Below are 72,089 nucleotides of genomic sequence, written 5' to 3'. Positions count from 1 at the left end.
CGACTAATCCTTCGTCACATCAAAGCCATAGATCGACACCAGGAACTACAGATCTCCGTCCTCGACGCAATGAAACCTCTGGCTGTATCCTGGAGGTGTGTGACTGAGACCACGATTAAGAACTGTTTCCACCACGCAGGATTCAAGATTTATGACAACCCGGCACCCATTGACAGCGATGATGATGATGAAGATGACATACCGCTAGCCCACCTACTAAGCCTGCCAGTCCCATTCGACCAATACGCCTCCGTAGACTCCGATGTACCCACTAACGCCACCATGACTGATGACGATATTGTCGACGAAATCATGCAACGTAAAAGCAACAACGCAGATGATCAAGATGATACCGAGACTGTGGATGATGATGTACCCGAACTACCACTACCCACTACTGACATGGCAACAGATGCGTGCGCCCTACTCATTCGAGTGTTAGAGACCCGACCAAACAAGTCCGCTCAAATACAGACTCCCCTCAGGATCTCGGACGATCTCATTCGCGAGGACCTCAGAGCCCAGACCAATACCAGGACTCAATCAAAGATATCAGACTACTTCAGTGACTTTGCGTGTCAACGAAACAGTGAACATTGATAGTGATCGATAGTGTTAAGACTTTACGAACTGGAACTTGGTGTGCTTTCGCAAATAATGTATGACAATGGTGTTTTAATTATGGCCTTAAATTCGAAGACTAGTGCTTATAATGAATGTTCATTTACTTACAGTGCTTTGTAAGTCGACAGGTGTTATCGTAACTAACATGTTGTGTACATGCATACTCTTTAATATAATCTTCCTAGTGTATGCGCCAAATCAGTGATGTTGAGTAACATTTGTTGCACATGCGCAACGGAAGTTTATGTATGTTATCGAAGCAGGAGAGTTCTCATAGTCGGTCATATGTAGTGCTGTTTAGAATGATATCGTAAGTTTTTCACATTGTATGTGTTTCTTAAAATGTTAGATTTGGTTCTATTTTGTTTGTATTATGTGTTTAATTAATGTCAAATTATTAAATTGTGAATGTTGATTTCCGTATCATCGTTATTTATGTAGCCTAGACTCGTGTTGACATGTAGGCTAATCTAGTTCTCGTTAATTAAAAAGGACTGACAGAACGAAATTGATGGTTTCTAAATAATAAGCAAACTGCACCTAATTTAATTATCAATTCTGGTTTTTCAACGATCAAGAACAAAATATGTTTGCTTATTACCGGAATCTACATCAAGCTCGTATATAGCCAAAAAGTGACAAAAAGTACAAGGAACGTCAGGAACATTAAAAATCTTTGCACCAAAACTCATGAACTCGGCTATCTCGAAGACTCGGATAACTCGAAGTATTTTCGTGGTCCCATCAACTTCGAGTTAACGAGGTTTGACTATATATATTATAGTAACAATGTATAAGCATTTATGATGATAAAAGTATTCATTGTAAAGATAGATTATTATTCTTGTTTTTTGTTTGAATAGTTTTAGCGTGATAACATATGAAATATGTATTCACTGAGCACTTCATGTACATCATCTAAGGATTAGTAATATCTGTGATATCTGCTTAATTCTTTGTGTATTGTCTTTGTAGGGGTTTTTTTTAATTAAATGGAATAAAAATATGAAGCGTCGATCTGCGTCCTTCTTCTACACTCTATTTTACAGTAACAAGACTTTGTTTATATACCATACCTGATATAAAATGATCAGAGCACACACGAGTATAGGCATAACTTGATTCCACCAAATCGGATCTGTCGATGCGACATGTTCGGCGCCCTTTTTCTGATAATTCCTGGCATGCGTTTCCCTGGTTCAATATGACCGACGGTAGTCTGAAGAATGACTTGTCCGTGTTACGCCCGCCTTGGTTAGCACAGCCAATAACCCCACAGAAAACTACCATTGTGTAGATTATGTTGATGTGTCACCTTAATTACATATGATAAACACGCCTTGGCGGCTTAATAAAATAGCCGAAGTGCAGTGACGTCACATGAAATGGGTCTATAGGGATGCGAGCCTATCCCTAGCAAGGATAGGCACATACACCAACACTCAAAAGCAAAGACACTAGCTAGGAATACACATATTTCCTCCCAGAAAAACACCAGGAACTGCACACTAAAACCTAGCGAGCATCTTAATTTAGTTACATCTGTGGAGCAAAATTCAGTAAGTGTAACTGTCAATGCACTACCAGTGAAAGCACTAATAGACACAGGAGCAACCATTTCTTGTGTTGCATTGCCAACGATAACTAAACTCTCAGTCAACGTTTTACATTTGCTAAATTCTGATGTAACTGCGTGTTGCTGACGGTGAAATTCATCGTAGTATTGGTGCTATTATCCTACCTATTTCATTTGGCAATGTTACTATATAACAAAAATTTCATGTTTTCAAGAAATTTCACCAGGCTATGATTATAGGTATGGACTTTTTAGAAGCAAATGGAGATATTGTTGATACAGGCACTAAAACAAGGACTCTAAAATCCACCATTGTACCAGCAGAGGCCACATCTCTCATTCCTGTCAAGGTATCTTACTTATCAGCAGGTACTCAGGTACTTCTAGAATCATCACCATTTCTCCCAATGTTAGGATTAGCAGGTGCTAGAACTATATAATTTCTCAAATCGGGCAAGAAAATTGTATTACAAGTTTTGAACCCCACTGAGGTAGATATCACCATAAACAGAAATCAAACTGTAGCTTCTGCATCATTGTATGAGGAAAACTTGGTTCTATCCCTAGACGACCCAGTAGAGCCACCTCCTCTTGATAGTGATAACTGATATTAGCCCTGAAATTTCATTTGATCTTTCAAAGTCTGACCTCTCTGACAAACAACAAAATCTTTCACAGTGCTTTCTTCTGTCCAACCGATCAGTTTTTGCCACCAGTCTATCAGAATTAGGTCAAACCTCTCATCAGTATCACCACAATTAGGTAATGCCCGTCCTGTCAGACAAAGATTATATCAACAAAGTCCTGGGATTAAAGCAGAAACAAATCGCCAGATCCCGGATATGCTAGATAATGACATCTTTGAAGAGTCCACATCTATGTGGCAAAGCCCAGTCGTCATAGTTAAGAAGAAAAACGGTCAAATGCGTTTTGCAGTTGATTATAGGAAACTTACCTCTGTCACTGAACAAATGTCATTTCCTCTTCCAAGATTGGATGATGTGTTTGATTCTATCGGTGAATCCAATGCTAAATATTTTTCCATCCTTGATTTAGCATCAGGTTTTTGGCAGATTCAAATGGACCCTGCTACAGCCCACAAATCAGCATTTGTCACACCATCATGCGTTTTCCAATGGAAGCGTATGTCATTCGGACTTGTCAATGCCCCTGCTAGCTTTCAGTCACTTATAACAAAAGTTCTTAGGGATCTCAACTGGAAAACATGTCTTATTTATGTTGATGACATCCATGTCTTTTCACGTACATTTGAAGACCATCTCCGTCATTTACAGGAAGTCTTTGACAGACATAAACTAGCACATCTCGCCCTGAAACCTAGTAAGTGCTCGTTTGCACAGTCTGATGTCCACTATCTTGGTCATATCATTTATAAAGATGGTGTCAAGGTCGATACAGACAAAACAGATGCTGTCCGCAGGTTCCCTGTACCAACAAACCAAAAACATGTCAGATCATTTTTAGGCCTTTGTAATTATTACCGGTAGATTGTAAAAGGTTTCAGTAAAATTACAACCCCTTTGACAGCACTCTTAAGTAAGGACGTAAAGTTCCTGTGGAACCCTGAATGCCAGAAAGCATTTGATGCTCTTAAAGATGCCCTTACTTCTGCACCAATGTTAGCCTATGCAGACCACAGCAAACCTTTCAAATTAACAACTGATGCATCAGGTGAAGCAATAGGATACGTTCTCGGTCAACTTGATGAACACAGAAGGGAACACCCCATCTTAATCAGCACGAGCGTAAGTATAGCATTTCAGAACGTGAAGGGTTAGCTATCATTGAAGGAATAAAGGCATATCATGTATACTTGTAAGCCATTCAAGATATACACAGATCACAGTGCACTCAAGTGGTTAAAAGACATCAAACCAGAGTCTACAGGGAGACTTGCCAGATGGTCAGTACTATTACAAGGATATCAGTCCTATTACTCAGGACAGTTCAGGGCCAGGAGATGAGCAGACTCCTGTGCCTAGTCAGAAGAAGGTAACAGACCTTTCTGATTTGTCACAAGACAGTAATCCAGACAATGGTGATAATAGTCAGACAACTTATGATGTTGACAAACTGATAGCATGCAAAACTATCCGTGGTAAAAAGTTTTACAAGGTAAAATGGATTGTTTACTCAAACAGGACATGGGAACCAATTGAAAATATTGATCCGGAACTAGTACGTATGTTCCATATTAATCGTACACAGAAAGGAAAGGCCAGAAAAAGAGGCCAACAGTCGCAACTGACTTGTTTTTCACAGTAATTAACTAATATATGGAGTACGGTTCATTGAAATCTATAGAATAGGCAATCTCTATCTTTATTTCTCTCCAATCATTATCATCTGTATGTTAAGAGTTAGCTTAACTGCTAACTAGTGCTTTAAGGTTTGCGCATGCCTTATAACGACATATAAGACACTAATCTTTGTCCTCTCTTCTGTATTCCGTAGATTTCTGGTGCCCATCTCTCATGTGGAAGATAACACTGATGATCCTCATTTGGCTTTCCTTTGCTGTCAGTACAAGTGCACCTATACAACGCTTGAACTATGGCGTGTTGTTTGAACCAACAGCCAAACTACATCTTGGTCAGGAGTTCTAGTCCCACACAATCGAAATTCCGCTTCCAGCACACACCAACATCCCGGAAATTCCTTCATGTAAGCGTAGAACATGTGAATCTGTAAACTCTGTGGTAAAAACAAACAATTTGAGAGCACAGTGTATGTCCGGTGTAAATGCAGCAGTTAGGGATATACACAGATTAGTCCCACATTCATATTTTCCTAACACGCTCTCCCAGGATTCAAGACGCAGTAAACGTGGTCTTTTTGATTTCATAGGCCAGATATCAAAATCTTTGTTTGGAACAGCTACAGCAGCATTCACATTGACCTCAATTCTACCTAGTTTTAATTTTCCAGTTATACAAGAAAATACCACACCAACACCCTTTACTGAACATGTGTACGAGTCACTTATGTCACCTTGGCCCTATGTAGCTCTCTCTCTAATTACCACTATTTTCATATTAGGCAGTATATAATACATTTGGTAAAAGCTGGTCCACTTTCACAGAACCACGTAGTCTAGTAACCGTATGACAGATAATGGCCGGACCTCAAGTTAATTGCAACAGAAACGATTTATGCATTTTTACAATCCTTAATACTTCACCAATACCCACAAAAAAATCGACACATGAGAGTTTTTGGGAAATTCAGAATTTTTAACTCTAACCGTTGTTCCCGCGAGAATAGCTATCGCGAGTTTTTAGTCATGAAAGCTTCCAACAATACATTGCAACAGACTGGAAGTCCCAGCAGAGGTATTTGACTGTTACTTTTAGTGATTCAACAAAGACATGAAAATTGATAATGATGTCATCTAACTCTGCTTAGCTCAAACTTTTTAACATGAACTATTATTAGGGCTAAACATCAAGATTTTTACAGAATTCAAAAACAGTTGAGATATCCATGATGTCAGCAATAAGATAATGAGAGCAATAATTAGTAATTGATGGAATTTTCTGGCGATTAAATTCAGCATTACGTTACAATGTTTGTAAATGTCGACAAAACACAATTCATTTGCATTAGAATGTACTGTAAAATGTTTACTTTTAAGAAACCACAACACTTCAACATATTTAGTCATTCACATCATCAATTTCCGGCTAGGGAGAATTAGAACAACTATTGCCTTTGCAGTCACTGCATGCTGCGGAACATTCCATACCATGTTTTTTGCATTGCATCTCTTAGTTTCACAATTGATTTTGCACCGACATCGAATAATTCGCAGTAGTTGTTTTTATTGGCAGAAGTCTTTCTCCCGAAAGTTCCATCCTCATTCTCTCGGATTCAACAGATTGATCATAATTATGATCAGTTATTTATAGCACATAGAATTTGTATTTAATAAAAATAAAAAAAATAAAAATAAAAAATAATTTAATAAAAGGGTGTCTAGACTATCCTTATTGAGGTAACTACAGGTAGTGAATGCGAGCTAGTACAAGAAGCCTCACTATCATTATGCCCTGATAACTGGTCATTTTCATCACCATCAGACATCTCCAGTATTGATGTCACTGGTAGGTTGTTTCCCATGTTAGCAACTACACAAAACAACATGTTCCATCACATGACATTGATCTGTCACTCCTTCAGGCTAGACGCCTGAGAAACATTCTCAAATAACCTTACACTGCATACTTATTACTGGCTCATCAGGGCTATTATCGCACATTACAGTAAAGTGTTTAAACGTCTTTGCATTTTCCAAAAAATAAAAAAAAATAAAAAATGGGACATATAGGTAAATCAATGTAGGGCAGAACTACCTCAGACCAGTCAAAGTTTTATCGTATCAAAATGTATTGTGAGCTCAATTATATATATTGTAGATTGTGTTTTTTTTACTGTTATGCAAGTTGTATCCTACCAAAGCCTTCAAGGAAAGTTGTGACAATTTTTGTTTTTGTACCTTTTTATAGTATTAACTGGACAGTATGTAAGATTGATGATTGTATGTATAAAGAGATAATGGTATACCTTATTTTGTAATGACTTACAGGTCATGAATCTCAGTTACAAATTCTCATGTTAATGACCTTGACCTACTTTATGATGTCAATGTGTATATTCAATGTATTGTTCTTGAATGTATTGTAAATAAATTCAATATGAGCATGATGCATGTCTACTTTTTTATCAACTCATTTACATGTACTATATATGTTTTTTTTAATCCTCGGGATGAAGATTTTCCCGACGAGGAGGGATATTTCATAAAGAAAATTTGTATTTTCTTATACTTTTGCTTTGTGAAGTTAAAATCAAATCTATTTTGAATTAAAATTTTTATTTTTATTCAGTTAAAGAAAATTAAGTTAGAGTCGGCTACAAACTTAGGAATTTATAATCTATTTTCTTTGTAATCTTATTGTTGAACTGTAGCTGGACTATCCATTCTGTCAGATTATACTGACGCTGTAAATTCCTTTCGAGCTAAGCTAAGGTGAGATCATTAACTTTATTTCTATTTTAGTTTAACGTAAATTTATGTCTTGTATTTTTGTTCAATTATTGGTATTATTTAAATATTGCTTTGTTTATCATGTGTAATTCAGTTGTTATAATGTGTAATATGTGCCAGATAAGTGTTAGGTCTAAACTCTTCTGATATTTCTTTGTAAGTGTTGATGCCTAATATTATTCGATCTTTATTATATTCGTCAGACACGTATTTTGTTTTTGCGATAACAAGTAGAAAATACTCTTCTAAATAAGGTTGAATGAATTGATAAGTTATTTTATCCAATTGTAAAAAAGACTAAATAAACCGAAACTAGTAAGGCTATAGAGTATTGATTTGGTAGGAATTATCTCTTTATTTGCAATTCGAGTGACCTTCCCTTTTCAAGTTGTGGTATTTCCATAAACAAGTTGTTAAGCCAGGTGTTTTTTACTGTCTCGAATAATCATTAAGTATGGCAATATTTTGGATGTCAGGCATCTGATCCTGTGCAGTAACGAAGGTAATTGTTCAGTAGACATTATATGTAAGAGATGGGTTAGGAAACGTTAATTCAGGTATGGTTTAATTAAATTGCACTTTCGCTGATCTCATAAGTTCGGTCGGGTTCATCTTATATGTAATTATAGCTATAACTTGAGTCTGTGATTGTGTTTCCTGATATCATTCCTGAATGATTAGTATTTTTGTTATTGATTATATTTCTTCACAATTAATATTACAGTTTAATTTAGATCTGATCATCTATAACTTTCAAATTATACAATATCAAAGCAGATTGCTCTGATCACTACTGTCACATATGTTCATATCTAAAATAGACATTGTCAATTTAAACCGGGAGTTAACATTTTTAATTTAAACCTGAAGTTGTGAACCGGATGTAGTTTCAAAAGTTTATTTATAGCTGTAGGATATGTAAACCTACAGTGTATTCATTTAAATTGTCTCTATATGTTAATAACTTTTAGAAAATAATATTATAGGTTTTCATATTTTATTTTTGTTTACTATTTAAATGGTATATTCTACTTATCTGTATCTTTTTGGACTTAGAAACGTCTTCATCCTTCACCCCACATGCCAAGTGATATTGTATTCTCTACCTCAATTCATATCATAGGCGCTATATGTGTATGTACATGTAGTGAATTATATTTTTAATTCTTTATGCAATTCTTTTATAATATGTAAGAATAAGTATAATTCATCTTTGTTTGTATATTTTGTTACATGATATTGTTTACACTTTCGGCTGGAACTCAATAAACAACATCAAAACTTAACACCGGTCTTTGTTATCTTACAGAGAAAAACAGAGTTATCAACACGAAACATCACCATGTTGGCTGACGAGAGTACAGATTTAGCAAATAAGAAAAGAATTACTCTAAATGCAAGAATTGTAGACCAGAAAATATGCGTTGCTGAAACAGTATTTCTTAGTGATATAGAATATGAAGATAGGACTGGTCTGGGACCAATTTGTATTATTACTTCAGTAAAATCAGCAACCAGGGAACAGTAGCATCATTGTATAGAACTTGTATTGAACAGCAAAGCTTTGAAATACAAGTAAGTGCATGCAGTAAGGTGGCTGTCTGTATACCAGGCCGTAAAGGCTGTTTATAAGACAATAGACCCATTGCTTGCTTACCTTCAACAGAGAGAAGGAGCAAAGGATACCAAATCAAAGGGGCTCTTGAAAAAGATGGCGACAACCGAGTTTGTCTACTTAACTACCTTTTGATGGATGTTCCGTCACTGTTCAAGCTCTGCCTTTCATTTTAAAAACAAGACATTGACGTTGCTACTGCCAAGGTATGTGGCAGGCACATTTTTTTAAACAACACAAAAAATAGAAGCATATTTTATTTAACATACTCTGATACAACAAAAATAGAAGCATACATACAAGATGTTATGGTGTATAAGAATGTTTTAATAATAAGATATCTTCATAAATTATAAAACTCCCAATATGAAAAATATCTTAGATTATAAGGTATGTAAAATAGAGCTATGTAAGTAATCTTTAAATAACAATTATTATAAACAAAACACTTTTATTATAAATTAGACATTAAAATATAGGTCATTTTCAAATGTAAAGGTGATCATCAAAATCAATTACAACTAATGCAAATAAAAGGTAACACTTTGTATATAAGTCTATAAAAACAACAAAATAATGCTAAACTGGGTTTTTAATTTCTATCCAGTTCTTTTTGTCTCTACAGCTGGCAGTGGATTCTTGTCTTGCTGACCTTGAGGCCTACAATGGCAGAACTCAACTCTTCCCCACGCACCTGGAGTTGTATGACACACGTTACAGCAGATGAAACTGGTCATCATGTCTTCTAGAACACTGGTCACATCCTAGCAGGCACCCATACCAACCACACAGGCGTTAAGAGTTTTTTCATCAACACTATTATTGCCAACATAGTATCAAGGTATTACTATTTAATTAATGACTGTTTTCATAAAATTATATCATTTTAAAATAAAAGTTTAATACAATGAATTTCCCTACTCCATACCTTTAAAAATCATTTTAAATGGCTGCCAAAATGACTCTTATCAGTGCATTTGACATCACATTAAAAATCATTTTAAATGGCTGCCAAAATGACTCTTATCAGTGCATTTGACATCACATGGGAACTACAGAACTCAAGACAACTGTATGCATTTAAAACTTATTAATAGATAAATAAGCAAAGTGAAATTTAATTCACAGATTTCCACAGAAGGGCCTGGTAGATGCATTTTTCGTGTTAGGAATGAGAGGCATCAACCTACAGTGATGATTAGGCCAAGGAGTTTGGAAACAGTGAGGTGGAGAAGCTGGCACAGCACTTTGGGCAGGAAAAGGTTGGTTATTTGGCAATGATTACCCAAAGAAAGCACGTTTGTCTTATAAAGAAAAAATCAATTCTTATGTACTTGTTTTTGTATTAAATAAAGAAAGATTGTGTGTCGTTCAGAGAAAACTGACAAACGGCTGTATTCATATGGAGCAGATAAACCTTTATCGTTACTTGGCAAATTTATTACTACGGTGTCTGTTGACGGAAGTGATGATGAAATTGAGGCTGCATCTATTTCCACGAACAGAGGCGGAGGGAGGTAAACTTTTATGTACTTGATGGCACAGGTTCGGCTTTATTAGGGAGGGCTACGGCAGTAGATCTCGGAGTGCTGAAAATTGGAGTCTACTCAGTCCATGATGATATATTGGATAAGTACAAGTCATGTTTTGGAGGAATTGGGAAGCTGAATGACTTCAAATTGAAGCTTCATATTGATCCATCTGTAAAACCGGTGGCACAACCTATGTATAGGATTCCTTACAGTCTACGAGAGAAAGTCGGTGCTAAACTTGATGAACTTGAGGATCAGGACATTATCGAGAAGGTGAATGACCCAACCCCGTGGGTTAGCCCGGTAATAGTTGTCCCAAAACCTAATGGCGATATCAGGATATGTGTGGATATGAGACAGGCTAATCAAGCTATAGTCCGTGAGAGACACCCAATACCCACTGTGGACGAGATACTGTACAATATGAATGGGAGTACAGTGTTCAGCAAATTAGATATGAAGTATGGATATCACCAGATAGAATTAGAAGATTCATCAAGGGAGATAACTACATTTGTGACGCATCAAGGATTATACAGGTATAAGCGGCTGATGTTTGGTATCAGTTCAGCACCAGAGAAGTATCAACAAATCATATCACAGACATTTCATGATTGTGAAGGGGTTCAGAATATATCCGATGATATTGTGGTTCATGGCAGGGATAAACATGAACATGATCAAAGGCTAGAGAAAGCATTGTGTAGACTGCAGGAAAAGAACTTAACTCTGAACAAGGAGAAATGCGAGTGGGGAATGGACAAGATCACATTTATGGGTCATGTATTGTCAAAAAATGGAATCGCGCCGACATCCGATCGTTCAAAGGCCATTATTGAGGCTCAGAGGCCACAAAGTGCATCTGAGGTGAGAAGCTTTTTAGGCATTGTCAACTTTAGTGCTCGCTATATTCCAAACTTGGCTACATTGTCTGAACCCTTGAGACGACTTACCAAGTCCAGTGTAAAGTTTTTGTGGGGACAGGAACAGGAGGATTGTTTTCGAGCATTAAAGGAAAGCCTTGTGAACGCAGATACATTGGGACATTTCCGATTAGACGCAACAAAAACACAACTTGTGACTGACGCGAGTGATGTAGGTTTAGGGGCTGTACTCGTTCAGGAATCTGAAGGCGAGACCAAAGTTATCAGCTATGCTAGTCGTACACTGACTGATGTTGAAAGAAGGTACTCAACCACAGAAAAGGAGGCCTTAGCAGTGGTTTGGGCATGTGGAAAGTTCCACATATACCTGTATGGCATTGATTTTGTCTTGGAAATACTGTATGGTCCAAAATCCAAACCTAACGCGCATATTGAACGGTGGGTTATGAGACTACAATTTTCGTACACTGGTAAACAGAACATTGAACAGGCTTTATCAGATGCAGACCAGTGGGAAAGAGGAATGTGTAAAGTATTATGCGGTAAAAGAATGTGTAACTGTCCCAGATAGGGTACCTGCTGTTACGTGGAACACGATTGGTTATTCCAGCAGTGTTACGAACAGAATGTATTAAATTAGCTCACCAGGGACACCTTGGTATTGTCGCTACAAAGCAACAGCTACGAACTAAAGTGTGGTGGCCAACTTTAGATAAGGACGTAGAGGCTTATGTCAAGTCGTGTCATGGCTGTCAAGTGGTAAGTTCATTGCCACGGCCCGAGCCCATATCGCCGACCCCTATGCCATCAGGACCATGGCAGGATCTCTCGATAGACCTGCTAGGACCTTTACCGTCAGGACACTACGTGTTTGTTGTAATAGACTATTACAGCAGATATTATGAAGTGGACATTACAAAGGATATATCTAGTGAAAGGATGATTGATGCACTTGAGAACATGTTTGCACGTTATGGACTTCCGGTATCGATTACATCAGATAACGGTCCTCAGTTTGTGTCGGCCTTGTTCGAGGAATTTCTATGTGATAATGGAATTCATCACAGACGTGTTACTCCGCTCCACCCAGCAGCAAATGGAGAGGTGGAACGACAGAACAGATCTATCATGAAACGAATACGTATTGCTCATGCTGAATCACGTGACTGGAAGAAAGATTTGAGAACTTATCTTTTGGCATACAGGGGCACGCCCCATGCTGTAACAGGTGTTTCTCCAGCAGAGTTAATGTTTGGGCGTAAATTGAGGAATAAAGTACCTCAACTTGATGTTCATCGGAATGAAACCATCGAAGAAGGAGTTCGTGATAGAGACTGGTTTGCAAAAGTCAAAAACAAACTTTACATTGATGAAAAACGTGGTGCAAAAGAATCAGATCTAGTTGAAGGAGATCAGGTGTTAGTTAAACAGTCGAGGAACAATAAGCTAAGTTCTCCATTCAACCCAACTCCGTTTAAACTCCAAAGGAAAGTTGGAAATCAGTGTACTCTTGTTTCTCCTGAGGGAGTTGAGTATAAGCGTAACAGTACACATGTAAAAAAGTACGTTCAGAGTCCAGAGTCTCTGGTAGAGAGCAAATCTACAACTGCTACTTCTGAAAGTGAAAGTTTGACCATGTCTGACAACAATGTATCGAAGCAGGACAAAGCCGATGACGATGTCATGCATAGGTCTACTAATGATGGAATGGAATCAAACTTGTCACATCAGGTGGAGATCCCGCGATCAAGACCAGTGCGCGAGAAAACTAAGCCTAAGCGGTTTGATGATTTTGAAATGACATAACTTTGTGTGAAAGTGAAGTTTTGCATAGTTGGATTACAGTGACATTGTGATTCAAGTGTAGTTTAATTTTCAAGTCCTAAGTAAGGAATGTTTTACAGGAACTGAGTTTAAATTTTAACAGTTAGTGTGTTACATGGACTTGAATACAGTGAAAATTTAGTATTCTCCATGAACTGTGTTAATTTGGAAATTTTGAGTTTAAATTTAAATTGATACAAGTTGTCTGATCATATCAAATAGAACTTTGAAGATTTTTGAAAGGCAATAATATTCATTGTAATAGTGACAGTCTTAAGAGGGGAGAAGATGTAGTGTTTAGATGTAGAGTAATGGGAAATAACTCTGATTGTCTTATGTGTGGAGTTATCGTTCTTGTGAAACATCCGGGCATTATTATTAAAACAGGCGGCCATTTGAACGAGACCAGTTTTGTGTGTTATGATTCAATTCGGGCTCTGATTCAATTCGACACGACAATTGGCATTTGAATTTAGTAGGCCATAACGCAGGACTGCGAACTACAGGATTTAGTTGCTACTGTGAAAAGGGGTTGGCCAATAGAGAAATCGGAGCGCCTCATGTCAGTATGCCCATACTGGACAATCATAGACAAGATATTTGAGACTGAAAGACTACTGATCTATGGCGAGAAGTTGATCACCCCTAAACAACTTCGTCATGAAATGCTCGCAACCATTCACGAGTGTCTCCTCGAAAGAAAGTAAATGAAAAATTAAATAAATGTGACAATTTTCCATTTGTTTTTAATTTCATTTGGTCTGTCAGATTTCGTTTCTGAACGTCTGACACCTTGTTTGAACTTTTGAGAAGACTGTTATTTTTTATTTTTGTGCCCATAGTTAGGTGTTTAGGTTTTTATTATCCATGCTCCTCATCCACCTCGGTGCCAAACTAAGGGAAACTACTGTTGGGCTTCATCAGGGAACCTTCCAGTCATATATAATGATTCTAGGCCTCCCGGTGTTTTGGAAGAAGTCGTTTACAGGTTTAACCATATTTGACCTCTGTGACCTGGAATATGGGACAAGGTCTTTTCTTTTCACAAACTTTGTTTAGCTTCATCAAAGGAACCTTCCAGTCAAATATAATGATACTAGGCCTTCCAGTATTTTGGAAGAAGTCATTTAAAGGTTTTAACCTCTATGACCTTGAATATGGGTCAAAGTCGTTCTTATTGCAAATTTTGTTGGGCTTCATCAAATGAACCTTCCGGCCAAATATGGTAACTCTACACATTTTGGGAATTCAGAAGAAGAATGAAAAGTTGACGGATGCAGGACGGACAGACAATTACGGACGCAGCGCTATGGCATAAGCTCACTAACCAGGTGAGCTAATAAAAACAAATCTTAGAAATCATTGTGAACTAGGCCAATTGCATCACTTTCTTGAGCATATTGTTTGATCTTTTTCATAGTGTTCTGTAACAGATAGTTACGTACTATGTTTCACATAGATCGAACCGAGCTCGGTATAGCAAACTGAACAGCCCCTTGAGTTTATAGTGGAAGGCTTGTGTGTTTATTCGTCAAGCAGAGATTCTGATAGACAACTTGTTGCAAGTTTGTTAGGCCATAAATTTTTCACTATCATAGTACGGGAGGCAGGGGTGACAACAATAAAAACCCAAAAATCTGCCTTTGTACGTTGGTTTATTACCGTGCAAGTAATAAGCGAGTCAAAAACTGCGTAACAATACTGTTATTGTCGGGAACACACACTGGCTCTAGTTTAATCATGTTGTCGTTTTAAAGTGTTGACGATCTTCTAGTTATGACCTACAGAGCTTAAAGCTGAGGGACTGTTCCTTAAAACACCAATACACAAGAGAGATTTTGTGTAAATCCTCGAGGTAGTGTCATCAAATCACGGTTGCTGTAAATCCTGTGACACTGAAGTGAAAATCAACTACATAAAATCCATTCATGAGCGAACACAGCCGTGACAATCCTGTGCACATCTAGCGCACTTCACTCGTGTACATGAAACCCCACTTACAACTGTATCGAGGTGGCACAGTTTAGCTTACAGTATGTACAGTTGTATGACGGGTTTCATGTATGCGAGTGATGTGCGCTAGATGTGCACGGGATTATCACAGTTGTGTTCGCTCATGAGTGAATTTTATGTACTAAGCGCAACAGCTGCCTTGACAGAAGCCAAGTATTGATTGATATAATTTAATATTATTATCAAATTATAGTTTATATACAATAAATTCCCCTTGCTAGGTGACATAGCAATATTTAATTAAGATTTTCATTAAGTACTAGTGTTATTGATTTTTCTTGACCTGCAGGCATTATAATTTTGTTTATTTATGTATGCTAATGAGTTCTAGGTTGATGCTAATTAATTGACCAATCAGCGTTCTCGGGGAGGATGCCCTGTTATGGATCTGAAGTCCCATATAGCATATAGCATATAGTTTCTGAGTTTTTGGTGGAGGCGTTTGTTTGTGAAATTTGTGCATTTATCTGTCGTTTATTAAAACTTTACATACGTTCCTACCTTCCCCTTATGGAAATACTTTTGTGAAGTGGCTTAATGATGTAATTTGTCAACCTACTTGTGATGGAGTTTACTTCGTAGCTTTTCATTGGACATTTAATCCTTCGAGGAGTGCTGAGTGCATTCGCCATTTTGGTTACGTGTGTGTTTTCACGTAGGCCTAGTTGAAAAGGGCCTCTTCCACAAGTTCTTATGGTGTGACGTATTTCCGAATTCACGCTTGGCAACGTGATTTAGTATTCTCCTTGACGTTATAAACCTTTAGCTTAGACCTATTGATTGTGTTTACGTCGTCATCGTTGTGTCAACTCCGACTAGTTATGGGACCCAAACGTAAGAACATTTGATCTGCGCCCTACAATCCTGAGCTACTAGAAAACTGGACTATCGCTAGGCTATAAGAGGAACTGCACGCCCTAAATATTCCGTTCTGCACTGGATGCAAACGTAAGAGTTTGGTGAAGAAGCTGTGCAAAGCCAGGACTGCCAGCGTCCCAGTGAGTTCAGCTAACCGTGTCGTGCCTCATCGCGACAAGATGGCGGCCCCCAGGTGAGTTTGTTACATGTTGATTCCAAGAGGTTTTATGGGGAGGGCCTAATTTTTGTACGGTAAGTGTATAAAGAGAGGTAACTCTGGTAGACGGCCGTAGTATGACCAGAGGGCACATGCGTAGCGCCAGTTGGAATAAATGTAACAATACTGACTGAATGTCGCTCGCCTTGTTCTTTACAGAACTCGTCAGCTCAGCCTGGCTGGGTACAAGTTCACGTGAACGGGAGAGCTCCAGACCTGATGATGTCAATCAGCACTTAATTGACATAGTTACGAACTTAACATAAAGTGTAGCTACACTGCAGAACTGCTACCAACGAATAGAGAGCAGGTTGGAGTCACAAACACGATGTCAAGTGGCGGCAGCCGCCGGTAGCGAGAATCAGCCCGTAGTTGACTCGTCTCAACTAGTTCCAGCAGTGATTAACTCGCCATCAGTTCAGCTGGTTCCGACAGGGGGAGTACAGATTAGAAACAGCGTATAAGCGTTTTGAGGTCAGCACACTATCTCAAGGTGAGAATTCTTGCAAACGTTCACGTTTTGGCTATGTGTCTGAATCTCTACCATTAGTAGAAACTATCTCCCGTGCTGCGTCAACAGATCATTACAGGTAGAGATGTTAACCTGGCTGCCTTGCTAATCCCATATTACGTAGGTAACTCTGATCCTGAGTGTCATTCTTCTTCAAAACCTGATTCTAGACTTTCACACACCTTGACTTTGAATGAAATTGTCTTAGCATTCGGCGTGTATCAGCAAGTGATGTGCTCTGTTCATCCTGCTAGACGTGTTGAATTTGATCTATACAAAAGAGATATAGTAGACATGGGTACCAGGTACAATGTAGGTTTTTATGAGTATCATAGACAATTTTCTGCTAGAGCCACAGCACAGCTCCGCTACAACAACACACCCATAGATTGGTCAGTTACGGACATTGTTTTATTTTGCAACATATTCACAAAACAACGACCACTCACCCGTGACTTGTGTGACAGTCCTTTGTATGGAACAGGTTTCTGTCCTGCCTCTGTATTAGAACCCAAACGTAAAAGGACCCATAGAAGAAATTCTAGGAGTTCTAAGCAGGGATCTGCTTCCCGTCCTACCGGTCCCCCTTCTGTTGACAGTCATGGGCGCCCTCGCGTGTACCACAATGGTATAGAATTGTGCAATAACTTTAAAGGGACTAAATGGTTAGATTTGGGTTTTTTTCTGTGCATTTGATTTCGGGCAAGAGTTGTAACAGTTGAAATTATCACAAAATTATTATTATTTGCTAAAATCACTGGGTATGTCTTTGTTTGCAATTGCCATTTCTAGCCTTATAATATTGATAATCCAATACTTTTTATCATTGATGTATCATTTCATAGGACAGAACTAAAAAAAATAGTTATATGTCAGATGTAGGTTTTGAGTTGTCAGTCATGTTCACTAACATGGTTTTGTATTTAAGTCAACATCAACAGCATCATCACATTCATCATCCTTAAGTCAACATGATAGGGACAGTCCAACCTGGGGAAGAGGTAGAGGTGGCCATAGCAGAGGACGTGGAGTCCGAGAGACTTGGGGAAGAGGTCAAGAGACATCAGCAAGTAGACCTCGAGGCAGAGGGCGAGGAAGGGGAAGGACTAGAGGGACACGAGCAGACAGTGCTGTTGATGCCCTTCAACAAAGGAGGCAGTCGTTAAGGGTTTGTAAGGATTTTACATTAGGAGTACAATTCCTTTGTCAAACCAATTACAATATATATAAACAGCAATGCAGGTTTTATGCTCCTAACATGAAATTGCAACCTGGGCAAGTGCTGACACTTGCCATTTATTGAGTCTTCATTGGAAGAATTTATGGAATTAAAATGTGTATACATATGTAGTATGAAAAGATGTAGGTCAAGTTATCTGGTATACTTTGTTTCTGTAATTCTTTTTTTCTCAAGTTTTCATTTTTCTACAATATCTTCATTTTCTGAAAGCTTGATATTGGGACAGGGCACTACTGAAATATGAAATGTGACATTTTTGATGAGATACAGAACTAGTTAATGTGTTGTTTATGTGCAGAAAAAAATTCAGGAAACTCAATAAATGCTCATTTTCTCTGCACTGGATAGGGGTATAGCATGGAAAGTTGATATGTAGTTGTATATTTTTTATATAAGTGTAGCAAATAACCACGTGTCACACCAACCTATACTGTATCTGATGTAAAATTAGAAATTATACAATGGGTATTACTGTATTTATTGGACATAGTTTAATAGTAATTTACTAATAATACATTTGATTTTTTTTTATATATATAGACCAGAGTTAATGAAATGGAGGCTGCAGATGCCAGGTCACTACTTTTGCGGGTAGTTGAACGCTTTCCGTCAATGGTCTTTGATCTTGTGAAAGATGTTGGAGGAGCTGGAAGTGGAGGATATCACCCACCACCCGGAGCAAATTCACCTCCTTGGTGCCTCTGTGGAAACTGCCGGGAAATGCAAACAGCGCCTGAACGCTTGTGTTGCAGGAAGGATCCAGCAAACTGCATCACCAATCTGCTGGTAAGACCTAGTTTTATGTGATATAAATTCATCCCTTCATACTTTCCAATAATTGATGAATCATTTGGTTTGGTTTGCGTTTTACCTTTTTCAATGCAATTTGACTTCTTTGATCAGTTGATGACCTAAATAAATCCTCAGGACTTTCAAGTGTTTAATTTGATTTGATTTTGTTTAATGGCCCGTCGACAGCAAAGGTCATTTTGGGCCGAACTGTTTATATAGAAGAGCAACTACATAAAACCATTTTTGTTAAAACAAAAAATAGACTCTTTGATTAAAACAAAATGTTTAAAACATGTAAAATAGTTTAAAAACCGTTAAAAAACTGAAACAAGTTCGTTATATTTGAGCGGTAGTTTTAAAAGACAGACTTCATATAACTATATTTTATCAAAAAGGCGGATTTCCTTTGTGTAATTAAGGATGGTGTCCAAGTCCACGGAAGAGAATAAGTTTTTCAAGTCTGGGACTTTCAAATGTTGGTGTTGGATGAAGTGGTTTTGGCACTAGCACGATTATACCGCCAGGATATGTTTGCATTGGCAGAAGAGGAAGACTGGAACAATATATTTTGTGGCAGCTGTGGCAGCTAAGTCGCCTAGGAACAGGTGATCGCCGTGTTATACCAAGTTGTGCCGTTTGGAAGGTATCCGGACCAATTTGGACAATACACTGGTTTTAAGGCTTCACGCTTGGCATAGTTCATTTTTTATATTGTAGATCATGAGTTCAAGAGAGACAACCCATCAAAGTTATGGACACTATCGACAAAGAGCTGTAAAGTCCATCATATTTCAACATTTCGCCAATCCCTGGAATTTTTTCGCTCTTTTCCTTCTTGGAAATGACGTTGTTTTAGACTGGTGTGAAAGAAATAGTCTCCTTCCATCACGCATGACATGTCCGAAATGCAAGTCAGAATGTCACCACAGCAAGCGAGCCAATAAAGTTGACAGCATGACGTGGATATGTAAAAATAATAAAAGCCATGAGTTTTCAAATCACAAGTTTTTCTTTTTTGAATCCTCCAAATTAGATATGAGACATCTTAGAATTTATCAGAAATTTTCTTGATGGTCACACTTTGTTTAAATGTGCTTCTCTCGCTGCAATAACAAGAAAACTGCAGTTGATTTGGCTTCTTTCATTAGGGAACTTTTTAAAGAATATGTTCATTTGGAATACCAAAATATCAAACTTGAAGGTATTGTCGAAATTGATGAGTCGTTGTTTGGCAAGAAGTGCAAGTATAACCGTGGATATCGACAAAGTGGTGTACGAGTTTGGATTGTAGGTTTAGTAGAACGAGCTTCCAACAAATTAGTTTTGTACCCAGTTTCTGATCGCACGGCAGAAACTCTGGAAACAATAATCCAAAGGCACGTGGTGGTAGGTGCCACAATTTATACTGATAGTTGGCGAGGGTATGATCATCTCAATGATTTAGGTTACAATCATTTTTCGTTGGTACACAAAATCCAATTTAAAAAATCATACAAGAACGTCGACACCGGGGAAATTGTAGAGGTCAATACAAATACTATTGAGGGCGCTTGGAAACACGCTATGGATCATTTCAGGAAGATCAACGGCACATCCATTAGCAATTTTGAAAGTCATTTATGTGAAATTCTGTGGCGCAATCATATGCGAAACGAAAACAAGTATAGTGCTTTTTTCCACCTTGTCCAGTCTGTGTTCACTTTGGACAAACCACCAGAATATTTGTATACAACACCATTGTTTGACACCTGGCTCACAGCTTCCCAAAATAATCCAAACACTACTATTTCCCGTATAGATGACGATATTGATGTATCCGGTTCTGATGATGACGGTCAGGGTGTAGTAAATCCAGTTGAGCCTGCAAAATCTACTGAAACACATTCAGCAGAATCAACAAATCGGCCAGCATCATCTGTCGCACACAAAACTCAGTCATGATCTGCAAATCATCCTCAACCCTCAACATCTATCGATTCCGGCGCACGTCCTAAAACAAAATGTCCCAAAAATTATAAACCTGTCGCTTCCAAAGTAAACTGCCGTGAAACTGGACGAAAGCAACGTACTCGGGAAGGATCAAAATTATCAACCCCAAAACATCAATATACAACGAGGAGCAAACGTGTTGTAAAAAAAACCACCAAAACAGTCCTTTTTAGAGTGGTCGTCATCCGACGATGATTTTGTAGTTTTAATAAAATGTATGTTAAATTTGAAGTATACTTCCTTATTTCTCCATTTCAATTCTGCAGCTCACATTCCGAGTGTTCGTTTTGGTTTTGTTTTTCTTTGCACGATATGTGTATTCACTCCTCCAATAACTGTTTCTAGAATGGCATGTCGTTGCACGAATTAAGGGATTAACTCTGAAGGGAGCATACCATTTGTTTCAAAAGGGAGTAGGTAAATAAAAAATCTTGGGATTTTTTTTTAAGTTAGCATAAAAGGTTAATGAAAAATCTGTAATTTACATTTTCGCTTCCGTAAAATAAGAAACCTCTTCAAGTAACAGCAGTAAACAGTTAGTTATAATGAGGAAGTTTTGTCTTTTCGTAGTGCAATGCAACGTAATATCTACACAGAATGAATGGTATGTTCCTGTGACCTTTTCTATGGTGATGTCAGAGGTCACAGGCCACCGGGTATTGCCGCGCTGGGATGCTATCAGCTAACCATGTGTAATTGCTTTATTAATTCCAGTGATGTGTAATTTCTGAGACGTTTTACTGCCAAAATTTAATTTTCGTCATCGTACAAACAAAATATTTAGACATACTACACAAATGACAGAACAGGTTCATTTCGTCTTTGATATTTATTTGGATCAGAGACGTATATAACACAGAGACAGGAAACTCCCGCAGTTCTTGTGATACCACGCACGTCCTATTTTCTTCTCGAAGGAAATGTATCGAGTGCAAGATTTGGTTGTGCGCTTGCGCTGTAAGGCGGAACTGGCTTTCCGTGTGTTTGTTTTGACAGTAATCATCACATGGTTTAGCGATAACGATGAAGGCGACGATGGTCTGGTAATTTCTTTCACGCACGAATCTGACTGTGTATTTGTCAGTTCGTGCCATCATGTCACCTCACCTTGTTACGCCGCCAAGGTCGCTTAAATCCGGGATTCTTGTTCAGTATTTTGGTCCGGACATTAGTTTTACCCACCGGAAGTGGTTTCGTTTCGATAACGTTTCGCAAACGTGTTGTCGTCTGCCAGCTACAATGTATGCATGCCAAGTGACAATGAAATGTCTGGGACGACAGTCACTTCTACCTTACGGCATCTGGGATGCTCTATACACAATCCAGAATACCACTACAGTGTATGTTTGTATGTTTGATGATTTGCCTGCTGAAAATTGTAGTGTTACATAACGCGTGGTTCTGTCTGTGTGTCGAAATGTCAGATATGTAAATTCTAATGTGATTATTTGTTATTTCTGTTTTGTAGTTGTTTACGGCTATCCATGGCAATAAAGAATAGCAAGGTTATTCGGAGTTGAAGTTATAAATTGTCGTGGAGGCGTAACAGTAAACAAACTAGGACAGTAACGATATATCGATACTACGATAAATATCTTTATTAGGGCCCACGATTCGATACACGATACATAAGGTCAGAATCGCGATACTGTTTAATGTGAAAAAAATTTGAGTTATCGCCCTTTGCGCGCTCTTCAAATGGCACATAAACGTGCGTCGGACGTATCCAAGGCTTAGATAAGTGCACCGAGAAACATGGCGAATAAAATATCGTCTGCACCAGCCGCATTCAAATCACCGGTTTGGCAACATTTTGGTTTTCCTACAGAAACTATCGACGGGAAAGAGGTAACCAATAAACAATTAGCGGCTTGTAAATTATGTGATTACAAAACGAAGTACACCGGAGCGACGACAAACCTTTCAACTCATTTAAAAAGACATCACCCTGAAGCTGACATCGAGTCTCGGACACATAAATATGCTGAGAGTAAACGAAAATCAACTAGCGAAAGCGCAACACATAATCCTAAACAATCAAAACTGAGTGAAGTGTTTTCAAGGCCACTACGTTTCAATTGTGACCGTGCAACGGCAATAAGTAGGTCAATTGCAAAATTTATTGCGATCGATTTGAGGCCATATTCAATCGTAGAAAATGCGGGATTTAAAGCGATGATCAAAACATTGGAACCGAAATATAACATTCCATCTCGACCGTACTTCAGTAAAACACTTATACCTCAGCTTTATGAAGAAACAAAATCGTCTGTTCTTGATGAACTTAAAACTGCCAGTCATGTTGCCATCACCACAGACGGCTGGACTTCACGTGCTGTCGATAGTTATATAACAATAACTGCTCATTACCTCTGTGAGCACTTTGAAAACTGGGAACTTTGTAATCGTGTATTACAAACCAGGGTAATTCATGAGTCGCATACTGCAGTTAATGTGGGTGCAGTTCTGTCTAGTGCTATTACTGAGTGGGGCTTGGCAAGATTAAATGGACAGGTACCTGTTGTTACTGACAACGCCAGTAACATGGACGGAGCTGTTAGGGCTGCTGGACTGGGGCCGAATATTAAGTGCTTTGCACACACTATTAACCTAGCTACACAAAGAGGCCTGGGCATAGGACCGATGAAAACACTTTTGGGCCGTGTAAAAAGGATTGTGGCATTTTTTCATCGCAGTTCAGTTGCTAATAGTTTGCTGAAATCCAATCAAAATCTACTAAAACTTCCTCAGCATAAACTAATTATCGACGTTCAAACGCGATGGAATAGTAGCTACGACATGATGCGAAGATATTTAGAGCAACAACCAGCAATCACTGCAACCCTTATGAGTGCTGATGTGAGAAAAAATGCTAAGGACCTTGACACACTCAGAGAAGGAGACATTACAAACCTGGAAGATGCTGTCACCATTTTAAAAGACATGAAGGACATTACAACTGTGTTGTGTGATGAAAAGCAGCCAACAGTTTCACTGATCTTTCCCATGAAACACAAAATATTAAACACTATGGAGTTGTTGGGTACAGAATCTTCATTAATAAGACAAATGAAAGTAGCAATAAGAGATGACATGAAGCCAAGGTATGAGAATCCTGAAATTGAACAATTTCTGATCATAAGTTCAGCAATGGACCCTAGGTTCAAATCCCTTCCACAGTTAAATGAAGAGAGGAGGCATGAGGTTAAAGATGCAATTATACTGAAGGCTGTATCTCAGGTTTGTTAAAATTCTCTCTCGTGAATATGTTTTACAATCTTACCAACATACTAAAAAAATCGATTTTCCAAAATATTGTATCTGTGGTTTTGATTTTTTAAAATTACAAAAAATGTTACATGTTATAAATCACTATGACTAGTAAAAATACTTCATTACCTTCTTAGTATTATGAATTTAATTTATGCAATTTCAATTTAGAATAATTAAACTCAAATAATTTTTTTCACAATTATTGTGATTACATGACAGTATTAGTACACAACAAATAAAACAAGAATTCAATACAACATTTTATTCACCATTTCATTTTATTTATCATTTCACAATAAGTAAAGTACTTCAGTACAGTACTACAGTAAGGTAAGTTTAGGGTATAACTCATAATTCAAATAATTTAAATTATAGAATTATTTATTTCATGCAATACATAAATTAAAATTATATTTTCAACATTTTCAGTTTTGACAATGTTCTGTATTAATCACAGCCTTATTTTTCTTTTACAGAGTAATGACAAGCCACACATCAAGTCTGAACCAGTTGACAGTCAACAGCCTGAGGCTTCAGAGCTACCGGCTCCTAGTCTGCCAGAACTTCCTTCTATCCCTCCACCACCTGTGTCTTCTTACTCACCTGAGCCAACTGCTTCTGGAACAGGGTCTACAATTAAGAACTTATTTGGGGATGTGTTCATAGTTAAAACTGAACCAGGAAACAAATCACCACTTGACATTGCCACTGATGAAGTACATGCCTACTTCAGAGAACCAACTATCTCACTGGACAGTAACCCATTAAAATGGTGGGCTGATAATCACTACAGATACCCACTGCTGTCGAATGTTGCTAAATATTATCTAACAGTTCCAGGTACAAGTGTCCCAAGTGAGCGTATCTTTTCTACAGCTGGGGATATTGTAACTAGCCAGCGTAGTTGTCTTGATCCAGAAGATGTTGATCATTTAATCTTCCTAAAAAAAAACTTACAGCTGTAATTATTTTGGTGCCAGATGTCAGTTATAAAGTCCTGATTTGTGAATAGACCTTTCAGCAGTGTTTTGATTTTTGAACCTATCAGACAGATTCAGACTAGTTAAAGCTGTGTTAATTTTTTGTGTTTTTTAGACATTAAAAATTGTCAAAAAAAAATGTTTTTATGTTTTTGTCATTTTTTGATAAAGCCCAAATGTATCGCGATACGTATCGTATCGTGAGAAAAAGTATCGTTACAGCCCTAAAACAAACTGTCCCCAGTATTACGATTCTCTCGCTATATACACAGGAGCGTGTGATCCGGGACCTACATTCTGCCAACGTAACCTAGTTAGTGGACGCGAGGTTCAGCGTACATGTGTGTAGGTGGACCAGTGTAGAAAAGAAAGGACTATGAAAACAGTATATGTGTTAGACTGTAGCCTACAATTCATGTTGTATTGGAAATAATATTGAAGTTTGACTATTATAATACTATTTTTTGGTACTCAAGGTGTTATGCCAGGTCAGCTTTGTTACAGTCATTGTTGCTTTCTGTAGACATTTAATGCTTACCTTTGTCATTGTTTTGATACTGTACATGTATCATATGCATATGGTATTCTGTATATGAGTAACAGTGAAATTTCTGATTGATTTACATACTTAACAATTCATTTATTTTGTGAAATAAGTATTATCCTATCAAACAATCATGATGGAGGAAAAGACATACCCTGATGATACAGCTAAGGAACCTAAAGAGGATCAATTGACTGAACATGTTACTGAAAGTGAGATTACTGTGAAAACTAGGGACACTAGAGTGTTAACATCAGATGGTCAGAGACTGTATATAGAACATCTTAAGAGACTGCTCAGGAGGATCAGATTTGGTCTCATATTGAAACCCTGTTGAGTCTAAAGGAGAAAGAGCTTGATATGAAAAGTCTCCGTAGGTATAAGGGGGATATCCAACATTCTAAACAGGAACATTTCGAGATTTCATGCAAATTGTTAGAATTTTTAGACCATACAAAAACATTAGAAAGTAAAGCTGAGTTGGGATATCAGGAGGAACGCTATAAAAGAAAGTGTGCCATGATAACTCGCGTACAACGCCAGATAGATGATGCTTTATTAGAGAAAGCAGAAACAGCATCTTTGTCACAGATACACAGCAGATCATCATCTAATGCAACATTACGCAAAAAGAAAATGGAAGTTGAGATAGAGAAAACGCGACTTGAGTTAATTAAAAGAGAAATGGACCTAGAACAGGAAAGGTTCAAAATTGAGGGTCAGTTAAAGATTTTGAAACAAAGCAAGGTAGCTGCAATAGCTGAAGCTGAAGCTCGAGCACTAGAGGAAACAGAGGGATCAGCTAGCAGTCAACATGCATTGTCGGCTCTGGGATCTATAAGCAAGACTCAGCAAGTCACAGACTACTTACGTGGTTTATCTGTTGATGATAACATAAGGAATTCAATGATGAAATTGGAGTCTCATGTTACAGATGACTCTTTATTCCATCCTTCCATTATACCTAGTCAGACTTCCCATGCTGCTGGTTATGTACCTCCACATTGGTTGCCTCACACAGACTATAGTTCTGCATTGCCAACTGTTTCACAAGTTACAGTTCCAACATCTACCCCAGCTCCTGTAACAGCTCATAAGGTATCATTTAGCCCTACGCTAACTTACTCCCACAACCCTGTGTCAACGGTACCAGGTGTGACGTCAGTTGTTGACCAACCTTTGATGGCTAACACATTGGAAGCCTCACATGCTCAGCTACCAGATCACCTGACTGCCTTTTCTAATTACTTAATAAAAAAGGAACTGATGGTTACTAGGTTTACAAATTTTAATGATGAACCAGAATCTTACAATGCTTGGAAAGTGAATTTCAAGTCAGTAGTGCGGGACCTTTCAATTTCTCCATTTGAAGAAATCCAACTCCTCGTTCGATGGCTAGGACCGGTGTCTTCAAAGTTTGCTAGTAACCTTAGACAAGCTAATGCAGACAACCCTGTAGAAGGACTGCGATTGATTTGGACCAGACTGGACGACCAATATCGAGCGGCAGAGCTTATCGACAGTTCTCTCAAAGGCAAACTAAACAGTTTCCCTTCGCTTGGTGTTAAGGATAACAAAAGGCTATTTGAGTTGGTAGATATTTTAAGCCAGATTGATAGTGTGAAAAGGAACCCGAAATATTCTACAATGCTTTCTTACTATGACTCTTCTGTTGGTATACTACCCATAGTCAGCAAGCTACCACACCAATGAAAAGTGGACAAACATGGCATCAGACTTCAAGACAAAGAATTGTGTGCCGTATCCACCATTTAGTATTTTCGTTCAATTTGTTCAACACTAAAGCCGTGTTCGCAATGATCCAGGATTTCAGTATCAAGATAACTATCCAAAGAAAAATGTAGTGAAACCAATTCACGTGAAGAAAACAGATGTAGATCCTGCAAAGAAGGTGACCCAGGATACCAAGGACATCAAGAAATGTCCTTTGCACGACGATCAGTTTCACAGTTTGAAGCGATGTCGGAAGTTTCAATTACTACCGATCGCAGAAAGAAAAAAGGTTCTAAAGGAACATCGTCTATGTTATCGCTGTTGTGATGCCAGTCATCTAGCTAGAAACTGCAAAGTAAAGTTGACATGTGAAATTTGCTCAGACGGAAATCACCATACAGCACTTCATCCCACACAAAATGATGGCGGGGAGAAATCTAAAGTACAGAAGACTGAGACTGTTTTTGACAACATGTGTACTTTGGTTTGTGGTGATAATTTTCCTGGAAAATCCTGTGCGAAGACTCTCTTAGTTAATGTTTATCCTGTTGGATGTAAACATCAGTCAAGAAGATTGTATGATATTCTCGATGACCAGAGTAGCCAGACGCTAGCGAGACCAGGATTTTTTGACATGTTTGGTGTTAATGATGGAACAATTACGTACAACTTGTCATCCTGTAGTGGCACAGTATCTATGATGGGTAGGTCTGGATCAAACCTTGTAGTGGAGCCTGTTGGTAGTGGACGAGCTATCACTTTATCACGAGTAATTGAGTGTGAGGAAATTCCGAACAGTAAAGAAGAAATTCCTTCACCGAAGATAGCACGAGCCTATCCGCACTTAGTGGATATCGCTGAAGAAATTCCAGAAATTGACGGAAATGCTGAGATTCTATTGCTGATTGGTCGTGATCACGCTGATGCTCATCATGTGTTGTCACAGAAAACTGGACCACGTGGATCTCCGTTTGCTCAGAAGCTTCCATTTGGCTGGGCCATTATCGGGGAATGCTGCTTGGGGAAAGTTCACCAACCTGGAACCGTAGTTGCAAACAAGACACACATCTTACCGTCTGGTCAAGGTACAATCTTTCCACCTTGCCCGACTCATCGTAACGTTACTGAAATTCGTTATGAAATGGACAGAGGCTTTGGCAAAGATACCATCTTTGAGCGTAAGTGTGAAGACAATCAGCCAGGTTTATCCGTTGAAGATCGCGAGTTCCTCCAGATCATGGATGTTGAGTGTTACAGAGATAAAGACGGTCATTGGACAGCGCCATTACCATTCAGGAAAGACAGGTATCGATTACCTAATAATCGTGACCAAGCTGTAAAGAGGATGCAATCACTTATTTCTTCCTTCAAGAAAAATCCTATCAAGCAAGACCACGCGATAGCCTTTTTGCAACGTATGCTGAAAAATGGACATGCTGAAAAGGCCCCACTTCTAGAGGACAGAGAGGAATGCTGGTTTTTACCAATATTTGGTGTCTACCATCCCCGCAAACCAGCCCAGATCCGTATGGTATTTGACGCCTCAGCCTCTTTCGAAGGAATGTCGCTCAATTCCACTCTGTTACCTGGACCGAACATGATGAACAGTTTAATGGGAATTCTATTAAGATTTCGTAAGGAGCGTGTTGCCGTCATAGGTGACATTGAGCAGATGTTTCATGCCTTCAGGATCCGAAAGGACCATAGGAACTTTGTACGCTTTGTCTGGTTTGAGGACAATGATTCTCAGAAACCCATGACGGACTACCGAATGTGTGTCCATTTATTTGGAAATTCCCCATCTCCAGCAGTGGTAACATACTGCCTAAGAAAGTGTGTCAGTGAGGTATCATGTGATACAGATATTTTTGACTTTGTTACCCGCAACTTTTATGTGGACGATGGTTTGGCTTCATTCTCTACGGCAGAAGAGGCTCTAGATGTTCTTGCACGCACTCAGGCAACGCTCATGGCACAAGGAAAGCTAAGGTTTCACAAATTTGCCTCCAATGATCAGGATGTTATAGATGCAATCCTGCCTACTGACAGAGCTAAGGATCTCAGTGAAGTAGACCTTGATCTTAGTTCTGCTCCAACTCAGCGTAGCCTTGGTCTCAATTGGAATCTTCAGTCAGACTGTTTCACATTCCAATTCTCGCCTAAGGATGTTCCCGTAACAAAACGTGGGATACTCTCGTGTTTGAACAGACTGTATGATCCTCTGGGATTCATATCTCCGGTGATTCTTCAGGGAAGATTCATCTTTCGTGACATTGTCAATACAACCACTGGATGGGACGAAGTCGTTCCTCAAGAAATAGAAGCCAGATGGAGAAACTGGTGTTGTTCTCTCTATCACCTGTCAGATGTGAAAATACCAAGACCATTTGATAGAGTCGAGTTGCACTTGTTTTCAGATGCCTCCGAGAAGGCTATCACAGCAGTTGCGATACCTTAGTTGGATTCGCGTTAGGAAAGTCGAAACTAGCTCCTCATCATGGCCATACGATGCCACGCTTAGAACTTTGTGCAACAGTGCTAGCTACGGAAGTTTCCACAATTATTACCAAAGAATAGGATCTGAATATGGATGAAGTGAAATTCTACACAGATAGCCGGGTGGTACTTGATTATCTCTACAACAGGACTAAGCGCTTCCACACCTACGTATCAAATCGTGTCCATCGGATTTATTTGGTATCTTGTGCAGAACAGTGGCATCATGTGTCATCGGATCAGAATCCGGCAGATATTGGAACACGGTCATGTATGGCCAATGAACTATGTGAAGGAATATGGCTCACTGGACCCACCTTCCTGTGTGAAAATGCTAGTCAAAGAGAGGACTCCTGTTATCCGCTGCAAAATCCAGATGACGACAAAGAAATTAAGTCAGACACGGTCAAAACTTCAGTCTTTTGCTCGTTAGGTCTATCGAGATTTGACAGGTTTTCATCATGGGCATCAGCCGTTCGAGCCCTTTCCATGCTGCAATGCAACATTATAAGGAAACAAGGGCGCTCGCCAGAAGACAGTTCGGGGTCGTACCGGTCTAGTGAGGTACGCCTTGTAAAGATTCTTCAGCAGGAAAAATTTGGACAGGAAATTGCTAACCTCAGCAGTAAAAGGCCGGTCCCAAAAGACAGTCTGCTGCAGTTCTTGAACCCTTACCTAGATGAGAACGCAGTTATTCGTGTCGGTGGCAGACTTCACACTGGAGATGCATTATCTGGAAATCATGGACCAATGATTGTTCCAGGGAAAACACATCTGTCGTGACTGATTGTTCTTCACCACCATAAAAAGGTGAGACATCAAGGGAGAAATATCACCGAGGGAGCGATTAGAACAGCAGGATTTTGGATAATTGGCGTCAAGAGACTTGTGACATCCATTATCCATTCATGCGTTACATGCAGAAAACTTCGTCGTAAGTTGGAGTGCCAAAAAATGGCTGACTTACCAAAGTTTCGTATACAGCCAACACCACCTTTTACGTACGTCAGTGTCGACACCTTTGGCCCGTGGGAGGTTTCAACAAGGAGGACACGAGGAGGTGCAGCTCACTCCAAGAGATGGGCAATACTCTTTACATGTATGACCAGTAGAGCAGTTCACATTGAGTTGGTAGAGGAGATGACATCCGCTTTATTTATTAATGCTCTAAGACACTTCGTATCAATACGAGGTAAGGTCACAGAATTTCACTCTGATCGCGGAACCAATTCTGTTGGCAGCACCGATGCACTCGGTATAAACTCTGTGAACGTTGAGTTTCCCACAATGAAGAAGTTTTTGAGGGACAATGGATGCACTTGGGTGTTTAACCCACCTCATGCATCTCATATGGGAGGCGTGTGGGAGAGAGTCACTGCAAGGCGTATCCTCGAAGGATTATTGTGACAGAGTCCAAGAAGAAGTTGACTCACGACATTCTAAATACTTTTCCATGTGTTTGATCGACTTGATATTAATAGGATTTCAGCAAAAGATATCAAAGAAAATACAATAATCATCTGATTAAATATATGTATACTAGTGAAAACAAAGTTGTTTGCATTATTGTGACCAACGAGTGTGTCTATATCAACTCGCACCATGTGCTTTCCTCTCCACGTGACATTTTGTTTATCTTTGATAACGCATATTTTACTTAAAATGTTCATGCAATAACACAAAATATATACAGAGGCGTTTTATAACACCAGTCCAGATAATAGCAATACAACTCCTGTTTAATTTTCGTCCTTTTCACCACAAAAATTGTCTTGAAAAAGCAGCGTATCTTTGATGACTTCGAAGCGTTAAAACAATATGGCGACGAGTTGGCGTCGAATGTCTACTTTCGGTACTATAGCATTATGGTAAGCCATAGAGAGTTTCCTATCTCTGTGTTATATACGTCTCTGTTTGGATTAAAAAAAATTACAAATGACAACATTTTAGTTTCTGAAATAATTTTCAGGGCTGGGCGTATGAAATTACTGATTAAAATTTTGTCCACGATAAATAATGATACGTAGGCTCATTTCGTTATTAAATTTCGATGTTTGGATAAGGAACGGAATGAATCGTGTGATTGTAGTCCAAAACATACATTTTGCATTTATAAACTACTTAAAGTGATCGCAAAATATGAACGATCTATTCTATACAGCCTGTGCCAAAGTGTCATTTTTACCAGTTATAAATTTGGATTACAAACGGAATGAACCGTGAATGCAGTACAAAACATTTTCCTTTTGTAACTTTAAATCGTTTCACAAATGTAAGTATTTACAATGTACCAAACATCAACGCCCTATATACTACTCTTACTATCGTCCCACCAAAAATATCTACGACTGTCCTTCTACGATAGATTGATTTCTTTCCGTTTCCCCGAAAAAAATAATCTACCAACTTTAATCATCTCCAAAGAAAACTATTTCATTGCGTATGTAAAGTAAGAGGTAAGCTGAAATATCAACAGTATGATATATAGTCTTACTATCGTCCCACCAAATCTCAACAGATCGAGAGGAGTTTCCTCCCTTCCAAATCGTATTTATTAAATAGTGAAGGAAGAGGGGTTCCGAATGATATATACAATTACATAATTTTCAACAATTTGGATTGTCTTGTGGGAATCGTCCCAAGCTAAGATATAGCCCACGTGTTTTAATGACCACCCATACCCAATCATTCAGTAACATTATTAATGATGCGTTCAGATGTCCGAATCAGTCATTAACAAGTGGCGATAATTCGACAATCTTAGTCCAATGTGTTCTACCAATTCGTCCTCATATCAAAATAACCCATTATCATTCCGTACTATTTTCTCGTCTTCAATTTTTCATTGAATATACGTATTTAAGAAATAGAAGCTGTAATTTGACTGTAAACGTAAGTATGGATTTGTTGTTTGTATAAATTTTCCTGGTCGTAATGGACACTTCGAAACAGCATGAAAGAGACTTTTCGGCCTCAAAGTAGTCTTTATCATTGAAGATTGAGAGAGGTCACATGTGAATTGGAACATCACTACCTCCCTATTAATGGTGAAATATTTCGAAGACGGATTGTAACTATGTTGTAAAAATTCGTAATTTGAGACAATTAGTAATCGTGGACAGCTGTTCAAACCTCCAGACGCCATCGAGGTTCAAACAATGAAATGATTTTCCATTCTGCACGACATAGAGGTCGACTTTGGTGTAGACCAAACAAGGACCAGATATGGATACACAACACCTGCCTGACCAGTATCAAAGGACAGCTCTGTTTCTAGAATTCATTTACTTTTTCGATTTCAAATGGTCATAGTGATGTCTATTTGTCACAAGAATAACCACCGATTGTTGAAATACTGCCTATGTCTATAATGAAATTGTTTACCACATTACATCATCTATCAGTAGAAATACACTTTGTGTTGTTTCGCCATGCTTCAATCCTTAAATTTATATTTACAGGGGTGTAAAAATATTTTTGAGGTCACTAGCCCTGATATGATTTTCACTAGCCCGGGAATCTGGTAATCATTATTTGCTTTGTTGTCATTGCATCATACATAACAAGTATACCTAATGAAGCATCTCAAATCAATTTGTCGATTTTCACAGAAATATAAGGTATAACACAGATTAAGGGAAAACCTCAAATACATAATCATAACTTTTTACAAAAATTTATCGGTTTGAATCGTCCGAACCCTCCTCCTGTATCTGGGCTTGGGACCGGCAAGGCTAAATGAAAAATGTATCGTTTTCTTGCCATTGGCGGAGTTAAGTTATTAACAATGAATTAACATATAAAAAGACTTTTTTATTTAAATTTTTTTAGTTAAGTTATTTTATTTTGTTTTGTTTTTATTTTGGTTTATTTTTTTTTTATATCAGTGTACACTACTGACTGTGTTTTCAGAGACTATTTTCCAGACATCTTGAGTTGCTGCCCTGTGCCAGACTGACCCTTTTCCTCATAAAGCTTGTGCCCCTGGGTGTGTCTGGTACCACTGCCCATATTTAACCACTGCACAATACACGGTGCAGGATCGAATTCACATATCTCAGGACCCTCATTCCAGATTTTGCAGATTGGTCTCTGTGATATTGGCTCGGAGAGAGGTTTTGACGACATTCATTTTGGAAAAACCTCTCTCACAAGCAGCTGTACATGGTGATATGGTCAGCATGAAGTTGACCAGTTTTCCAATAAATGAGTTCTTAAAAGCAGCATCCTGCAGCGCTAGGTTATACACCTGAAGAAAAGAGGATTTCCCCTGAAGGAGCTCAAATGAAGTTTCAGAGAAATCCAGTCATTTTCCAGAATGCATTCCTTTTCTTCATCAGTGAAGAATGCTGAGACCTGAGTGCAAATGAGGAGCTCTTCCATCTGACTTGTTACCAAATTGGTACAACTCATCATTGTCCAGAGGCCAGGATCGAAAATGAAAAAATCTGGAATTGGCTGAACGGGGCTTCTTCAAGGTCTCTGAGCCGCTTTTTGATATACCTTATGGTATTGTCCAGGAGAGCCATCATGTCCTCACACATCTGATAATCAAATGGCTCACAGTGTGGAGTGGACAATTTGACATCTCCAAACATCCTCTCTGAACTGTCGTACAGGTTCTGGAAGGCCTTGATGTTTTTTCCTGGCTGCATTTTAAGGGCTTGAAGTTTGACAACTGCCTTTTCAATGAGAAGAGGCAGTTCAATGATAAGAAAATCTTCATTCTGGAAGGCCTTTGAGAGTTCGGAGACTATTTGCAAGTAATCCAGAAGAAAGTACAGCATTCTCAAGAATGTGAAGTTACAGGGCTGTCAGTAGGATGAAAATCTGGGGAGTCCCTGGGACCCCAGGGTAAAAATCTGGGGAGTCCCATCCAGTAAATGAAGAGTCCCATTAAAACGTCCTTCGTTTTGATAGTATATTGATGTTTTGAGTATTTAAAGGTGAAAAAAGATTATCTCCCTTTAAATAATTACTTATTATACATATAAATCTTTTTTCACATTTATAAACTTCTTAATTTGAATTAATTCCTGTTGTTATTGTCATATTTCCATTCCAGTCCAATATGCTATTAGTATATTGTACTTTATACTTATATGATGAAAATAGCATTAATATTTTTTAGTTTATAGTGTGAATAAAGATTTTCTCCCCTTGTATGATTACTTAGCATGTAACCCCCTATCTTTTTTCACATTTAAAAACTCAGAAATATTAATTAGTATGTCCAAGATCAGTTCCTGGTTTTGTTGTTACATGTACTTCATCCTTTCCAGTCCATTGGAAATATACTGTCTACAGTCTGTATGTCTTTCATCTGTATTTTGTATTCTCAATTACTTTTGATACATGTATGTTTCATCCAATGATTCCATTTCCATTTGATCTACAAAGGTTCTCCACTACACTGTTACTTCTACATTGTATGATTATGCAATAATAAAATCAAATATAACTAAAACAACTGTATTTTGTAGAGGTATTTTATTTTGAAGTTTAATTTATTCAGACAATTTTCATAACAATAACAATATCATCAAAGACATACATTTAACATCATGTACATGTATAAATATGCACTACATCCAGCAACTATTTTAAATGAGTTCTGTGTAAATGAGAATGATGTTATTTATTACAAACTCATAAGCACTGCTGATCCTTTTCTAATAACATTTATCACTCAGTCCTGACTAATCAATTTATGTTTTACCTTTACAACCCATAATTCTATCTAATCTATTAATAAAAAATAAACCATATCAATTTATACCAGTCTCAGTCAGCAATAATGCTTTACCTTTTATAATCATAATTATGCAGTTTATGCATCCAGAAAGAATAACAACATGCATAAGATTGAATGGTGATTTAAGACAACTGTATGGCTAGTACATTTTACATGTGCATTTAATTCAATGACTATCAAAAAAAATAAAAAAAGTGTCATTATTGTTAACTATATATCTTTTGATATTTCAAATCACTTCAGATTATTCTAATTTCTATTCTCATGAGCATACATATAACATTTAACTTTATGTATTTCCAACACTTGCACATACAGAGTATAAATAGCCTCTGATCAACGTTCACAATTTCACAATCACTTGCGCCTGTCCTTCACAGCTAGGAATTTTTTCACGGCTGGTTGTGGATCATAGTTGCAAAGAGTTTGGCCTTCCTCCATGATGCGGATTAGTTTTGTTACAGTTTCGTGTTTTAGGGAACTCCTGGACTTTGTTTTAAGACGATTCTGTGATGAGAATCCTCTTTCACAAGCCACTGAGGAAACCGGAGTGGTCAGCAGAATCTTGCACAGGACGGCAAAGTCTGGGAATATTTCACTATAGTTAGTAAGAATTTCCACACAGGCATCCACCAATGGTTTATCCTTAAGTGTTTTCAGCACGGATTTGAACTGAAGGAAGTCATCTTTCATTCTGGGAATATCGACCAATGCCGCACAGTCATCCCTCTCACCAAGATATTCACATAGATTGTTCAGTTCTTGTACACCATGAGATTTCATGTCGGTCACACCTGCTGGCACTAACTTTGGGTTGAGTGTTCAGATCCATAAGTTTGCCCATGGACGATTTCTCAAATCTGTCAGCAAGATTTGCAAGGAGTACATCTAGGTAGTTGACAGCTGCCTTCTGGAATGTCATCCTCTGAGTCTGTTTATCCATGATGTTAACAGATGCATAGCGGCCAGTGTCACTGTCAAGATTGTCATATACTTCCTGAAGGTAACGTCCATTGCAGCTTTTGTAACGTCCCAAAGTTTCCAAAGCACTGTCCACCATGTGATTTACTACATCCACACTGATAATGTCTCTCTGGAAAGCCTTGGAAACTTTTCCAACTACAAACAACACATCCTTCAAAAATGCTGAAGTTAACAAAAAGTTAACTGTTCTCACACGGTTGAAAAATCCTTTGGCCTCAGGGCTTCCAGTCGCTGCCTCACTCTCCAGGGTAGCAACCAAAGCAGGATAGACATCCAGAATTGCCGTCACTGCAGCCTCTAAGGATAGCCAACGGAAACTTGCAGGTTCTTGTAACGATAGGCACCTCATGTTCTCATCCTCAAGCACAGATTCTATTGCACGAAGCTGGTTATAGCGCACTGCAGAATTGTGAAAGTACCTATACACTCATTTCACTGTAGCCTGGTAGTCCGAAAACACAGTAAAATCCCTACATGTCTGACCAGCTGCCAAGGCAAGCCTGTGAGCCACACAATGGATTTGTATCAGTCTAGGACTGTACTCCTTAAATCTAACACCTACACCACCCTTTTTCCCTGTCATAACAAGCCCCATCACTTGCCATGCTAATGACTTTCCCACAGTCAATCCCTAAGTGTTCACAAAGTTCAACTATGGTTTTCACAAGAGTTTCTGCTTTTCCATCGGAAACTGCAACACAATCTATAAAATGCACCACTGGTTTATTTCCTGATAGGCACTGGAAATAGATATTGAGCTTCTTGTGAATAGATATGTCAGTTGTTTCGTCGATGATAATTCCTAGAAATTCTGAAGAATTTACATTGTTCATCACAACATCCTGAATGTCATCATTGATGCAGTCTAACATCTCGGCCTGCGTTGTTCTACTGGTGTAGATTTTCACTTTGTCTTGAAGCACAGTGGAGTTATTCAGTTGTTGTAATTCTATCAGGTTGTTAAACTGATTTAGTGGTTGTCCATTCTTGGCTAGATAGTACAAAGTACGGAACTGAGCAGTCTTTGAAGGATCTCCATTTACGTTGGCATCAATAATCTTGTCAACAGCTTCTGGCATTGTTGTCTTCTGTTTATTGGCACGTCTACCCTCAACAACTATCAAATGTTCGGGATTTTTTTCATGTCTGGTAAAGGCAGAGTTTTGCAGATTTGTTGTACCGTCTTTGGCAAAAAGGTTTTGTTTCCCTGCATCTTTACACCAAGTACACACGGCCCTAATCACACCATCTTTTTCCTCTCTTTGTAACCAGGCAAACGATTTTGTCCAACTTTCACGCCACGTACGGATTTTTGATGGAGTACTAACTGTAACATCAGAAGATGAAGATACTGGCTGATCTGGCTGAATGTCATCAGTTCTTGCCCGTTTGTTACTAAAACCAAAAAAAGAACTTGATTCATGATAAGCTGTATGGAAGCAACCACTTTCCAATATTTATAAGGAATTGGGGATCCACGGAGGGATCATGTTACCCCATTGGAAATTATATCGAGCCGATTGGAGTAAATTTGAAAATCTCAGTACCAAAATTCTCAACAGCATTGAATTCCTAAATTTAAAAGACCCGATAGAATCCTTTACTGCCGAACTTCTTGAGATAGACAAAGTATGTATACCAAAGTCCAAACTAAAACCTTGGATTAATGAAGATTGTGATAAAGCTATTAGAAATAGGAAAACCGCTTTGAGGCAATTAAAAATAAACCCCACAAGCGATATCTTTTAAACCACAACAAAATTATTCGGGGGAAAGCCTTACACAAAACGTTGTCTTGGTGATATTATGTGTCCAAATTAATGTCCAATACGTCCATCAGAAAGATATATATGATTAAACGAATCAGTGGTAAAACATCATTCAAAACAATGGGACATCTGAAAATTAACGGAAAATTAGCCATATCGAAATTTGATAATGCAAATGCTTAAGGATCTGATTTTTTACCAAGAATTTGTCTGCAAATAATTATTCAAAAAAAATGTTTTCAGACCATGCGGGAAAAAACTAAATTTTCTTCCGAAAGCCGCGAAACATACAATAAACCTTACTCAATGTTAGAACTTTTAGAATCATTGAAAAAATCACATGACTCTGCAACAGGACCTTATGATATCGCTATCAGTTGCTAAAATATCTACCAGAGTCATCATTAGAAAAACTTAATATTTTAAATTATATTTTTAGATCGGTGATGCCCCAAAGCATCTATTTAGAGGCTAACAAACTGTTAAAATACACCATTCAGCTAAAGTCAAATCCTTCAAATCCTGCTTTTTCTCTTGTATCTGATCAAAAACATTCATAAGGTGAAGATGAGCCATTCATCGTTAAAAAAATTTTTACTGGACTGCATTGAACTTCTGTCTACTGGAGACATTTTTTATCAGACAAAAGACAATATTTTGCTTCAAAATTCAACCAAATTTGGTCTGAAACGTAATTGGGAGAGGGGGACCATTTTATGTGTTGACAGGCCAATAAGAATGTCATAATAATTTTTAATTTAGATATTCGATTCAACCCCTAAAGACTTTTGGAGCAGGCATTTTGGTAATCTTTACAATGCTCCAATAAAAAATTCAGGTTTTGTGAAAAAAAAATTCCTACGTTTTCACGTTAACAACAATACATCAAACGTAACACAGTATATGGTAAAAGAGTTTATAAACATGAAATTATTTCTTAAAAGTCCATGAGAGGAAACTATACCAATGAATAAAGTTCTACATGGTTGTTTCACATTTCACCAAACAACACAGGTTGATCAGTTCAGTCACTGTCCTTTTTTAGTAGTAAGGCATCAAGATACGTCGCTGCTTGGCAGTTGACCACTTCTTGAATGCTGATTCAAAGTCTACATCACCATCATGAATGGATATTCTCATCAGATTCTCCAGGCTTCTAGGACCAAGGCTGTTTCTGAGGTCTGTCTTTATCAGGTTCTGTCTACTGAAGCCTCTCTCGCAGTCCACTGTGGATACAGGGATGACCAGTAATCCTTCCGCAGTCATGGCAACCAAGGGGAAACTATCTCTAGTTCTCATCTGTAAAATTGAAAATAAAATGTAGAATAGAATTGGACATTTGCAGAGAAATACAGGATTACATTGAACCTTATTTTACACCAAAGTATTATACTTATTACAGTAACTTCCTAAATAATATATCTCTTAAAAACACTTAAGAGATAATAAAGACATAATCGTTAAACTAAAAGATTGTGTTTCTAATTCATGTGCCAAGCAGGCTGTAACGAGTAACTACATTGTACCATCCTCTAGGCTGTATAGTATTTCTGAATTACTTATCTAATTTTACATAATTTTCTGTTCATAAATGATGAATAGTTGTATATACCTGATTCTTTCTCATGCTTAACCAAGCACTCTTTCTTCATGATACTGCAGCCATCAGTGAAACTATTTCTAACTTAATACATATGTCCCAAAACATGAGCTTTTGCTCTGGGTCATATTTAAGCCATGGCCTGCCAAGTTTCCAACTATCTAGAAACTTTCTTGAACTACTGCCCTTGTTAATAACCTAATCAGGACTATCATTTTCCTTTTCAATAGATGGCGTCTTTAAACCAAATGATGACAATCTGGGTACTTATCACCTATCACTAAAGGGGAGTTTACGTTGTTCCATTTAATCTAACGATCTATCTCAGTGAAGGGCCAAATCTGATGTGACCAAAATATGTACAAAAATATGAAACAAAATCGGCAACATAGTGCAAAAACAACAAAATTATATCTTGTGTTTCTTGTTATTTTAATTGTCGATCAAAAAGGGTAAGAAGCCCATTTCGGGCCCTTTCAAATACACTAGTTTACTAAGTCATGTCTGCAGAAATCACAAACTCCTGCCCAATTAACGACATCGACACACCTAATGATCGACCCACCGTAAGCCAATTCCTGATAAAACATCTTTCCTTCAGCTAACTTACCTTATTGTTCACGGCAGAGGCTATCTCAGATTGAGACAATGGAGACATCATTGGATAATTGGCGATTTTCATTACAGGGGTGTTGCTGTTTAGACAGGTAAACGTTTCTGTCAAAACACAAAAGAGTTCCGATAGCTGACCTTGCCCCAGCTGCGGGAGTCAGTCAGCCATGACCGGTAGTACACCACGATGTCGGAGCAAAATTTACCTGTGTCAATCGTTACAAATAAGTTAAACGCCAGTGATTTTTCTCTATACAGTCATCGGTGACTGGAAATGTCTGTAATCGGCATTTTCGCCAATAGAAATTTGAAATCGCCAATCTCATTTCACTTTCGCCAGTGTGAGCCCTGCTTTGTTTCTTTATACATTTTCAGAAATGTTTTCTTTCCTCTATAATCATGCATGTGTCAGAACTCTGATCAATAATGTTATCTCTGATGAAAACTTGATTCCAAAGACCGCTTTGCCAAAACCTATATTTCATTATGACTAACAAAGAATTGGGCTTGATTTGTTTATCAAAAAAACTCTTGTAGTTGATGGAACTTTCGCTTGGGGATTTTGACTTTTGTACCATGGAGAGGTGGTATGTCTTGATCTGTGTGAGTTCTGCTATCACTTCTACGTGCTTTGGGAGGGAAGTCCTGCAGATCTTCATCATACAGAAGTTTGTACTGTATCAGACCATCTAATGTGTATTAAATCACTGCTCCGTGCTTTCAAGTCTTGAGAAAATACCTTATGAGCATGAGACCTCATCAGTCTGGTACGACCTGGAAACATTGACTCGCTCAACTTTGCACTGTTACATTTCCGGAACTGTGCTCTGCCTTGGTGAGTTGGGTAAGAAAGTCTCTCAATTTTCAACATGGGATGTAAGGCTCTAATGGCATCCTCAAGGCCTATTGGCATATTTTATGAGCACGGCTTGTCTAGCCAGTTGATCCCCGATGTCCTTTCCCATGGCATACTTGGACAAGCCGTCGTATCGGTCAGTGTTGGCTGTGCAGTCAGGATGACCACTAGGGCAGGTGACATCATATCCTTTCCCTCTCAGCCAATCACCTGTCCAGCAAAGTTTGTTGTGGAGGGCAGTCCAAGTATCCACTTCTTAGGGGTAGATGTCTCAATACCCAGACTTAACCCCTGTGAGGCATTCATCCCTGGCTTCTTAGCACTTCCAAATGATGTGCTGTTGTATCGCCCATCCACAGCTAGTCCGATGGTGCTCGGGGAATCCACCACCAGTCTGGTCTTTTCGGACATGTCCTTTTTGTTGAGGGCAGTAATGTCCTTGGACACTTGATTTGCCTGTCGCTGCATTCCATTCTTGGCTCCTGCAGGTATATTCAGGTGTCCGAGAAGTAACCTGGCTCATTTGGTGCTGACAGCCTGGCCACACAAAGCTGAAGGCAGGTACTTTTTACAAGGGCTGGCTTTGGTCCGGGCTTATCCATGTTTGCCTCTCTATATAGTTTGTACAGTGGAGATCTGTACTGGCATTTAATACATCGGACAGCACAACTCCATCCTAGAGCCCTTTTCCGCTCGGTGTCCAGTTCAAACTCTGGTACCGTGCATGCTGTAGTGTAAGGTTGTCCGGCATGAAGTCTGATGATGTCATTCCACATTTTCACCATCAACGCTATGTCTATGATCCGGTATAACACTTCAGGTGTTCATATGCGTATTGAAATGACAAAAGTTCAACAACCCAAGTTCCAAAGGTTCAAAGTTTTATTTAACATAATTCACCAGGTATGGCTCCACGAGAATAACAACAGGATACGTTACAACTATAGTAAAACAGTGGACCGACGACCCGTCACACTGGTGTATAACTAAGTAATTTTCTTGGCGAAAAGTTCGAAAGTTCCTATAACATTTTAGGTTTCATATGGCCGAATGTGAGTAGCTGGAGACCGCAGGTTGGCGTCAGCAAAGGTTCTCCGAGCTGACTAACTCCGCAAGTCTCCAAGGCTGCTTTTATAATATCTGTGACATATGAATGTCAGCGATTGGTCAACTCCCCTGCCCACAACATTCCAGCGGGAGTCAGCATACCTGTTCTGCCCCAGGTCGGCTGACCTGTATCTATACAATCAAATTGTGTAAATTGAACTTAATTGATTTGTATTAATTGATACTTTGACCATCTTGAAATGGTACTCTATTTGGCTCTTGACCAACTGCCACGTACGTTCATTCTTTCTACCCATCTATTTTATTAGCCTGTGTTATCTCCATGGTCCATTATCGTCCAGTTAACCCATTACCCTAATGCACAATACACACCGTATTAGCATTGTTTACGCTACCACAGGAAAACATGATTATGTTGCACTAATATATATAATATAGAATTCATATCTTGAAATAGTAATGAAACAGGATCATGTAATGATCATGTAATCATTACGTAATAAGGCCATTGTGTTACATTCCTCCCTTGCCTAAGATTTATCGGGAGATCAATCCATATAAAAAAGTTCCAACACAATAGGCCTGTAATTAAGTTTAACACAGTTCAATTAACACAGTTCGTTTATCACCACCTATAGTACCTAAAAATATAAATTCACTTACAGAGATATAATTAGCACAGTTTTTCACAGAATATATATATAATTAACACAGTTCCTCAGGCACGGTCGAATACACAGAGAGTTCCAATCCCAACACGTTTTCTTCTGGCTCTAGACAAATAGGTACTGTCTCTCCCTCGTCTAGCCCATCGCTGATCGGCAACGTTTTCAAAACTCCCTGACCTTGAACTTTGCACACAAGTTCTGCTCTAGGCGCATTTGTCAGGTGGTATACACCCATGTATACATATATCTCCAATCCCTCTACACTGTCATGGACTGAAGGCAATCCCCATGCCCCTGTTAACGGGAGTAATATTACTTCCCTAACCAGTCTCATCAGTCCTTAGTTGGAATGCAGTCGGGTATATTGATGTTGTCATCCTCTGTGGCTCCGTCGCCTCTGTGCTCATGGTAGGAGCGCTTGGATTAACGTTATCCGATGGTGATGCTCCTTGTCTGTTCTGCAAGACAGCCATCTCGTAGCTGGGTGCAGCTCTGGCATCTTTCTTACCATACCTAAACATGGTCAACCAGTGCTTTTTCCCTTTTAACCTTTTACAATAACAGTAAATGAATATTACTAGCCCCACCCCTAAAGCTATAGCCGCGCCAATGACAACCGTTTCCCACACCGGAAATGGTTCGTCTTTCTCAATAGATCATAAGTTATGCAACGTTTTGATCAAGCCATCCATCGATATTTGCTGGATATCCTTTAAGGCGTCCGGCAGTTCTATACGGGTTACGTTAGGTAACGCGACACGTAGTGGTGTCCATAAATCACCACTAGTTACATTAGTATAGGTTTCAATCAACTTATCAATAGGATCAATGATGTTATATTGACTCTCTTTTTGCGAGGATGGTAACAGTGTTATGTAATCGTTGGAAGCCGAACACGAGTTATTTAAACGGACTACGCCCATAGGTGGATCGACGTTAATAGTACGGTCATTAGCTTTTCCTATCCCGTTGTAGTTTTTACATACGATCGTAAAGCGCAGTCTAATCTGGGTGGCCACGAGCCACGCTCCTTCCGTTAAATACTCAGCTTTAGGTAAAATCGTATTGGGTTTGACCACTCTTCTACAATTACGTTTAATGTTCTTGGCTGATTTAGTAAATAGGGCTATCAAGCATAGTCTACTCAGGTTAGTCGGGTAAACGGGACTTTTAATGCTACAGTATTTCATGACAGGACTGATGCACTGTTTAGCTTCTTCCGAATTTAATAACACATAACGAGTATGTTCTGTGTTTATAGCGAATACATCTGTACGCAGTTGATAACTAGCCACCATACCAGTCGTTTGAGAATCAGATATGATATTTGAAGGTCCTGGTAATGGTAAATTATGTATCTGATAAATGTCAAACCTGCCTCGGACGTCTAATAATGGAATTGATATTACAACTAAAATTTGATTCTCCTCCAACACCGTGGTGCACGTGAGGAATTTATAGAAATACCATAGTCTGGTATTTGGATCTTCGGGAAGTTTCAGAGTGCTTGGTAAATTAACTTGAACCGAATGGAGTAGTGTTTTAAGATTCCCCGGTGACACCGTACTTGGGGATAGGTGTCCCAGTGATAACATATTCAATTGTAAACCTAAACGTTCTAAATAGAACATTGCCCTTTGCATCATTTGTTTTAGGTCCTCTATTATTTTATCTAACCTCGCGTATAAGTGGACAGCTATATTTAAATTGTTTACTCTCTCGTTTAAAGTATTAGATATATTCGCCAGGTTCTGATCTAACTGCGCGACACTTGTCGACAAATCATTTATCGCCTGTCTGTTCTGGGATATTTCTACCCGTGATACATTTAAGATTGACATGTTTTCTTCTAGAACATGTGCAATATCCATCTGATTTTTACTTAACAAGGCTATGTTGCGGTGTATCGTATTCAAGTCAGATTCTGACACTGTACCAAACAGAAAGCTGAGCGCCTTTCCTATAATAGGTAATAGAGCTCGTTTCCGTCTAGACTGCTGATGTAACAATTTATAATCTAAGAAACTACCCATCACTGTATGCTGAGTAGTCCTGAGGGTCTCTAACATAGTTTTGAGTCCTTCAAACACATTTAAGAAACCAAATCGTTCTGGTGTATCATACTGTCGTACCACAGTAGTAGCTAATTGATTTGCCATTGCAATGTCGTTAGTTAAATGGGACATAAATTTCTCATAGGGGGCTAGATCTAGTACAAAGGTAACCAACCATCTTGATCTTGTGGCTGTTACTTCATTAACTTTGTGAAAAACGACATTTTCCTGTACAATAATAGCACTGGTTAGACCAATAATAAGTAATGGTAAGATAAGCTTCATTTTGCTTGATCGATCCTACAACTATAATATGCCAGTGATTATACAAACTATTTACAATTTTAAGGCCTATAATAGATCAGTTATTGCCTGCAACAGATGTTTAACTGATTTATTATTACTTCTTTTATATTCTTTACGTTTTACTATTGGTTTTTCCTTGACATAATCCACCGACATCAATTCCTCATCATCAAGCCCTGTAAGGCTATCATTACTGGAATGTTTTGACAGTTGATCATCACTTTGGGAGCCTGAACTGTCCGACCTACTATCCGCATCAATGGCTTTTGTATCTCGCCGTTTTATTCTTTTGGCTAGCTCCATTAATGGAATATCTTCTTCCTCGGAAGAAGTATCCCGTTCCCTGCGGAATCTTTTAGCTATTTTAGCAAGCGGTGTATCGGAGTCAGAATCTGAAGATACCGCATCGCTGCTTCCGTCACTGTCTTTTGGTGGTGCTGCATATGTCGATTGTCTTAGTAACCTATCCTGACCCTTAGGTATTTCCCAGTCATCTATCTTTGCTAAACGTAAATGTTCCGCGTGAGCCTTTGTCGTGCGTCCGTCAAGTTGGTTCTTAATTGTAAAAGTCACTGGTGTGGTTTGTTCAATGATTCTATAGTAAGGTCGCCATTTTCCTTGCAATTTACTTTTCCTCAAATGGTTCTTGTAAAACACGGGGTCACCCACCTTAAATTCTAGCGGCTGACTATTTTTGTCGGCATATTTAGCCTGACGTTTATTTGCCTTCTTTAAATGCCGGTGCACTAGAACGAAGGATTTATGCTGTTATTCAAGCGCTATTTTGTGCTGTTCTTCCCCTAAGTATTTTCGTCTTGGTTTTAACAAATTGTCTACCGGAAGTACTACGTCTCTGTTATATAACAAGAAAAATGGTGAGAACTTTGACGACTCGCTAATATTAAACCTTACTGCTGCTAATGTTTGATTCAAATACAAGTCCGACGTTGTTAATTCATTGTCTAATTTCTTGGATAAGACGTCATGTAATGTTCTGTGAAACCGTTCTACTTTAGCATTACTCTGTGGGTGGTAATATGAAGTCTTAACATGGCTTATATTCAAACTTTCCAGAACGTGCTTTACGACCCGGTTGTCGTTTTCTGTCCCGTTATCTGTGATAATTTGTAGAGGCGCACCATATCGGGGAAATATCTCATCTATTAACAAATGAGCAATGTTTTCGGCTGACTTGTCAGGTACAGCAAATGCTTCTGGCCAACCACTGTAAATGTCAACAAAACTCACAATATATTTGTTTCCTGATAAACTTCTAGGATAGGGGCCTGATAAATCTAACCCTATTTTTGCGAACGGATATGGAGGTATGTCTGTTTCCTGTAGGGGAGGCTTCCTTTTCTTCAGACTACGAGTCTGACATATGACAACTATTTATATATTCGTGCAACTGTTTGTATAAATTTGGCCAAAAATACTTTTGTCTAATGGCGTCAAACGTTTTGTCAATACCCACGTGACCATTGCCTTCATGGTATTGCGTAACCACTTCCCTCCTGACATGGTCTGGCACATACAACCTAAGTACGGGCTCATCATCGGGGTCAGAAATATAATATACTATTCCGTCCAATACTATGTAATGTCTGTGCACCTGACTTTTGGCTTTACCGCTTTCTAATTGGTCCCTAATTTCCTGTATTTCTTTATCTTTCATTTGTTCCGTCATTAAGTCAAATCCTTTTAAATCATAAACAGTCTTTTCTGGGATATCTGACGTATCTAACTTACTACTAGCAAACTCTTTAGGATCAAATCTATTAGAATTCAAAGTACAAATCTCAAATGCTTTGTCACTTATGTCTGGCTCATAGGATATTTCGTTACTGTTGCCTAAGGTTTCCATACTCTGCGGGGTGCGTGACAATAGATCGGCACAACTATTCTCGGGTCCTGCTATGTACTCTACTTTACAGTTATAACCAGCTATGCCTAAAGCCCAGAGCTGAATCTTTTTGTTTTGCATAGGAGACTCTAAAAGGTATTTCAATGGTTTATGATCTGTTTTTATAACAAACTCTGCATTATGTAAGTAATGGTCCAATTTTTGAAGGGCATAATGGATAGCAAAAGCTTCCTTTTCCACGGTAGACCACCTTGTTTGTGTATCCGAAAGTCTGTGTGATAAATAATACACAGGTCTCTCTTCATCACTAAGAGTTTGGGTGAGACATGCTCCTACACAGCTGTCGCTTGCATCCGTATAAAGTGTATATGGCCAACTGGTATCTGGGTATACTAACAAGGGTACAACTGTTAAACTGTTTTTCAGAAAATCAAATGCCTCCTGGCATTCGGATGTCCATTTAAATTTTGCATACTTCTTTGTTAGATTAATTAATGGCTCTGCTATTTTAGAGAATTTAGGAATGAATCTTCGGTAGTAGCTACCCATACCTATGAATCCGCGGATCTCCCTGATATTTTTAGGAGCTGGCATTGCTTATATGGCTTTTACTTTGTCTGGATCAGGTTTAACACCATTTTGGTCTATCACAAATCCTAAATATTTTGTTTCCAGTTGTGCAAAATAGCACTTTTTGAGTTTCAATTTTAAGTGATGTTCTCTTAGTCTATCGAACGTCTGTTGGATGTGCGTCAAATGTTCTGTCATGGTTGAGGAAAATATCAAAATGTCGTCTAAGTACGCGATAGCAAAATCTTCATAACCTTGCAATACTCTAGACATAAGTTCTTGAAATACGGCTGGGGCATTACATAATCCAAATGGCATTACATTGAACTCGTTCAAACCGCGGTGGCAGCAGAAGGAAACCTTCTGTCGATCTTGGCGGTCCATAGCCACCTGCCAATACCCCGATTTTAAATCTAGAGTGGTAAAATACTTTGCTTTTCCCAATAAAGCCAATATATCGTCTATTAATGGCAAGGGGTATGAATTTGTCTTGGTAATTCTATTAAACTGCCTAAAATCTACACAAAACCTTTTTGTTCTGTCTTTCTTATCTACTATCACAACCGGAAAACTCCATGGTGACGTAGATCTACTTATCACCTTAGCCTCAAGCATTTCAGTGACAGCGTTGTCTATCGCTTCCCTTTTATTCAATGGCGTCCGGTAAGGTCTCATTTTAATTGGTGGATGTGTACCTGTATCTATTTTCATTTTAACCGTTTTTGTACATCCTAAATCAGTGTCAGATTTAGCAAACAGGTCTTGATTCCTCGTAATTATGTCGGCAATGTCTTGTTTTTGTTCTGCTGTCACATGAAGTTCATTCGTCAAATCTATCAACTCAACACTCTTGACATCTTTTGTACTACTGGTATGATCTATGGACACTACATTTTGCTCAGGGATACTGGTAACCTTCCCTACTGTACATCCCTTCCTGAGTTTAATTGTTTTGTTGGTGTTATTAGCAATCATAACCGGAAGTCTGAGGTTGCTGTTAGTTCTAGCTATAGAGTTCGTGACCATTAAGCCTGGTTCCTCATACACATATCCTTTGTCTATAGCGGACACTTGTAATGTCGTATTTTTAAGATATTCTCTATTTTTAACTTTACCCTCAAAAACAGAAACAGTTTGTGGTTTTAGAATTACTTCCTTGTGATTTCTGACAAGTGCAGAGATATGAATATCTTCCTCTAATGGTACATACGCCTTACGTATTCTGAGACAGCCTAAATCGAAATACAATCGAACACCATTGTTTTGCAACCAATCTCTACCCAAAATGATATTCCTATTCATGTCCTTGACCACATAAAACTTGTGCGTCAGAGTCTCGTTTCCAACCTGGAAACTTAGAGTTGTCGCCCCGTCAATAGTCAGTGAACTACTGTTTACGGACTGTAAGTAAACCTTGTTTCTGGTCAGCGGCGGAGGATCTTTCAAACTCCGATATACCCTCCTATGTATAAGCGACACTTCTGCTCCTGAATCTACCAAGGATCTAAATTTTTGCTTCCTAATTTTAACAAGAATGGAGTTAGGATTACCTGCCAAGTTTATTTTGTATGTTTTTACTCTATTTACTTCCCCCCTGTCATCGGCCTTAGCATGACAGGAGTTCTCTAGTTTTTTGTAGGCCGGTTTAAGTTTAATCGTGGACACCTGTCCCTCTTGTGTGGCCCCCCACAATTCCAACATCGCAACTGTTCAGTGCTCTGCTGGTAGGCGTTCACTTGACGCCTCGTGGGCTTTCTAGACCCACTCCTACATTCTCTAGATACATGACCTAGTTTGTTACAAGAGTAACATCTCTTGTTCCGGTAGTGGTCAACCTCCATAGGTTGTTCCACACGCTCACCTTCATCGCGTGCATCGGTCCCGGTCATTGAATGAAGAGCAAACCTCTTCCTTAAATTCTGCTCACGTCTAGCTACAGCCAGTGCAGCAGCAAGCGTATCGGGGTTGTCCCGCATGATTTTCACACGCAAATAATTGTGGTACAAACCCTTTGTAAAAAAACCAATTAACTGTCTTTCCACCGTAGGGCCATTTTCTACGGCGTCGGGAAATGCGTCTTGCGCCACGTCAATCATTCTTTCACAATAGATTTCTACATTTTCGTTTTTGTTTTGTTTCATGGAGGCCAAAATTTCTAGGGCGTACTGCGAGTCAGTTACGTCCGCAAACCGTACTTTTAACTCCGCTTTTAAGTTTTCCATGGTGTTTTATCGTATTCAGTCATAAACCGTTGTATAAAATCGGCTACCGCGTCCTTGCACGATTGTATTGCTACAAACTTTTTTTTATCGTCACTAATTTGCATGGCTGAGGAATAGCGCTTTATTTCCTTCATCAAGCATTTAAATTTCTTGGCATCTCCCTCAAACGGGGTTATTGCAGTACCCACCCCTTGTATTGCTACGGCAGCATTTAAACTGCCGACTTGTGTTGCCAAATCTTGCATGGCATTAGCCACTGGATTGGTTGGTTCGACCATGACTGAATAGGTATAGTAAAAAGAATTAAGAGCCACTTACCCTTATTACGAAGTCTGGTCAATAGCAAGGTGGCGGAGAGTCTGCAAATCGTTGTAGTCAAATGGGGCGTAGTAATTACCCTGTGGCAGTAGCCTTTCTCCTACCGGTCTTAAGGGAACGTCGCGGCGGACCAATCCTCTTGGTCTATTACGTCTGGGTAGTTGGGTATCGGTACTGACTGTAATGTCGGGCTTTTTCTTTTCCTCGAGTTCCTTCAGTTCGTGGTCAGAAGGTCTGACAACTGCAATAATTTTCTTCTTCCAATGTACAGGAAAGTTTTCTCGTGCCCGTTGAATAATAACTTCGTTGTCAGAGTTCATAATACAATGCACTTCTTTGTATAATATCCTTTCTGTTAATTCTCGATCCTGGTCACGGCACCAAAAATCAATAGTAACATATAACACTTCAGGTGTTCATATGCGTATTGAAATGACAAAAGTTCAACAACCCAAGTTCCAAAGGTTCGAAGTTTTATTTAACATAATTCACCAGGTATGGCTCCACGAGAATAACAACAGGATACGTTACAACTATAGTAAAACAGTGGACCAACGACCGTCACACTGGTGTATAACTAAGTAATTTTCTTGGCGAAAAGTTCGAAAGTTCCTATAACATTTTAGGTTTCATATGGCCGAATGTGAGTAGCCGGAGACCGCAGGTTGGCGTCAGCAAAGGTTCTCCGAGCTGACTAACTCCGCAAGTCTCCAAGGCTGCTTTTATAATATCTGTGACATATGAATGTCAGCGATTGGTCAACTCCCCTGCCCACAACATTCCAGCGAGAGTCAGCATACCTGTTCTGCCCCAGGTCGGCTGACCTGTATCTATACAATCAAATTGTGTAAATTGAACTTAATTGATTTGTATTAATTGATACTTTGACCATCTTGAAATGGTACTCTATTTGGCTCTTGACCAACTGCCACGTACGTTCATTCTTTCTACCCATCTATTTTATTAGCCTGTGTTATCTCCATGGTCCATTATCGTCCAGTTAACCCATTACCCTAATGCACAATACACACCGTATTAGCATTGTTTACGCTACCACAGGAAAACATGATTATGTTGCACTAATATATATAATATAGAATTCATATCTTGAAATAGTAATGAAACAGGATCATGTAATGATCATGTAATCATTACGTAATAAGGCCATTGTGTTACACCGGTTTCTTTCTATCACGGGCTCGGAGTTGGATTCTTCAGCTGTAACAGTTGCTGGCCGTAGAATCTGTGTCAGAAATGGTCTGTCTCCAGTATCTTTTGCTACCAGGGAAAGTCCATCAGGACTAGGCTTGGTGATCAGCTGAAATTCCTGGGTGGTCAGTCTTCTGGTCAGAGCTGGTCTCTCTTCTCTGGTGACAGGTACTTCAGCATCTTCATCTTTAAATGTCTGGCCCTTATTCTTTGGAACATTTCCAGACTTGAAATAATTGTTCCTTCTGTCTAACTTCATATTGGTAATGGTCAGTAGTGGTCAGCACTGGTAAGTCAGAAGTAGTCAGATGTATTAAGAATACAAAATCAAACTGACCATTTGATTGGTCATTGTGATATACACATCATTGCCTATTTGATAATATAACATCAAAGGTGTTTCAGAAACAGGGAGAGCCCCATAAGTAAACAGAAAGGCCCAAAGAGAACATCCCCTCTGCCTTTGGCATGGATAGTCTGTGTATGTATGCAAGTGGCTGTTAGTTAGTCCAGTGGATGTCATTCACGGTGATTGTCATTGCAAAGTGTATGTAAAACTTCAGTTAAAATCTCGGTCTGAGAGGGGTTTTTCAATTCTCCATAACTCCTGTTTCATTTTACCTACGCTGATTCTGTTTACGCCAAAATGCTCACAGTTGATAATATTTATTTCAAAATTACAAAAAAAGTGTCCTATAATATTATATGTATAACTTGTAAAATGTCTAGCAGCCATTTTCGCAGTATGGGTGAAATTTAAATTCAGTTGTTTTGTACTCTCCATTCTTATGGTCAAAATGATATAGCGAGGACTTGTTTTAAGAAATTTGAACTGCTTCCCTCTCAATGCGTAGTAACCTAATTGTCTTTTATGAAGCAAATTGAAAACATTTCACACCTAGCTAAGTCCTGAACCCAATGACTTGACACCCTTGCTGCTCATAAACTATCCGTCATTGGAACAGTAGTAAGTCATTTTCAATATCAAACTCTTGCTTCTTCAGGAACGTTATCCACGCATGTTATATAGTAGTGTCTATCACACGAATAACACCACAGCCATTCTGTACCATCACCATCAAAGAGAGTTGTGTGCTCATTTAATGTTGTCTGTCCTTCTAGTAGTATAATGTCAATTGCCTTCTTTTCATAGATAAAGCATGGCCAACATTCTTCAAGGCTTGGTTCCCGTCCTTCAGATCCTGATTCAGAAATGAGGACTATATTTTTTCTATGATACGCATAAGTTATATTTCTAATAATTTAATGTGAAGTTGTAAAATAACATTTAAAATAAAAAAAAATTTCGTATTCCAAAATCAAAGGGAATGATTCACAACGAGTAATTACCACAGAAACAATAAAGGAAGTACCAACATTTCAACCGTATCATAATCTAAAAAATCACAAAAAAGTGACTGAAATAAAACTATTTTTAGAACAATCACCAATGCCAATACTATAATTTGATACATGGCAATGCATGTAATTCCTGACGATCATAAAATTTTGTTTGCAATTGACTTCTATATAAATATCGTTTCGTGAAAAATATCACCACATAGACATCTGAATGAAAAGCACATTCCAACAGCATTGAGGATTCCTTCTCGATCTATTCTTAAAATAAGCTCTAAGTCACAAAGTACACTTTCAACAAGTCAAAAATACTTACTTTTTGCAGAAATGTGTTCTGTCACCGCTCGACAGTCTCCTTGTAAACACCGGATTGGGATACATTTGAGATACGAGATTTTGAGTGTGCAAACACAACTTCAATCAGATACTAGATAACAATCATAATGCAAACGGGTCTTCTGATTGGAGTAGAACTACGTGCTTTTGACACACTATAGATTAGGGTGGAGATTTTTTAAAGACTCGGCAAACCCTTATTAAGTTAGTGTTTTGCTTTAAAATGCAACTCTTCCTTATTGCTTGAAAGAATGTCAATCACATTTTGTCTCAAAACTCAGTAGATATTGGAAATTAATTCTTAAATTCAGAACGTTGATACGGCCCCTAATGTAAAACATTAGGCGTTAAGACACGTACTTGTTGGTAATAGCCATGTTTATTACATGATGAATGATAATAATGTTACATGTACCAAAGCAACATCTCATCAACTCATACTAGTACTTCATGCTGTGTCTCGTATCAGAACTGTCCATCTGGTGGGCTGTTCCAAGGCCATGTGTTCTAATCTTAAGATCTCCGCCCTTTTTAGGTCGCCTGAGCTGATTTCATTACAACTAATAGAAAATGTACTTAGATTGTATATCTTTAAAAACTGTTTTTACATTGGTGAATCTTTTTTTTTGTTTCAAAACGCTACTCTTCCTTAATGCTTGAATGGATTTCAACCAAATCTGGTTTGAATTGGGAGTGGGGGATCATTTCATGTGTTGACGGGCCAATAAGAATGTCGTAATAATTTGTATTCAGATATTTGATTCAACCCCTAAGGACTTGTGGAGCAGGCATTTTGGTAATCTAGATAATGCTCTATTCAAAAATTTAGGTTTGTGAAAAAATTACCATGTTTTTCCTACAATTCAATAGAATTGCAGAAAAGGTTGTAGCATTGTGAAAACACAAATCTTTCTATACATTTTTAGAATTTTTTTTCTTTCCTCTATAGTCATGTATGTGTCAGAACACTGATCAATAAGGTTATCTCTGATGAAAACTTGATTCCAAAGACCTTTGCCAAAACATGTATTTCATTATGACGAACAAAAAAATGGGCTTTCTCTCATTACCTTCATACGAAAATAGTTATGGTATAACCCTTTGGTGAAAAATCCAACTATTTGTTGGTCTATCACGGCATTACCACCTACCCTATGCCCGTTATATGCGTCTTGTACTACATCAAGTATATGCTCGGCATACACTTCTACATTCTCGTCCTTCTTTTGTTTGATCGTGGACAGCATATCAATAGCATGTTGCGGATCTACCACGTCAGCGAAGCGTATTCTTAATTGAGTTTTAAGTTGATCCCAAGTGATTTCTGGTTGAATAACATTACCCATAGCTCTATGATTCGTTATCGAGCCACTTACCTAGTTATGGAGTTCCCCTCTGTTACAAGCGGAGCGTCGATTACTCTCGACGTTGCTCTTTTCTCCGTGAATTCCTTGCGGTTTGAGTTCCCCTTTCGTCCTCTTGCTCTTTGAGATTCCTGTTCCTTTGCTTTTTTTTTCTTCCAGTTCGATGCTGTAGGAAAGTGGTCTTACAACAGCAACAGGTTTCCCTTTCCAGTGTTCTGGGAAGTTTCTTCTGGCCTCTTTGATATAGAGTCGATTGAAATCTCTTATTATGTGATTGCTCATACCACTTCTCTGGTGTAATGTTAGTGTTCTTTTGAAAATCCTGGTCACGGCACCAAAAAATAAGACATATATAACACTTCAGGTGCTTATATATGCTTAAAATAACAATCCAACCCGGTAGTACAGGTTCTCTAGTCTTCACATGCAGTTAAAACGAAAGAGTTCGAAAAGTTGAAATAAACTTCTACAGTTAACAAGTTTTAGGTTCCATTGGCCGAATATGGAAATGAGGAGAGAGAGTAACACTGGTGATGTTCTCTGGCCAGTCGTTCTCCCCAAGTCTCTTAGCAACAGTGCGAGCCCCTATTTTATAGACAACGATCACGTTGCCAAACATGGGATATGGTCAAGTGTTCCTAACCCTACCAGAATTTGCCCAAATTTGGTAATACTCCGGTCAAAATATGCTGATCTCACAAATTGAAGTTTCATAAGTATTCAATGACGTAGCTCCAGTTCTATAAACTGACCATAAATGCTTGAATTATGTATTTAACGTGAGACCTTAAGTACTTGACTCTGAAAATGTCAACACTGACCACACTTGACTTTGTGTATCCCGTTACTGACCACACTTGACTTTGTGTATTCCATTACTGACCACTTCACTTTCGTATAATCTTGACTCTTAAGACTATGTACCTATCTAATTCCTTGACCGATAAACAGTTTGATAGCTCTGCACTAAATATCTTCAATTATATAAAATATATTATTAATTAACTCTGATTGGTTATTAACTGCATAATTATTAATCGGATCTTATTTTGTTACAAATGTTACATGTACCAAAGCAACATCTCATCAACTAGTACTTCATGTTGTGTCTCGTATCAGAACTGTCCATCTGGTGGGCTGTCCCAAGGCCATGTGTTCTAATCTTAAGATCTCCGCCCTTTTTAGGTCGCCTGAGCTGATTTCATTACAACTAATAGAAAATGTACTTAGATTGTATATCTTTAAAAACTGTTTTTACATTGGTGAATCTTTTTTTTTGTTTCAAAACGCTACTCTTCCTTAATGCTTGAATGGATTTCAACCAAATCTGGTTTGAATTGGGAGTGGGGGATCATTTCATGTGTTGACGGGCCAATAAGAATGTCGTAATAATTTGTATTCAGATATTTGATTCAACCCCTAAGGACTTGTGGAGCAGGCATTTTGGTAATCTAGACAATGCTCTATTCTAAAATTTAGGTTTGTGAAAAAATTACCATGTTTTTCCTACAATTCAATAGAATTGCAGAAAAGGTTGTAGCATTGTGAAAACACAAATGCTCGATGCTCAAAATGCTTTGTTTCTATACATTTTTAGAATTTTTTTTCTTTCCTCTATAGTCATGTATGTGTCGGAACACTGATCAATAATGTTATCTCTGATGAAAACTTGATTCCAAAGACCGCTTTGCCAAAACATGTATTTCATTATGACGAACAAAAAAATGGGCTTGGTTTGTTTATCAAGAAAATGGGTTTTTACCTTAGTGATTCTCATTCTACTATTGTACATCAATGCTACCAACATATTTTTCTCTCCCATATATTATCAATGAAAGAAACGGTTCTCCTTAATGCTAGGGTAAATTTCAACCAAATTTGTTCTGAAACGTTGTAGGTGGGTTATCATTTCTTAATTTAGGAATTTGATTTGATCCTTAGGGACCTGGGGCGGAGCTCCAAATTGCAAGTTAGTCAGTTTTGCTTTAAAACACAACTCTTCCTTAATGCTTGAAAGAATGTCATTCACATTTTATCTCAAAAATCAGTAGAGATTGGCAATTAATTCTTAAATTCAGAAAGTTGATACAGCCCCTGATGTAACACAGTAGGCGTTAAGACACGTACTTGTTGGTAATAGCCATGTTTATTACATGATGAATGATAATAATGTTACATGTACCAAAGCAACATCTCATCAACTAGTACTTCATGTTGTGTCTCGTATCAGAACTGTCCATCTGGTGGGCTGTCCCAAGGCCATGTGTTCTAATCTTAAGATCTCCGCCCTTTTTAGGTCGCCTGAGCTGATTTCATTACAACTAATAAAAAATGTACTTAGATTGTATATCTATAAAAAGTGTTTTTACATTGGTGAATCTTTTTTTTTGCTTCAAAACGCTACTCTTCCTTAATGCTTGAATGGATTTCAACCAAATCTGGTTTGAATTGGGAGTGGGGGATCATTTCATGTGTTGACGGGCCAATAAGAATGTCGTAATAATTTGTATTCAGATATTTGATTCAACCCCTAAGGACTTGTGGAGCAGGCATTTTGGTAATCTAGATAATGCTCTATTCAAAAATTTAGGTTTGTGAAAAAGTTACCATGTTTTTCCTACAATTCAATAGAATTGCAGAAAAGGTTGTAGCATTGTGAAAACACAAATCTTTCTATACATTTTTAGAATTTTTTTTCTTTCCTCTATAGTCATGTATGTGTCGGAACACTGGTCAATAAGGTTATCTCTGATGAAAACTTGATTCCAAAGACCTTTGCCAAAACATGTATTTCATTATGACGAACAAAAAAATGGGCTTTCTCTCATTACCTTCATACGAAAATAGTTATGGTATAACCCTTTGGTGAAAAATCCAACTATTTGTTGGTCTATCACGGCATTACCACCTACCCTATGCCCGTTATATGCGTCTTGTACTACATCAAGTATATGCTCGGCATACACTTCTACATTCTCGTCCTTCTTTTGTTTGATCGCGGACAGCATATCAATAGCATGTTGCGGATCGTCAGCTGTCGCTGAATAAAATCTCCTACCGCCCCCTTTGCTGACTGGAAAGCTACGAATTTAACTCTACCCGTCGGGGTCTCGGTTAAAGTGGAATAACGTTCTATGTCTTTTATCCACGTTTTGAATTTCTTGGGATCTCCATCGAATGGAGTTACTAATTGTGCCACGCTTTGTACTGCGATAGCTGTACTTACATTGTTCATCTGTACCGCCAACCCTTGAATAACATTACCCATAGCTTCTACCTCGGCCATGATTATTAGGTATCGTAAATATCAAGACTTAGAGCCACTTACCTAGTTATGGAGTCTACGGGTCCTCTGTTACAAGCGGAGCGTAGCGATTACTCCGTCGACGTAGATTTGACGTTTCTTCCTTCTCCGTGAATAGTCTAATTCGTTGCGGTTTGAGTTCCCCTTGGTCGTCCTCTTGTTCTTTGAGATTCCTGTTCCTTTGCTTTTTTTTCTTCCAGTTCGATGCTGAAGGAAAGTGGTCTTACAACAGCAACAGGTTTCTCTTTCCAGTGTTCTGGGAAGTTTCTTCTGGCCTCTTTGATATAGAGTCGATTGAAATCTCTTATTATGTGATTGCTCATACCACTTCTCTGGTGTAATGTTAGTGTTCTTTTGAAAATCCTGGTCACGGCACCAAAAATTAAGACATATATAACACTTCAGGTGCTTATATATGCTTAAAATAACAATCCAACCAGGTAGTACAGGTTCTCTAGTCTTCACATGCAGTTAAAACGAAAGAGTTCGAGAAGTTGAAATAAAGTCTACAGTTAACAAGTTTTAGGTTCCATTGGCCGAATATGGAAATGAGGAGAGAGAGTAACACAGGTGATGTTCTCTGGCCAGTCGTTTTCCCCAAGTCTCTTAGCAACAGTGCGAGCCCCTATTTTATAGACAATGATCACGTTGCCAAACATGGGATATGGTCAAGTGTTCCTAACCCTACCAGAATTTGCCCAAATTTGGTAATACTCCGGTCAAAATATGCTGATCTCACAAATTGAAGTTTCATAAGTATTCAGTGACGTAGCTCGTTCTATAAACTGACCATAAATGCTTGAATTATGTATTTAACGTGAGACCTTAAGTACTTGACTCTGAAAATGTCAACACTGACCACACTTGACTTTGTGTATCCCGTTACTGACCACACTTGACTTTGTGTATTCCATTACTGACCACTTCACTTTCGTATAATCTTGACTCGAAGACTATGTACCTATCTAATTCCTTGACCGATAAACAGTTTGATAGCTCTGCACTAAATATCATCAATTATATAAAATACATTATTAATTAACTCTGATTGGTTATTAACTGCATAATTATTAATCGGATCTTATTTTGTTACAAATGTTACATCTACCAATGCAGCATCTCATCAACTAGTACTTCATGTTGTGTCTCGTATCAGAACTGTCCATCTGGTGGGCTGTCCCAAGGCCATGTGTTCTAATCTTAAGATCTCCGCCCTTTTTAGGTCGCCTGAGCTGATTTCATTACAACTAATAAAAAATGTACTTAGATTGTATATCTATAAAAAGTGTTTTTACATTGGTGAATCTTTTTTTTGCTTCAAAACGCTACTCTTCCTTAATGCTTGAATGGATTTCAACCAAATCTGGTTTGAATTGGGAGTGGGGGATCATTTCATGTGTTGACGGGCCAATAAGAATGTCGTAATAATTTGTATTCAGATATTTGATTCAACCCCTAAGGACTTGTGGAGCAGGCATTTTGGTAATCTAGACAATGCTCTATTCTAAAATTTAGGTTTGTGAAAAAATTACCATGTTTTTCCTACAATTCAATAGAATTGCAGAAAAGGTTGTAGCATTGTGAAAACAAATGCTCGATGCTCAAAATGCTTTGTTTCTTTCTATACAATTTTAGAATTTCTTTTCTTTCCTCTATAGTCATGTATGTGTCGGAACACTGATCAATAATGTTATCTCTGATGAAAACTTGATTCCAAAGACCGCTTTGCCAAAACATGTATTTCATTATGACGAACAAAAAAATGGGCTTGGTTTGTTTATCAAGAAAATGGGTTTTTACCTTAGTGATTCTCATTCTACTATTGTACATCAATGCTACCAACATATTTTTCTCTCCCATATATCATCAATGAAAGAAACGGTTCTCCTTAATGCTAGGGTAAATTTCAACCAAATTTGTTCTGAAACGTTGTAGGTGGGTTATCATTTCTTAATTTAGGAATTTGATTTGATCCTTAGGGACCTGGGGCGGAGCTCCAAATTGCAAGTTAGTCAGTTTTGCTTTAAAACACAACTCTTCCTTAATGCTTGAAAGAATGTCATTCACATTTTATCTCAAAAATCAGTAGAGATTGGCAATTAATTCTTAAATTCAGAAAGTTGATACAGCCCCTGATGTAACACAGTAGGCGTTAAGACACGTACTTGTTGGTAATAGCCATGTTTATTACATGATGAATGATAATAATGTTACATGTACCAAAGCAACATCTCATCAACTAGTACTTCATGTTGTGTCTCGTATCAGAACTGTCCATCTGGTGGGCTGTCCCAAGGCCATGTGTTCTAATCTTAAGATCTCCGCCCTTTTTAGGTCGCCTGAGCTGATTTCATTACAACTAATAAAAAATGTACTTAGATTGTATATCTATAAAAAGTGTTTTTACATTGGTGAATCTTTTTTTTGCTTCAAAACGCTACTCTTCCTTAATGCTTGAATGGATTTCAACCAAATCTGGTTTGAATTGGGAGTGGGGGATCATTTCATGTGTTGACGGGCCAATAAGAATGTCGTAATAATTTGTATTCAGATATTTGATTCAACCCCTAAGGACTTGTGGAGCAGGCATTTTGGTAATCTAGATAATGCTCTATTCAAAAATTTAGGTTTGTGAAAAAGTTACCATGTTTTTCCTACAATTCAATAGAATTGCAGAAAAGGTTGTAGCATTGTGAAAACACAAATCTTTCTATACATTTTTAGAATTTTTTTTCTTTCCTCTATAGTCATGTATGTGTCGGAACACTGGTCAATAAGGTTATCTCTGATGAAAACTTGATTCCAAAGACCTTTGCCAAAACATGTATTTCATTATGACGAACAAAAAAATGGGCTTTCTCTCATTACCTTCATACGAAAATAGTTATGGTATAACCCTTTGGTGAAAAATCCAACTATTTGTTGGTCTATCACGGCATTACCACCTACCCTATGCCCGTTATATGCGTCTTGTACTACATCAAGTATATGCTCGGCATACACTTCTACATTCTCGTCCTTCTTTTGTTTGATCGCGGACAGCATATCAATAGCATGTTGCGGATCGTCAGCTGTCGCTGAATAAAATCTCCTACCGCCCCCTTTGCTGACTGGAAAGCTACGAATTTAACTCTACCCGTCGGGGTCTCGGTTAAAGTGGAATAACGTTCTATGTCTTTTATCCACGTTTTGAATTTCTTGGGATCTCCATCGAATGGAGTTACTAATTGTGCCACGCTTTGTACTGCGATAGCTGTACTTACATTGTTCATCTGTACCGCCAACCCTTGAATAACATTACCCATAGCTTCTACCTCGGCCATGATTATTAGGTATCGTAAATATCAAGACTTAGAGCCACTTACCTAGTTATGGAGTCTACGGGTCCTCTGTTACAAGCGGAGCGTAGCGATTACTCCGTCGACGTAGATTTGACGTTTCTTCCTTCTCCGTGAATAGTCTAATTCGTTGCGGTTTGAGTTCCCCTTGGTCGTCCTCTTGTTCTTTGAGATTCCTGTTCCTTTGCTTTTTTTTCTTCCAGTTCGATGCTGAAGGAAAGTGGTCTTACAACAGCAACAGGTTTCTCTTTCCAGTGTTCTGGGAAGTTTCTTCTGGCCTCTTTGATATAGAGTCGATTGAAATCTCTTATTATGTGATTGCTCATACCACTTCTCTGGTGTAATGTTAGTGTTCTTTTGAAAATCCTGGTCACGGCACCAAAAATTAAGACATATATAACACTTCAGGTGCTTATATATGCTTAAAATAACAATCCAACCAGGTAGTACAGGTTCTCTAGTCTTCACATGCAGTTAAAACGAAAGAGTTCGAGAAGTTGAAATAAAGTCTACAGTTAACAAGTTTTAGGTTCCATTGGCCGAATATGGAAATGAGGAGAGAGAGTAACACAGGTGATGTTCTCTGGCCAGTCGTTTTCCCCAAGTCTCTTAGCAACAGTGCGAGCCCCTATTTTATAGACAATGATCACGTTGCCAAACATGGGATATGGTCAAGTGTTCCTAACCCTACCAGAATTTGCCCAAATTTGGTAATACTCCGGTCAAAATATGCTGATCTCACAAATTGAAGTTTCATAAGTATTCAGTGACGTAGCTCGTTCTATAAACTGACCATAAATGCTTGAATTATGTATTTAACGTGAGACCTTAAGTACTTGACTCTGAAAATGTCAACACTGACCACACTTGACTTTGTGTATCCCGTTACTGACCACACTTGACTTTGTGTATTCCATTACTGACCACTTCACTTTCGTATAATCTTGACTCGAAGACTATGTACCTATCTAATTCCTTGACCGATAAACAGTTTGATAGCTCTGCACTAAATATCATCAATTATATAAAATACATTATTAATTAACTCTGATTGGTTATTAACTGCATAATTATTAATCGGATCTTATTTTGTTACAAATGTTACATCTACCAATGCAGCATCTCATCAACTAGTACTTCATGTTGTGTCTCGTATCAGAACTGTCCATCTGGTGGGCTGTCCCAAGGCCATGTGTTCTAATCTTAAGATCTCCGCCCTTTTTAGGTCGCCTGAGCTGATTTCATTACAACTAATAAAAAATGTACTTAGATTGTATATCTATAAAAAGTGTTTTTATATTGGTGAATCTTTTTTTTGCTTCAAAACGCTACTCTTCCTTAATGCTTGAATGGATTTCAACCAAATCTGGTTTGAATTGGGAGTGGGGGATCATTTCATGTGTTGACGGGCCAATAAGAATGTCGTAATAATTTGTATTCAGATATTTGATTCAACCCCTAAGGACTTGTGGAGCAGGCATTTTGGTAATCTAGACAATGCTCTATTCTAAAATTTAGGTTTGTGAAAAAATTACCATGTTTTTCCTACAATTCAATAGAATTGCAGAAAAGGTTGTAGCATTGTGAAAACAAATGCTCGATGCTCAAAATGCTTTGTTTCTTTCTATACAATTTTAGAATTTCTTTTCTTTCCTCTATAGTCATGTATGTGTCGGAACACTGATCAATAATGTTATCTCTGATGAAAACTTGATTCCAAAGACCGCTTTGCCAAAACATGTATTTCATTATGACGAACAAAAAAATGGGCTTGGTTTGTTTATCAAGAAAATGGGTTTTTACCTTAGTGATTCTCATTCTACTATTGTACATCAATGCTACCAACATATTTTTCTCTCCCATATATCATCAATGAAAGAAACGGTTCTCCTTAATGCTAGGGTAAATTTCAACCAAATTTGTTCTGAAACGTTGTAGGTGGGTTATCATTTCTTAATTTAGGAATTTGATTTGATCCTTAGGGACCTGGGGCGGAGCTCCAAATTGCAAGTTAGTCAGTTTTGCTTTAAAACACAACTCTTCCTTAATGCTTGAAAGAATGTCATTCACATTTTATCTCAAAAATCAGTAGAGATTGGCAATTAATTCTTAAATTCAGAAAGTTGATACAGCCCCTGATGTAACACAGTAGGCGTTAAGACACGTACTTGTTGGTAATAGCCATGTTTATTACATGATGAATGATAATAATGTTACATGTACCAAAGCAACATCTCATCAACTAGTACTTCATGTTGTGTCTCGTATCAGAACTGTCCATCTGGTGGGCTGTCCCAAGGCCATGTGTTCTAATCTTAAGATCTCCGCCCTTTTTAGGTCGCCTGAGCTGATTTCATTACAACTAATAAAAAATGTACTTAGATTGTATATCTATAAAAAGTGTTTTTACATTGGTGAATCTTTTTTTTGCTTCAAAACGCTACTCTTCCTTAATGCTTGAATGGATTTCAACCAAATCTGGTTTGAATTGGGAGTGGGGGATCATTTCATGTGTTGACGGGCCAATAAGAATGTCGTAATAATTTGTATTCAGATATTTGATTCAACCCCTAAGGACTTGTGGAGCAGGCATTTTGGTAATCTAGATAATGCTCTATTCAAAAATTTAGGTTTGTGAAAAAGTTACCATGTTTTTCCTACAATTCAATAGAATTGCAGAAAAGGTTGTAGCATTGTGAAAACACAAATCTTTCTATACATTTTTAGAATTTTTTTTCTTTCCTCTATAGTCATGTATGTGTCGGAACACTGGTCAATAAGGTTATCTCTGATGAAAACTTGATTCCAAAGACCTTTGCCAAAACATGTATTTCATTATGACGAACAAAAAAATGGGCTTTCTCTCATTACCTTCATACGAAAATAGTTATGGTATAACCCTTTGGTGAAAAATCCAACTATTTGTTGGTCTATCACGGCATTACCACCTACCCTATGCCCGTTATATGCGTCTTGTACTACATCAAGTATATGCTCGGCATACACTTCTACATTCTCGTCCTTCTTTTGTTTGATCGCGGACAGCATATCAATAGCATGTTGCGGATCGTCAGCTGTCGCTGAATAAAATCTCCTACCGCCCCCTTTGCTGACTGGAAAGCTACGAATTTAACTCTACCCGTCGGGGTCTCGGTTAAAGTGGAATAACGTTCTATGTCTTTTATCCACGTTTTGAATTTCTTGGGATCTCCATCGAATGGAGTTACTAATTGTGCCACGCTTTGTACTGCGATAGCTGTACTTACATTGTTCATCTGTACCGCCAACCCTTGAATAACATTACCCATAGCTTCTACCTCGGCCATGATTATTAGGTATCGTAAATATCAAGACTTAGAGCCACTTACCTAGTTATGGAGTCTACGGGTCCTCTGTTACAAGCGGAGCGTAGCGATTACTCCGTCGACGTAGATTTGACGTTTCTTCCTTCTCCGTGAATAGTCTAATTCGTTGCGGTTTGAGTTCCCCTTGGTCGTCCTCTTGTTCTTTGAGATTCCTGTTCCTTTGCTTTTTTTTCTTCCAGTTCGATGCTGAAGGAAAGTGGTCTTACAACAGCAACAGGTTTCTCTTTCCAGTGTTCTGGGAAGTTTCTTCTGGCCTCTTTGATATAGAGTCGATTGAAATCTCTTATTATGTGATTGCTCATACCACTTCTCTGGTGTAATGTTAGTGTTCTTTTGAAAATCCTGGTCACGGCACCAAAAATTAAGACATATATAACACTTCAGGTGCTTATATATGCTTAAAATAACAATCCAACCAGGTAGTACAGGTTCTCTAGTCTTCACATGCAGTTAAAACGAAAGAGTTCGAGAAGTTGAAATAAAGTCTACAGTTAACAAGTTTTAGGTTCCATTGGCCGAATATGGAAATGAGGAGAGAGAGTAACACAGGTGATGTTCTCTGGCCAGTCGTTTTCCCCAAGTCTCTTAGCAACAGTGCGAGCCCCTATTTTATAGACAATGATCACGTTGCCAAACATGGGATATGGTCAAGTGTTCCTAACCCTACCAGAATTTGCCCAAATTTGGTAATACTCCGGTCAAAATATGCTGATCTCACAAATTGAAGTTTCATAAGTATTCAGTGACGTAGCTCGTTCTATAAACTGACCATAAATGCTTGAATTATGTATTTAACGTGAGACCTTAAGTACTTGACTCTGAAAATGTCAACACTGACCACACTTGACTTTGTGTATCCCGTTACTGACCACACTTGACTTTGTGTATTCCATTACTGACCACTTCACTTTCGTATAATCTTGACTCGAAGACTATGTACCTATCTAATTCCTTGACCGATAAACAGTTTGATAGCTCTGCACTAAATATCATCAATTATATAAAATACATTATTAATTAACTCTGATTGGTTATTAACTGCATAATTATTAATCGGATCTTATTTTGTTACAAATGTTACATCTACCAATGCAGCATCTCATCAACTAGTACTTCATGTTGTGTCTCGTATCAGAACTGTCCATCTGGTGGGCTGTCCCAAGGCCATGTGTTCTAATCTTAAGATCTCCGCCCTTTTTAGGTCGCCTGAGCTGATTTCATTACAACTAATAAAAAATGTACTTAGATTGTATATCTATAAAAAGTGTTTTTACATTGGTGAATCTTTTTTTTGCTTCAAAACGCTACTCTTCCTTAATGCTTGAATGGATTTCAACCAAATCTGGTTTGAATTGGGAGTGGGGGATCATTTCATGTGTTGACGGGCCAATAAGAATGTCGTAATAATTTGTATTCAGATATTTGATTCAACCCCTAAGGACTTGTGGAGCAGGCATTTTGGTAATCTAGACAATGCTCTATTCTAAAATTTAGGTTTGTGAAAAAATTACCATGTTTTTCCTACAATTCAATAGAATTGCAGAAAAGGTTGTAGCATTGTGAAAACAAATGCTCGATGCTCAAAATGCTTTGTTTCTTTCTATACAATTTTAGAATTTTTTTTCTTTCCTCTATAGTCATGTATGTGTCGGAACACTGATCAATAATGTTATCTCTGATGAAAACTTGATTCCAAAGACCGCTTTGCCAAAACATGTATTTCATTATGACGAACAAAAAAATGGGCTTGGTTTGTTTATCAAGAAAATGGGTTTTTACCTTAGTGATTCTCATTCTACTATTGTACATCAATGCTACCAACATATTTTTCTCTCCCATATATTATCAATGAAAGAAACGGTTCTCCTTAATGCTAGGGTAAATTTCAACCAAATTTGTTCTGAAACGTTGTAGGTGGGTTATCATTTCTTAATTTAGGAATTTGATTTGATCCTTAGGGACCTGGGGCGGAGCTCCAAATTGCAAGTTAGTCAGTTTTGCTTTAAAACACAACTCTTCCTTAATGCTTGAAAGAATGTCATTCACATTTTATCTCAAAAATCAGTAGAGATTGGCAATTAATTCTTAAATTCAGAAAGTTGATACAGCCCCTGATGTAACACAGTAGGCGTTAAGACACGTACTTGTTGGTAATAGCCATGTTTATTACATGATGAATGATAATAATGTTACATGTACCAAAGCAACATCTCATCAACTAGTACTTCATGTTGTGTCTCGTATCAGAACTGTCCATCTGGTGGGCTGTCCCAAGGCCATGTGTTCTAATCTTAAGATCTCCGCCCTTTTTAGGTCGCCTGAGCTGATTTCATTACAACTAATAGAAAATGTACTTAGATTGTATATCTATAAAAAGTGTTTTTACATTGGTGAATCTTTTTTTTTGCTTCAAAACGCTACTCTTCCTTAATGCTTGAATGGATTTCAACCAAATCTGGTTTGAATTGGGAGTGGGGGATCATTTCATGTGTTGACGGGCCAATAAGAATGTCGTAATAATTTGTATTCAGATATTTGATTCAACCCCTAAGGACTTGTGGAGCAGGCATTTTGGTAATCTAGATAATGCTCTATTCAAAAATTTAGGTTTGTGAAAAAGTTACCATGTTTTTCCTACAATTCAATAGAATTGCAGAAAAGGTTGTAGCATTGTGAAAACACAAATCTTTCTATACATTTTTAGAATTTTTTTTCTTTCCTCTATAGTCATGTATGTGTCGGAACACTGGTCAATAAGGTTATCTCTGATGAAAACTTGATTCCAAAGACCTTTGCCAAAACATGTATTTCATTATGACGAACAAAAAAATGGGCTTTCTCTCATTACCTTCATACGAAAATAGTTATGGTATAACCCTTTGGTGAAAAATCCAACTATTTGTTGGTCTATCACGGCATTACCACCTACCCTATGCCCGTTATATGCGTCTTGTACTACATCAAGTATATGCTCGGCATACACTTCTACATTCTCGTCCTTCTTTTGTTTGATCGCGGACAGCATATCAATAGCATGTTGCGGATCGTCAGCTGTCGCTGAATAAAATCTCCTACCGCCCCCTTTGCTGACTGGAAAGCTACGAATTTAACTCTACCCGTCGGGGTCTCGGTTAAAGTGGAATAACGTTCTATGTCTTTTATCCACGTTTTGAATTTCTTGGGATCTCCATCGAATGGAGTTACTAATTGTGCCACGCTTTGTACTGCGATAGCTGTACTTACATTGTTCATCTGTACCGCCAACCCTTGAATAACATTACCCATAGCTTCTACCTCGGCCATGATTATTAGGTATCGTAAATATCAAGACTTAGAGCCACTTACCTAGTTATGGAGTCTACGGGTCCTCTGTTACAAGCGGAGCGTAGCGATTACTCCGTCGACGTAGATTTGACGTTTCTTCCTTCTCCGTGAATAGTCTAATTCGTTGCGGTTTGAGTTCCCCTTGGTCGTCCTCTTGTTCTTTGAGATTCCTGTTCCTTTGCTTTTTTTTCTTCCAGTTCGATGCTGAAGGAAAGTGGTCTTACAACAGCAACAGGTTTCTCTTTCCAGTGTTCTGGGAAGTTTCTTCTGGCCTCTTTGATATAGAGTCGATTGAAATCTCTTATTATGTGATTGCTCATACCACTTCTCTGGTGTAATGTTAGTGTTCTTTTGAAAATCCTGGTCACGGCACCAAAAATTAAGACATATATAACACTTCAGGTGCTTATATATGCTTAAAATAACAATCCAACCAGGTAGTACAGGTTCTCTAGTCTTCACATGCAGTTAAAACGAAAGAGTTCGAGAAGTTGAAATAAAGTCTACAGTTAACAAGTTTTAGGTTCCATTGGCCGAATATGGAAATGAGGAGAGAGAGTAACACAGGTGATGTTCTCTGGCCAGTCGTTTTCCCCAAGTCTCTTAGCAACAGTGCGAGCCCCTATTTTATAGACAATGATCACGTTGCCAAACATGGGATATGGTCAAGTGTTCCTAACCCTACCAGAATTTGCCCAAATTTGGTAATACTCCGGTCAAAATATGCTGATCTCACAAATTGAAGTTTCATAAGTATTCAGTGACGTAGCTCGTTCTATAAACTGACCATAAATGCTTGAATTATGTATTTAACGTGAGACCTTAAGTACTTGACTCTGAAAATGTCAACACTGACCACACTTGACTTTGTGTATCCCGTTACTGACCACACTTGACTTTGTGTATTCCATTACTGACCACTTCACTTTCGTATAATCTTGACTCGAAGACTATGTACCTATCTAATTCCTTGACCGATAAACAGTTTGATAGCTCTGCACTAAATATCATCAATTATATAAAATACATTATTAATTAACTCTGATTGGTTATTAACTGCATAATTATTAATCGGATCTTATTTTGTTACAAATGTTACATCTACCAATGCAGCATCTCATCAACTAGTACTTCATGTTGTGTCTCGTATCAGAACTGTCCATCTGGTGGGCTGTCCCAAGGCCATGTGTTCTAATCTTAAGATCTCCGCCCTTTTTAGGTCGCCTGAGCTGATTTCATTACAACTAATAAAAAATGTACTTAGATTGTATATCTATAAAAAGTGTTTTTATATTGGTGAATCTTTTTTTTGCTTCAAAACGCTACTCTTCCTTAATGCTTGAATGGATTTCAACCAAATCTGGTTTGAATTGGGAGTGGGGGATCATTTCATGTGTTGACGGGCCAATAAGAATGTCGTAATAATTTGTATTCAGATATTTGATTCAACCCCTAAGGACTTGTGGAGCAGGCATTTTGGTAATCTAGACAATGCTCTATTCTAAAATTTAGGTTTGTGAAAAAATTACCATGTTTTTCCTACAATTCAATAGAATTGCAGAAAAGGTTGTAGCATTGTGAAAACAAATGCTCGATGCTCAAAATGCTTTGTTTCTTTCTATACAATTTTAGAATTTCTTTTCTTTCCTCTATAGTCATGTATGTGTCGGAACACTGATCAATAATGTTATCTCTGATGAAAACTTGATTCCAAAGACCGCTTTGCCAAAACATGTATTTCATTATGACGAACAAAAAAATGGGCTTGGTTTGTTTATCAAGAAAATGGGTTTTTACCTTAGTGATTCTCATTCTACTATTGTACATCAATGCTACCAACATATTTTTCTCTCCCATATATCATCAATGAAAGAAACGGTTCTCCTTAATGCTAGGGTAAATTTCAACCAAATTTGTTCTGAAACGTTGTAGGTGGGTTATCATTTCTTAATTTAGGAATTTGATTTGATCCTTAGGGACCTGGGGCGGAGCTCCAAATTGCAAGTTAGTCAGTTTTGCTTTAAAACACAACTCTTCCTTAATGCTTGAAAGAATGTCATTCACATTTTATCTCAAAAATCAGTAGAGATTGGCAATTAATTCTTAAATTCAGAAAGTTGATACAGCCCCTGATGTAACACAGTAGGCGTTAAGACACGTACTTGTTGGTAATAGCCATGTTTATTACATGATGAATGATAATAATGTTACATGTACCAAAGCAACATCTCATCAACTAGTACTTCATGTTGTGTCTCGTATCAGAACTGTCCATCTGGTGGGCTGTCCCAAGGCCATGTGTTCTAATCTTAAGATCTCCGCCCTTTTTAGGTCGCCTGAGCTGATTTCATTACAACTAATAAAAAATGTACTTAGATTGTATATCTATAAAAAGTGTTTTTACATTGGTGAATCTTTTTTTTGCTTCAAAACGCTACTCTTCCTTAATGCTTGAATGGATTTCAACCAAATCTGGTTTGAATTGGGAGTGGGGGATCATTTCATGTGTTGACGGGCCAATAAGAATGTCGTAATAATTTGTATTCAGATATTTGATTCAACCCCTAAGGACTTGTGGAGCAGGCATTTTGGTAATCTAGATAATGCTCTATTCAAAAATTTAGGTTTGTGAAAAAGTTACCATGTTTTTCCTACAATTCAATAGAATTGCAGAAAAGGTTGTAGCATTGTGAAAACACAAATCTTTCTATACATTTTTAGAATTTTTTTTCTTTCCTCTATAGTCATGTATGTGTCGGAACACTGGTCAATAAGGTTATCTCTGATGAAAACTTGATTCCAAAGACCTTTGCCAAAACATGTATTTCATTATGACGAACAAAAAAATGGGCTTTCTCTCATTACCTTCATACGAAAATAGTTATGGTATAACCCTTTGGTGAAAAATCCAACTATTTGTTGGTCTATCACGGCATTACCACCTACCCTATGCCCGTTATATGCGTCTTGTACTACATCAAGTATATGCTCGGCATACACTTCTACATTCTCGTCCTTCTTTTGTTTGATCGCGGACAGCATATCAATAGCATGTTGCGGATCGTCAGCTGTCGCTGAATAAAATCTCCTACCGCCCCCTTTGCTGACTGGAAAGCTACGAATTTAACTCTACCCGTCGGGGTCTCGGTTAAAGTGGAATAACGTTCTATGTCTTTTATCCACGTTTTGAATTTCTTGGGATCTCCATCGAATGGAGTTACTAATTGTGCCACGCTTTGTACTGCGATAGCTGTACTTACATTGTTCATCTGTACCGCCAACCCTTGAATAACATTACCCATAGCTTCTACCTCGGCCATGATTATTAGGTATCGTAAATATCAAGACTTAGAGCCACTTACCTAGTTATGGAGTCTACGGGTCCTCTGTTACAAGCGGAGCGTAGCGATTACTCCGTCGACGTAGATTTGACGTTTCTTCCTTCTCCGTGAATAGTCTAATTCGTTGCGGTTTGAGTTCCCCTTGGTCGTCCTCTTGTTCTTTGAGATTCCTGTTCCTTTGCTTTTTTTTCTTCCAGTTCGATGCTGAAGGAAAGTGGTCTTACAACAGCAACAGGTTTCTCTTTCCAGTGTTCTGGGAAGTTTCTTCTGGCCTCTTTGATATAGAGTCGATTGAAATCTCTTATTATGTGATTGCTCATACCACTTCTCTGGTGTAATGTTAGTGTTCTTTTGAAAATCCTGGTCACGGCACCAAAAATTAAGACATATATAACACTTCAGGTGCTTATATATGCTTAAAATAACAATCCAACCAGGTAGTACAGGTTCTCTAGTCTTCACATGCAGTTAAAACGAAAGAGTTCGAGAAGTTGAAATAAAGTCTACAGTTAACAAGTTTTAGGTTCCATTGGCCGAATATGGAAATGAGGAGAGAGAGTAACACAGGTGATGTTCTCTGGCCAGTCGTTTTCCCCAAGTCTCTTAGCAACAGTGCGAGCCCCTATTTTATAGACAATGATCACGTTGCCAAACATGGGATATGGTCAAGTGTTCCTAACCCTACCAGAATTTGCCCAAATTTGGTAATACTCCGGTCAAAATATGCTGATCT

At 38.2% G+C, this 72,089-nt stretch overlaps 3 protein-coding genes and 2 pseudogenes across 3 annotated transcripts in view; all 5 read left to right on the top strand.

Annotated features, from left to right (window-relative positions):
- LOC132563831 (tigger transposable element-derived protein 4-like) overlaps window positions 1–600 on the top strand; it is a 933-nt gene extending 333 nt beyond the window's left edge. The window contains exon 1 of the mRNA XM_060228583.1: window positions 1–600. This exon is cut by the window's left edge and continues 333 nt beyond it. Coding sequence (XP_060084566.1) covers window positions 1–600 — 600 coding nt within the window.
- A 15,573-nt stretch (window positions 601–16,173) lies between these two features.
- On the top strand, window positions 16,174–19,452 carry LOC132563830 (uncharacterized; annotated as a pseudogene).
- A 391-nt stretch (window positions 19,453–19,843) lies between these two features.
- LOC132563829 (uncharacterized) lies at window positions 19,844–20,695 on the top strand. Its single transcript, XM_060228582.1, has one exon. It carries the CDS (start codon window positions 19,844–19,846, stop codon window positions 20,693–20,695), a length of 852 nt encoding a protein of 283 aa, XP_060084565.1.
- A 1,803-nt stretch (window positions 20,696–22,498) lies between these two features.
- On the top strand, window positions 22,499–24,981 carry LOC132563828 (E3 SUMO-protein ligase ZBED1-like). Its single transcript, XM_060228580.1, has 2 exons — window positions 22,499–23,983; window positions 24,493–24,981. The coding sequence occupies exons 1-2, from the start codon at window positions 22,499–22,501 to the stop codon at window positions 24,979–24,981; spliced, it is 1,974 nt and encodes a 657-aa protein (XP_060084563.1).
- Window positions 24,982–41,359: 16,378 nt separating this feature from the next.
- LOC132563827 (uncharacterized) lies at window positions 41,360–42,449 on the top strand (annotated as a pseudogene).
- Window positions 42,450–72,089: the final 29,640 nt, after the last annotated feature.

The sequence above is a fragment of the Ylistrum balloti genome, unplaced genomic scaffold, assembly GCF_031769215.1.
Source record: "Ylistrum balloti isolate Yb309-2 unplaced genomic scaffold, AGI_CSIRO_Ybal_v1 Utg371876, whole genome shotgun sequence".
NCBI classification, from domain to species: Eukaryota; Metazoa; Mollusca; class Bivalvia; order Pectinida; family Pectinidae; genus Ylistrum; species Ylistrum balloti.
The sequence above is the reverse complement of the archived record's forward strand: the minus strand, read 5'-3'. Positions and strand labels throughout refer to the sequence as shown.

Excerpts from the sequence above, each read along its gene's own strand:
- LOC132563829 (XM_060228582.1), top strand. The coding sequence starts at position 19,844 with ATGTGCTTCTCTCGCTGCAATAACAAGAAAACTGCAGTTGATTTGGCT.
- LOC132563828 (XM_060228580.1), top strand. The coding sequence starts at position 22,499 with ATGGCGAATAAAATATCGTCTGCACCAGCCGCATTCAAATCACCGGTT. Across the intron at positions 23,984-24,492 it reads TACTGAAGGCTGTATCTCAG|AGTAATGACAAGCCACACAT; the intron begins GTTTGTTAAAAT and ends TTTCTTTTACAG.